The 72,089-nt window shown below is 42.4% G+C and overlaps 2 protein-coding genes and 1 pseudogene across 3 annotated transcripts; 1 reads left to right on the top strand and 2 right to left on the bottom strand.

The window, feature by feature from the left end:
* The first annotated feature begins 1,110 nt into the window (after nucleotides 1-1,110).
* On the top strand, nucleotides 1,111-11,512 carry Setd9 (SET domain containing 9). The gene is given in 12 exon segments (XM_042054679.1): nucleotides 1,111-1,163; nucleotides 1,165-1,216; nucleotides 2,083-2,123; nucleotides 2,125-2,228; nucleotides 2,231-2,269; nucleotides 2,272-2,370; nucleotides 2,940-3,046; nucleotides 4,149-4,188; nucleotides 4,191-4,227; nucleotides 5,495-5,511; nucleotides 5,514-5,605; nucleotides 11,396-11,512. Coding segments are annotated over 12 exon segments (798 nt in total).
* Mier3 (MIER family member 3) lies at nucleotides 8,225-36,523 on the bottom strand. Of its 2 annotated transcripts, none has more exons than XM_038323703.1 (13): nucleotides 36,451-36,523; nucleotides 35,009-35,033; nucleotides 31,799-31,944; nucleotides 26,028-26,162; nucleotides 24,577-24,697; nucleotides 23,698-23,783; nucleotides 22,993-23,065; nucleotides 20,690-20,841; nucleotides 18,129-18,210; nucleotides 16,117-16,208; nucleotides 12,478-12,605; nucleotides 12,253-12,395; nucleotides 8,225-12,158 (listed from the first exon to the last, which is right to left on the bottom strand). In XM_038323703.1, the coding sequence occupies exons 1-13, from the start codon at nucleotides 36,457-36,459 to the stop codon at nucleotides 11,707-11,709; spliced, it is 1,644 nt and encodes a 547-aa protein (XP_038179631.1). In that variant the 5' UTR covers nucleotides 36,460-36,523; the 3' UTR covers nucleotides 8,225-11,706. The 2 variants fall into 2 exon arrangements, with proteins under 2 accessions (XP_038179631.1, XP_038179630.1); XM_038323702.1 differs by having other exon boundaries at nucleotides 16,117-16,211.
* A 964-nt stretch (nucleotides 36,524-37,487) lies between these two features.
* LOC119809202 lies at nucleotides 37,488-40,213 on the bottom strand (annotated as a pseudogene).
* Nucleotides 40,214-72,089: the final 31,876 nt, after the last annotated feature.

Consider the following 72,089-nt stretch of genomic DNA (forward strand, 5'->3'; position numbering starts at 1 on the left):
GAGGAGCCTGGAACAACCAGAGGAGTGAGAAGGGCGGAACCTAAAGTGGGTGGAGCCCAATGTAGGCGGAGCCCGGAGCCCGAGAGTAGCGGAGGAGATTAGGGCTGCGGGCAGCCGCCCACCCGACGGGGGCGGGGCTTGTGTCCCTTTTTCCCAGCGCACACCGCGCTGCGGGGCCTCAGGCGCGCTTTTTACCTCTCCTGGTCAGCCTTTGCACGCAAGTGGAAGCTTACGAAGTGGGGGTGCGACCTTTTCTTAGCCCCGTCGTCGTAGCTAGGTGCTTGAACATCCTCAGAAAAGTCAGGTTTATTCTCACCGCTCCGTAGAAGGACATTTTGTGTTGCAAATTGCTCAGATGGGGTAAGAGGGACTAATGCACAGAAACGTGCAGAAAATAACTGCAGGCCAATCCGAGTGGGTCGCCTCGGGCCCGTCACTGCCTGGCGTTTCAGAGCGTGCTGCTGACCTCAGTCAGTGCACGCAGTACCCACTTAGCGTCCGAAAACCGTTTTCTGAAAAACTGAGACACCCAAGCGCTTTTCTGAAACTTCATACTCCAGAGTTTGGGCGCATCGTTACTGTAGAATTGTGAAGAGACAGTTGCCTCCTTTTGGTTCAGAAGCAACAGTTCAAAAAAATTTTTTTTTCTGGAAGTAAAAGTGGTAATAATAGTCAAAGAAGTTACCGCTCCCGGGAGACTAGGGATGCTAAGTTGACTTAAGTTTACCTTCGAAGAGAACATACCTATGAGAAAAAAGGAGATCATGAGGATTCTTGAGAACATTCAAGTAGCTGTTGAATGTTTTGAGGAAAACTGACCCTTCCATTCATAGCTAGAAACACCATAAAGTTTCTTTACAGAAACACAGTAAAGTATGTTAGTGCTCAACGGCATGTTGAACAGAATAAACCTTTTCATAAACACTGACTACTTGGAAAGGGCAGTTATTGTTGAGAGTTAGGTAGCTTGGAGCTTTTCCAAACAATTGCTTTTCCTCACGTCCTTGGAGCTTTCCCAAACAATTGTTTTTCCTAACGTCCTCTCTCAGTTAAGGCCAATAGCCCAGAAAGCATCAAGAGCACTGACTTGAGTCAGTTGATAGGGAATAAATGGAAACTTTCTCCATTTCTCATATCCTTCGATACATTCCAGAGAAGTCCAAAGAAAATTATCTCGTGTGCACATGGACTAGGAATGTTACTGAAGGTTTCCAAGGCTCTATTTTCACATAAAGTTTTCATTGATTCTCGGAGAATTTCGTATCATGCATCCCAATCCCGCTCATTTCCCGGTCCTTCCATGTTCACCCTACACTCTTGTAGCCTCTCCCACCCCGATAAAATTTTAAAAAATAAAATGAAAACATTGTGATCCTCCGTCTTTCCCACCTCTCCATCATATATCCTTTGTCGTAGTAGTCTGGGAGCTGAGGCGAGTCACAAAGTCTACTCTTTGCCCAAACAGCTTTACTTGCAAATGTTCGTTGCAATGAGTTGAACCAACGGGTCTGTTCAAAGTCTCTGACTTCTGGTATACCATCGATAGTGGACCCTCACTGAAACTCCACTATTTTGCTGTTGCCCCTAGTCATGGAGGCCCTGTGGTTATGGCTTAGCAGAACCAGTCCCTTTGCCCACTCTAGCAGGTCATAGATGGGGTAGATAGTGGGGTGGGCCAACTCAAAGCCCTGGATATGGGCCTGGATGGTAGCTGGATTGGCCACTCAGGCCTCCATTGAAAGCCCTGGGGGTGCTTAGGGTGAGGTCAACATCCACTTCGCTGCCTGAGGGCCATGCTGCCATCAAGGCCACACAATTCTGAGTGACAAGCACTGCCACCCAAGGCCATGCTAACATCAAGGCCCAAGTTGCAGCTGAGGGCCATGTGTGGTCCATGGCTCTACTGCAGCTGGGGTCTATGTTGAGGTCCATGGCACGTGATATTACCAAACGTCATACCAATGCCTGGAGTCTGTGCACCACCTAGGGCCAGGTTGATGTCCAAGGGCCATGCTGTTGCTGGGGCCATACTTATCCGAATGGTCTGCACTGCCCCCTGAGGCCATGGTAACATTTGGGCAGGCTCTATTTTTAAATGACTTCTGGAAACAATCGGATCTCTTGACTGCTTCCAGAGCCTGGTGAGCCAAAATCTCAACACCTACTGGGCGTTCAGCATCACAGGGTGAAGCTGCTTAAAAGCACACACCACCAGCAAAGTCTCTTTAAACAGAAGACGTGCTTTGTAAGACCTTGGGCTTTAGGGCTGCTTGAGCAACTCACTGATTTCTGAAGGAAGAGGTGTCTTGTCACTAAAGGACTGGTACCAAGGGGCAGTTGTGCCTATGTATTCTGGGAACAGCTCAGTTAGTACTGCCAAAAAGTCCTTCTATGTCGATCGAGTTCAACAAAATGCTTAGCCTTGTAGTCAGAGCAAAGGTATGAATCTGAAACCAACTTTCCACACTTTTTAAAATTATAATTCCATAACTAACCTTATGAATTATGTTGTGTGTTGAAAACTATATTACAAGCACTTTAAAAATACCCTCCAGTGGATATCAAATCATAGTTAAATAAATATGTATGTGCATATATATGTGTATAAAACTTTGTAAAACTGAGCCTAAAGTATGCTATTCATCTTATCATTAAGTAAGAGAGTTAGACTCTGTCTGCTATATGGACAGTTGGCTTTGTACTTCATCAGCTGTAAAGGGAAAAGTTCCTCAAAAACAAACTGGAAATTAACTGTGTAAAAAGACAAAAGGACACATATATGTTATAATATCCCATTATTTTATACAATTAATATAGACTAGTGAGTTATTTTTAAAGATGTGGGATTAAAACAGACTCTCCTATTTTATGTTAATAATTAAAAATGTCCTTAACAGAATAATTAGTTTTTCATGTTGCTTTGTCTCTGCCTTGTATAGTAGGTATGGTAGATCGGAAGTATGGGTCAATCTTTTTCCAGTCCACTGGAAATCCATTTATTTTTAGACGCTTTATTGATGGAAATGACAAAGTAGCATCAAAACTTGTATTCAGGTAATTAATATCCATATTCAAATTCACTTGTCAATGTAGAGCCGCATTTGTTGTAAGTAAGGATTATGGCGTAGCTGTTCATGCTATAGGTGAAAACCCATCTTGATGGCTGCTGTGTGGCAATGTAGGTGCTTGATTGATAGACAAAACTTTTGGAAAGAAATTGCACTTGTAGGATTCATTGTGTATTTTTTAGATTTGACTTTAATACACAGAACACTCTCAGCTAATGCTTTCAGCTCTTCTTCGTCTCACACTGGGAGAGACCAACTTAGCCCTTTGAGAATGAATGACGGCACAGGGTGAGCATCAGAAACTGACAATCCCTGACTGTAGGACAGTGTGCCAACAATTGCTCAGGCAGTAAGTCGGCATGGTGGGGCTTAGACAGGAGGCTACAATGGCTAATTCTTCTTCACCATGTGACTGAGTACAAAGGCAATTGAATAACAGTACTCAAGCAGCTTAACTGTTTGAGAAAAGATAGTTTGGGATCATTATTATTATTTTGGAATTTTTTAAATGATCCCAGAGTATTTCATCAGTGTTATAGCCTAGTGGATTCTTCACCAGTCTACTATCCCCTTTCTGCTTATAAGTCAGGGAGTCATCCATTTATTGCCCTGACTTTCCCACAGGTAGAGCCCCAACCCTCTGGCTACAGGAGAATTAGGAAGCCCGACTCCCTTCTTTAACCAAATGACTGTCTGGAACTCTTAGTTTCTGGTATTTTAAAGTAAAATATGATGTTGAGCATGGTGATGCGTGCTTATTACGCCATCACTGAGAAAGCTGAGTCAGGAGGGCCACGAGTTCAAGGTCAACATGGGCTAGGTAACAAGACCCTATCTCAAACAAACAAAGGAAAACATGTATGTTTACTACATAGGTTTATGTATAATCTGAACACATGTACTTACTACTTCAAATGTTTATTTTACTCCATAATAGTAAGTTTGAGTATATTCCAAAAGTTTAGCAAAATCATATGTTAAGCATCACAATTCAGTAGTTTCTTACTCTTAGACTGTCATGACTTTTTCTCTTCAGTGATGTGCCTCTTCCTAGACAGAGCCACTTATGTCTTTCATTAGGAATTTGATGGGCCTGCAGTTTTCCCTGTAGACCTGAAGCAAATCTCCCAAACATTGCCCACAACTCCCACAAACAAAGGTCAGTCTTTGAAATCAGCGTCTTCTGTCTTCTGTCTTACACTACACTTGAAAAATAAGATTCCTAAGAAAAATCTTTATAGAATTAGGGGTAGGTTTTTCTTTTAGTAAAACATTGATGGATAGGGAGGGTCAGTGGCAGAGCACTTGCGTGGTAGGTTCAAGACCCTGGGATTTTTGTTGTTGTTGTTTCTTTTTATTTTGGTTTTTCAAGACAGGGTTTCTCTGTAGTCCTGGCTGTCCTGGAACTCGCTATGTAGAGCAGGCTGGCCTTGAACTCAGTGATCTACTTGCCTTTGCCTCCTGAGTGATGGGATTAAAGTTATGCACTACCACCACCCAGATTGGTAAATAATTGATTCCCAGGATTGTTAAAAAAAATCATAAGGAACTTAGGTATGTTCATAACACTGTATTTCTTTACTATAGGTTTACTGAAAATGGAGACTTATTCTGCTTATTAGGAACCATTTCTCTTTGTGGGCAGTATTTGTCAGTGTCAGCCTTGAAGCCCATATCAAGCGATTCTGTTATTATTCTCCTTTCCATAAAATACTCTTTTAAGATGAGTATGGATTGTTGGAGCTGGAGAAATGGCCGAGCAGTTAAGAGTACCTGTTACTCTTGCAGAGGATCTGGTGTGGTGCTGTCTGTAATCCTAGCACTTAGAAGGTGGACTTTGAAGGTTAAGGAGTTCAAGGTCACCCTCAGCTGCATAGGAGTTCAAGACCAGCAAGGGCTACATGATAACACACTCTCAGAAAAACCCAAATACCAACCATACTAAGTTTGCTATGTTTGGGTCCCGTATGTATGTGTCTGTGTGCTTAACAATGAAGCATCTGACCGCATGCTCTCCACAGGGATGTCACAAGGATTTTGAAGGTGTATATGATAACAGTGTCTTGGGTCTAGAAAAATGGTGTTTTTAAACATCCCAGCTAATTTTAAATGTTTGTCTTTTAAAAATATGATACATATATTAATAAATGTTAATCTGTAACGTTTAAGATTAAAAATCTTTTTTTTGTAATTACAGTTTTAGAAACCATAGTGGTACTTTCAAAGATGTGCTTGGTGGTCTAAGCTTAGAGTCACCATTTTGAAAAGGTCCTATGATAGGCCCCCCATCCCTCCTTGGGAGAAGAAGCTGTTTCCCCATGGAAACTGAGGCCTGTGCTGCCGGTTAGGAGTCTGTATCGGTAAAACCGCACTGGTTACAAACGCACCCTGGGACCCGACCAGTTCTTTTCGCTCTTCGTTTCCAGCCCACTCCACTGTGTTGTTCACTTAGGGGCATCAAGCAAGGACAGGAGCTTTTCTCAAGCTACGACATGGTTATTAGCAAATTTGGTGGATTAAAAATTAGGCTTTTAAAAGTAGCTATTGTGTTCATTCTAAACGCTTGGGTTTTTTTGCTAATCACGTCTGTGTGGATTCACCTGCAGAACAAGTTTTTAGACTTAACTGGACTTTTTGTGTTTGTTGATGTTAATATTTATGACTCAATTCCAAGGTAAAAGCTACTTCCTTCATAATTTCAAATTTATAATGCAATTTCAATTTTTAATTGGTTTTCATAATAGTTTATTAAAACAACTTATCATTTCAGGCTTTATTTTGCATACCTCCATAGTGGTGGATGTTTAGCCAAACATTAGCAATTCTTTAAGGTTTTACTCTCTCTGTGTGTGTGTGTGTGTGTGTGTCTGTGTGTACACTTAAGCAAATTTCTGGAGGAGGTCAGAGGAGGGTGTCAGATGTTTTGGAGCTGGGCTGATTGGCAGTTGGGTGTTACCCAGTGCACCTGACATGGGTGCTAGGCACCAAACTAGTCCCCAGAAGAGCAGCCATTGCTCTTAACTGCTGAGCTGTCTGCCCAGCCCCAGCAGCTCTTACAGTACTGCTGATGTGTCCAAGCGCCTATAAAAACTTTTTTTTTTTTTTTTTTTTTTTACAGAATGAAGAAAAACGAAACTATTGTGCGGCCATGAGTAAATCAACGTATGTGTGTAATTTCCCAACTGTTCTTTGCTCCTCCCCCCCTTCCCCCACCTACAAAGGGAGTGATTAAAGGAAGTGGAAGATTCTCTAGTGTGGGAATACTGGTAAGGGACAAGGTTTCTTGGGAGCAGGGACACCTGTTCTTGTCTCATGTTTCTGTGGAGAGGGCTTCCTATGGCAATGTTCTTAACCTTTCCGCCCACCAGAGGAGAGTAACTCCCAGAGTTCCTTCAGAGAGCAAGGCGCCCGTGGCTCACCCCCTCCAGTTCTCTGTGGACGCTGTGCAGAGCCACCAGCCCAGATGTTGATCAAATGACTGTACTCTGAGGTGAAGTACTACCCTGCCAGCCCAGGCGCACTCAGCCCTGAAGCTGTCTGCCCCAGAGTTCTCCTCGCGATGGTTTCTTTGGTCCGACCACCTGACTTAAGCTTCAACTCTCCCTTCCCAGCTTGGGCAGGATGACATCATTTACTTACCCCTCCCTCCACCCTTAGGAAAACTGTAGGGTCGGATTTTGACCACTGTGACATCTCTGTTACTAGCTTCGTTTGCCTTGTCTATTGAAATTTTGGTTAGCTTTCTAATTGGCTTCTCCCTTTCCATTCTTGCCCCTCAGAGAATGTATCACCAAGGCATGATGTTTCGAGATCGTTTCTTCATGCGTGTGATTTACAGATTGTTCCAACTGGACATAGGTCACCATCCTGTCCTCTAGTCACCGGACATTTCTAAGCGGGGACTGGGGTGATAAAAAGGATGGCTAGTGCCTGTTTTAGTGGGAATGCTATTAAGGACCAGGCTGGTGCAAGGACGCCTGTTCCTGTTTCGTGTTTCTGTGGAGAGGGAGTCCTGGGTGTCCTGGAACTGTCAGGTCTGTAGACTAGGCTGACTCTTCAATTTAGAGGTAGGTCTCTCTGCCTCCCAAGTGCTGGGATTAAAGGTGTGTACCACCACACCCAGCTGAGGGTATTTCAACTTCCTGACACATCCTTACTTAAACCCTAGAGAAGATGAGGATTCCTTCACATGGGGGATGTAGCTGGAACTTCCCATCTCATGCTGCTTCCCAGTGCTCACTCATGTGGCACCCCACTCCACCTCGTGACTGTGCCTCAGGGAGTCTACCTGAGACCTCTCCCCAGATCACCTACAGATCACCTAAGAGCCTGACAGTGAAACTTTAACCCCTTTCCCCACCTGACAGTCCATGTTTGTGTCCCCGTTTTCTCTACAGCACTTCAGACTTGAAGACACACATTTATGTTGCAGTCCAACTAGAATGGACACAAGGAAGTCAGGAAGTCATTTGGGCCATAAAATCCCTAGAAGTCTCTAGAGATTTTTCTACCACAAGCTTCTCCTTCTCCCAAGGCCTGAAGCACCCACCATGTAGCTTACACGGTACTTAGCTGTACTTAGAGTACCCATGGGGCTTCTGTGCCTATGTCCACACAGGTGTCACAGGAAGGCACTGTGGTGTTTCGGGGTGGAGGGATGGGCTCTTTGGAGGCAAGCAACGAAAGCAAAAGAGTAATTTAAGGTTTTTACTCTTTTTCTTGCTTTGTGTAAACTCTGAATATCATTCAGTTTGGATATTAAAACAGGAACTGGGAATGCCGGGATTTAAGCTAAGATCTTTAGCTTGAAAGGATGAAGACTTGAGAAAGGTATGACCAGAGGCAATGGGATTATGAAAATTATAAATAAGAGTAATATCACAAATACCAGCCTGTTAAGTCTTGATGGCTCATACTTCAGTTCTCTGTCTTCCCACAATACAGTTTCCTAGGACTGTTTGGAACAAATATTCCGTTAACTGCTTCCTGAACTAAGTGAGAATCCTTACTTCAGGAATTTTTAGAATTACTATAAATCAAAAACTAGTAGAGGATTTAGGAAAATGGTTTTTTCCTCTTAAGCTGAGTGTTCACCTATCTGGTATAGCTTAAGAGTGGCTTGAATTACTTGGTAAATAGTCACACGCACCAGGAAAAACAGATTTCCAGATTTTTATTTCTGGAACTGTACACCAGGTATTAAAGTACAACAAATACAAAATAATGCTCAAAAAATCAGTGTTTATGTACAAATATTAAAATCAATGCAACAATAGCAACTTCCTCTTGAACATTGGATACTAAAACTTGTTCTGATTGTCACTAATTTATCTCATACTCACAGGGTACTTATTTCAAACTGGGACAATTGGAATCACTGGTCATCTAAGAGGAATATTAATATCTACCATATTTAACAATAAAACTAATAGTTTCCCTCCTTTTAGTGAAAAAATTAGGAACTTTTTAAAAAACATAGTAATGTCAATATTTTATAAATTATTTCAATTTCCATTCGTAGACAATGTGCTCTGAAACTCTGGGCAAACAAGCTCCTTGGTGGTCAGGTTTGTTAGTTTACATTCAAAGTTGAAATAGTTACTAGACTTTGGTTAAATTAAATAGTACTACTGCTCTATTAGGTCTGATGTTCTCAAATAGTTATGACCTTCAATTTCAAAAATTAAAAAGGAAACAATTGCACAATTCTTTGACCTAATTGTACAGACTTTAGTATTTTTTAAACAGTATTCTACATCCTTCAAGTAAATTCAGCAGTTGACCGTGACAAGAGGAAAACTAAACATCTGAAAAGCTAGCATGAGCGAGGAGAAGCACAACTAACAAAAGTAAAGTATTGCTATAGTCACAGCACCAGTTCCACTTCTGAATGAGTCCACGTCCTCCCCAGTTCCCTGTACACAAAGGATGGATCAGCCGACACTGCAACTGCTCACCATGAATTTTTGGTTTGTTCATATGAAAATATTGCGGCAAATAAAAAAAAAAAACAAAGAATTTATCACAGTTTGCTATAAGAATTGTGCTTAATGCGTGATAATAAAGGCATTGATTTTTCTTCATACAACTGCAAATCAGGTTTTACTTATGCTTTCAAACTCAATTCTTTTAATAAACAGTAACAAATTCTGTTAAGATGTTTAAATGGAGACAAAAAAATAAAATCCAGCCGTTGAAAGAAAATTCAATAAATAGCTATTTTACATGGATAAAGTCATAGTGGTACAATTTATGAATGTCACATCAAGCATGCACAAAAATGGTATTATACATGGCAGGAGTAGTCAGAAAATATTGAATTAGATCTAAAAAGATATGAAGAATTTACTTTACACATATATACAAAAATCTTGCAAATTATTGCCTCATTTTAACAAGGAATTAAAAGTAAACGTTACCAGCTAGGTAGCACTCTCTAAGAGGCTAAAATCAGGTTAGCATTTAAAAATCTGTTAAACTAGCTGGAATTTATTTTTATCTCATATCATTTTCTGGATTTTGGTCAAAAATCTATTTAAATAACTAAAGTGTCCATTCAACTTGCTGATAATCAAAACTCTAGATAAGAAACACTGTTTCCATCTTGTATCAAGACCCCAGCAATGCATAGATAAACTGGATATATTACTGCATCAGCTAATAAGAATGGGCATCTTCATTTAAGTGCAACTGGTACTAGCATTCAGTCATCTTTGTGTAAATTATTTATACAGACCAGCCACTGTAAACCCAGAGTGAAAATTAAAGTTATAACAATGGAAGAGTATGCCCAGTATCCTCCTACATTAAAGAAAGTATACTAAAGGGAACAAAAAAATAAGGTTCAAAGTTTAGCACAACACAGCAATAAGAAGCTAACCACTTGGATAAAAATATCAGAAAGCAACATAGAGCCCAGGCTACCCATTATTTACTGTGTGCATACAGGATTTTAGATGTATAAGTTAGAGACTGATTTAAGTTATTAATTTAACTACCCTTTGTCCTCTGTGCTAAACTAAATGTTATAGTCAATGTGCTACTGCATAAACACTTCAAAGCAATCTTCATTAAAATGCTGCAAATAAACATAATACACATCATCCAACACTAAGGATGTCACTGCAGTTCACAGTTTGTATAATAAATACCCTCCCCTCCAGCACTAAGACCACTACATCCTATCTAGTCAGCAGCACAACCTTGAAGCGACTCACACTTGCAAACAGCAACATAGTCAAATGGTAAGGTTTTTTGCAAAGCAAAACAACTAGTAATAAGATCAAAATTTCTAATTAAGACGGTGCAAAAAGTAATTGCTTTAACTGTGCTAGAAAAGCAAAGCTTATTATATCCTAATACTGTATTGTATAGTTGATTCACCTTAAAACTTAAAGGAGCATGTCTAATAAAGCAAAAATGGTCAAAGCTTATGACAATGGCTTCTTATTCATGTCTGGAATAGAAGTAAAATGGCATTTGAGATGCATGTGAACATCTGTCACTTCTTGAAACTTAAAAGTGGTAGCGTACCATTCGATTTCAGATAGAAACTCACAGTTTTTTCTTGACAACTATTCAAGCTAAACAAAATAGCTTAAACATACTTCAAGGTTCTGCATTATGCATACCATCTACAAGTCTAAGTATTAACACCTGAACTGCAGTGCTCCACACTTAAGAGGTGTTCCAAGCAGAAACCAGAGTGGAACGTCCTGGGCTGTGTAGACTGCTTCTGCAAGTCAACTGCCTCAGAATACACGAAATTATCAGTGACCAGTATGATTTTTAATATTGCAATCTTGACAATGGTGGACAAAACCCCATATGAACACATCTTCAAATGCCAAATTTTTAGTCAAAAAATACAATAAAAAAAAAAAAGAAAGAAAACGAAATTACACAGAAGTCTCCCGGCAGTAAAATGACCAATTCTGTGTAAGGTAGCCCTGGTCTAGAATTTTGAAACAGGATCCAAGCAAGAGTCTTCCTCATGTGCACGCGGTCCCTCGCGCTGGCTTCCAGACAGATGGTCTTGCTGCTTTGTAAACTGAAGTGCTCTAGCTGAACAACACGAGACAAGTTTCCACTGAAAAATCCTTGCATGTTTGTGCAGTTTAAAGAAACCTACCCCTGCTTTTATTAACAAAGAAAATAAAACCAAAAAAAAAAAAAAAAATGCTACATCGAGCAGGGATTGGGGTTGGTACCTGTAAACATCGTTATTCCACTGCATCCATTACGGCAAAAGGAATTTACACAAAGAGAAGCCACACATCAGTTCAGAACATCTGTGCTGGTTTTGAGCTGGTGGCCTCTGTCTACAGGTTTTAAAACTGGGAGCGAGGGCTAAGGGAACAGAAAAGAAGGAGGAAGTGGAAGAGGTATTAAGGGATGAGGAAGAGAAGCAGAGCTTAAAGCTGCACCACAGAGTTCAATCTTAGTTCCCAACTCTGCTGATCATAGTTCATTTCCACATTTATGGATTGAAAAATGAAAATACTCTTGATAAATCAAGATATAGTTCTATACACACTGACATCACTGATGTCAAACTTCCAGTGAAAGACTATGCACACTGACAGCTCCCTCAAGGTCACTGGTACTGCACGCCCTGTCTCTGGGCTTCTCATCCGTGTCACTCTGAATGGAGGGCGGCGTGCTGATGCAGAGTGTGGGCACTGATGAATCCATTGGTCTCACTGGCAGACAAACTGCCAAAGTCAGCCACAGAGACAGCCATTTTGGCACTGGTGATGTGATGTGTGTGATTTTCAAAGTCTACACCCAAATTATTTACAGAAACCTCATTCATAAAGGATTCAGGGACAGCAATGCCCATTTTCAATCTCTTTGCGGGTCTTTCCGATTCTTCGCTGCACATAGGGTTTAGCTCTGAGTGATAAAATCCAGTCTCAAATAAATTAAAACAATCACTTTCACCATTGCTGGGCAGGGTGAGTAACTCTTCCGTTACAACAGGCACATGATTGACTTGTCCACGGGATGTGTTTCCCAGTGGAGGAAAGCTATCATCCAGACAGTTCACATCTGTGGGGTTGCAGACAGTTGCTACACTGTTGGTCAAAGCTAAAAAGAAATGGAGAGTAGCTGAAGTGAGTGGCCTGATGTGTAACACAGAGAAAGGACTTGTAGCACACGGCACACAAAGATCTCATTTTACCTGTCAAATCACTGGCAGTGAAGGAGCTGAGAATGTTCAACTGCTGATCAGGAATGGGCTCAGGCCGGTTAGAAGTTAAGGCTGAAGAATTTACTGTACCACCCAGAGACTCTGTTTCATCTACAAGACGATCCATATAGTCCCTGAAACACACACCAATAACCTTCAATAATCTTCATCAGAGCTAAAAACAGCAATCACTCAAGTCAAACCCACTACACTTACGTAACTCCAGGGTGATGGTTATAGCGTTTCTTTCCAAATTTTGTCTGCTGAGCAAAGTAATCGTAGCGTTCTGACTTCTTCCACATGTAGTAGAAGGCAACACATTCAGCAACAGTTCTAGATCTCACCTAGTGAAGAAAGGAAGACGACATTACAAACTGCTACTTCCAACTCCATTTTGAGCAGACTCCCCAACTAAGAAGCTTGAGTCACACAGGTCTTTCCCATCACAATTATGTAATTCTAAATATGTCTATCAGTGACATGTCTTAACGTGTAATAAGCAGAGATTTCAAAAGCACAGGGTGCTCAAAAATAAAACAAAATAGACATCCACAAGTTATTTTGTGTGTTTACTCAATGCCACTGACTGCGCTGAGTCTGACCAGCCGCCAGGACAGGCCCACCATGCTTTTCTGCGGGACCTACTAATTCCAGAGAAACACACAGCCTCACCAGACTAAAGGCTCCATGGACTAGGAGAGGAGAAGCTCTGACAAAGGAGCCACCAGCCTCTAGTATCTGCAGATCACACGAGAGCATCACTAACCAGAGGCAGGGCTTTTCTGCTCCAGTGGCTCTTAGCTCCAACAGGCTTCACAATTTTTAAAAGACAAATAGTTGGCTCCATACCCAGACTTGGTCCTTCAAAACAGCACTTCACAGCTACAAGTAAGCATCTGGCTATAGGAACAAACTTTTTTATTCAACAAACACTGTCTTCCCTGATTGGTCAGTGCCACCAATAAGAGGCATTTCAGAGTCTCTATCCTGACTCCAGAGTGAGCAGTGACCTGAAGTCATGAATAGAGGGCCAAGCTTTGGAAACCATTCAATAACATCACGAGCTGCGATCTAAGTCTCTGCAGGCTTCTTGCAGCCACAGACTTCTCAGTCTTACCCATTAATACAGCTCTAGTGCCTAAAATCGTACATGGCGAGTGGAAGGCCACAACTGTTTATGGAATAAATGGAGTCAATTTCAAAAGTCATGGTAAAAAGATGTTTAAATGGACAACCAATGCAGACTTCTTTGAACATGTTTAAACTATTCACACTAAAAACTTCATCTTTAAGAAAATATTCAGTGTTTTTGTTTTGTTTTTTTCTTTTAACCCTAACCATATGTCTTTTTTGTTGTGGTGGTTTTTTGTTTAACAAACAAAAGTCTGAAATTTCCAAATAGTACTGGAAGGTGTAGCTAATGCAGTGAGACAAGAAAAGTCATCCAGATGGAAAGGAAGAAAACTGCCATGACTCAGAAATGGCAGAAGATATGCACAGACCCCAAGGAATCAGCGGGAAGCGGCAGGGTCTGGAATCCAGTTACATGGGAGAGTCTATAAACTGGAGCATACACTTAAGGCCTACTTAACTTCAGAGTAAATTCAAGATTAGCCTGGGCAATTTAGTGAGACCCTGTCGCAAAATAAAGACTAAAGAGGGTGCGGGGAGGGGGGCTACAGCTCAGTGGTAAAGGGGGAGAACGACAAGTGCAGGTTCAACACTGACCATGCAAAGAGTCAAATGCTAATAAGCAGTGTCTGCAAAGTTGCGGGATACAGTATTAAGCTACAGAGATTACCCTAGGGCCAAGCACAGCAGTTCATGCCCTCACCTGAGCACTGAGAAGGGTGAGGCGGGAAGAGCACTGTGAGTGCGAGGCCTGCCTGGGTCACACAGTGGGCCAGGCCACCCGGACTATGGAAGTGAGATGCTTAGCTTTAAACAAACACACAGACAAATACATAAATGTATATTAAAAACAGTAATTTCCCTATGTACAAATAGTGAGCTGAATTTTGAAACTGAAAACAACACTACTTACATCAGTCTACAACAGATCTGTGAGTAAAACTATAAAACACTGAGTGAAGAAATTAAATAAATGGAGAGAAATTCTACATTAAAGGATGGGAAAACTAATGATTAATAATGCTGCAACAACCAACAGTGTGAGCAGGGTATCAGGGCACATGGTTTTTTGTTGTTGTTGTTGCTGTTATTGCTGATTTTGGTTTTCGATTTTTAAGATAGGATTTCTCTGTGTCCCTGGCTGTCTAGGAACTCCCTCTTTAGACCAGGCTGGCCTCAAACTCAGAGATCCACCTGCCTCTCCCTCCTGAGTGCTGGGATTAAAGGCGTGCATGGGGCGCTGGTGCAGCCCTCAGGAGGTAGAGGCAGAGGCAGAGTTCAAAGCCAGTCTGATTCACATACTGAACTCCACGCCAGTCAGGGGTATATAGTAAACCCCTGTCTCAAAAGAAAGAGAAGAAAGCTAGTAAGACACCAGGGTGTTCAGGCAGAGAAGGCAAACATTAAAAGAGCACAGAAATATAAGCACAGATATACAACCAACCGATCTTTAACCAAAGGCAGCTCAACAGAGGAAAAGCCTTTTATACAAACAGTGCTAGAACAAAACAGAGCCCAAACAAATGCATCTAGACACAGACTTCATATCTTAAGTCTGTAAGAGCAGTTGAGTCAGACAAAAACTGAGCTAAAGGGTACAGACTTCCCATATACTTGCTGCTCCCACAAATGCACAGCTTCCCACTGTTTGTGTCTAGATCGGGATACTTGCTGAATGTGATACGCCTCCATCGATATGTCTATCACTGCTACCCAGAGTCCAGAGCTGCCATTAGGACACTTGCATGACTCCTTTACAGTGTCACACTCAACAGGTTCACTTCCTCAGGCCCTCTGTACCTGCTTACCTCTCCTTCCTGCCTAGCCTCTATAATCTACTTTATTAGCACTCTTGACTTTTCTAGTGTCAAACTGCTGGAATTCTTAGGATGCACGTAGTAGCAGCCTTTTGGATTACTTTCTTTTGCTTAGTATTAAATATTTAAACCTTTCCCTGTGTCTTTTGTTATTTGCTAACTTTATTTATTTATTGAGTACTAAGTGATAAGCTGCTGTCTAGACTGCCACCCGTCTATGGATTTATCTCTAAGGAGATACTGATGCCCAGTTTTGGCAATATAATCAAAACTAATTAAATCTACTCTGAACATTTATATGCAAGTTTCTCCTTGAACATAAAGCTTTTAGCCCATTTAGATAGATATACGGAGTAGGGTTGCTAACTCATTTAGTAACATGTTTAGATTATCAGAGACAAGCAGTTATCCAAAGCAGCTATACCATTCTGCATCCACATGAGCAAAGAATGGGACTTCCTGGGGCACAGTCCTTGCCTGCACTGGACAGTGATCAGTACAGATACTTAGTTGCTCTTATTAATCCTCAATTCCTCTCTCTGAATCAGCCTCCCTCCCTCCTACTCTCTCTCTCCTTCCTCCCTGTTTTTTTTTTTTAGCAACTGCAGTTCTCAACACTCAATAAAAATATGAGACCACATATATCAGAACAGCTTGGAAGAAAGTGAGAGTCAAGACAAAACACGGAAGGCTTCCGGACAAACACACTGAATCCATGTTGTGTGAACTGAATATGGAAACTAAATTCTATCTGGCATCTATAAGAACATTCCAATCATGTTCAGAATACTACTAGAAATGCTATTAGCAGGGAACATTAACACATTGTTCACTTTTCCCCATTTAAACGACATAAATCATTGCTTATATCCATTGTAACTAGTAAGAAATTTCTCTACTAATTTACCTTATTTTTCTGTATAAGATGAAAATCTTTGCCATAAAGCATGAGTGCATGTTCAAAACTTCGGCATTCTTCTTCTGACCAGGCTGTCATTCCTTCTAAAAAAGAAAAAGGAAGCACTCAATCGGCCCCTGTGCATCACTGAGCTATCTTCACTACGCATTCCCTGGGAAAGGCCAGAAACGCAACTCTTCTCTCTCACACACATTCCGAATTAGGGAATTTCAGATAATATTGCCAAAATACACAGCAGTCATTTAGAATATAGAAATACTGGGCTAGAAAGAGAACTCAACAGTTAAGAGTGGGTACTGTTCCTCTAGGGGCCTGAGTTTGATTCCCAGCATCTGCATCAAGCAGTTCACCACAGCCCGCAACTCTGGCTCCAGGGGATTTGATGCCCTCTTCTGGCCTCTGTGGGAACCTCCACTCAAAGGCATATACTCACACACAGACACACACACATAATTAAAACAGTAAAAACACAGCTTAAAATGCAAAACAACAAAAACCCAGTTTTTGTTCTCTGCACTGTGGAACAAGGATTTAATGGTTTTTAAACTACATATATTTTTTCTAATGTTTAAACACTTGTGTGCACATGTGTCAATCATGACTGTCTCGTCAGCACCTATCTACCCTGCTTTATTGAGACATGGTCTCTCCCTAACTTGGGTTTGCTGACTGGGCAAGGCTCACTGGCCAGCGAGCCCCAAGGATGAAGCTATGTTTGCTCCCAGCATAGGATCACAAGCACACACCACCACAGCTTTGCACGTGGACTCTGCAGACCGGACTCTGGCTCTTTACCAACTGAGCCCCAAACCCAACAAACACATTTTTAAGTGAACTAAAAATGACTATTGTCTTTCTGGAGTAAAACAAAAGGTTTTATTTTGGTTTATCATAAAAAGTAAGTTCTTTGATTCAAGACTTGAAATAAAGAATAATCCATATTTCTTTAAAGTCAGTATGTAAGTGTTGGGGAAATTTAAAGAGAATTAATCTATGCTTTCAAAATATCAAATCCCATAAAATTTCCAGCAGATGCTAATGCTGCTACATTAAAACTCTAGTTAGGGCAGAAAGGCCTTCAAAGGTTACAGCCAAGGTTCGGGATTCACCCATTATTCTCCTTTATTTCTAAGTTACCTCAATCATTGATACTGGGGCCCAGATCCACAAAGCCATCAACAGCAGTAGACAAAAATTAAAAAACTATTTTGAACTTGGGGAAAAAAACTAGTGTTTATAGAGACTGGGAGTCCTTTCAAAGAGGCATCTTCTATAAGGGACGCTATTTCCCTATACTATCTCACCCTTCAAAGTTAAATATACATTTCTAGCCTTTACATTTTCCATGCCATTTATATAACATCACTAAGCATTATTTTCACTCTACATTCACTTAACAACAGCCACAGTACATAAATGTCTATAAATGGAATCCACGCACACAAAGATGGAAATATTAAAGGAGCGGCCATGTTCCGTAACAGGCATAAACAGACAGCAAGTGCTATCTCACCATCATAGACCTGTTTCCTTCAAAACACTCCATGGAACATGCTGTACATCATTTTTCTTTTTCTCACTTATTTATCTGTGTGTTTGTATGTCAGTGTGTATGGAAGTCAGGGACACCATGTGGGTCCCGGGAACTGGACTCGGCCATCAGGTTTAATAGCAGGCGCCTTTACCTGCCATCTCGCCAGCCCTCTTTGTCTCCCTTAATCCTAAATCTCCATTTTATCTTCTGACTGAAACAAAATATTCCTAATATTTTAAAATCAAACCAGGAAATCATTCTTTTTATTTTTTAGTTACTTCGTTATATTGTTATCTGTTACTTTGATCTGTAACTATTTCTACAAAAAAGTGGAGGTGACAGGGTGGGGTATGCAAATGCCCACAGATGTTACAACAACGCCATGGGACTGCTCGATCCTTTACATCACCTATCCTGAGCCTTAAGCGGACAGGCCATTTCTCTTTTCAATCCAGGTGTTTCTCACCTTGAGATGCTTTTCCATTACAGCAGTATCTTTCAATTGCTTCCTTTATATTGTGGTTACACTTGAGAAGTTCATACAATGCCTAAGAGGACAAGAAGGAAAGAAAAAAATTGAATAAAAACTGCTAACAATTCATATCTAAGAGCATTTTTTAAAAATAGGTATCTTATAGGAGAATCTTGACAAGCATTACTAAAATGCTTCCAAATGTCATGACAACCTGTGTATGATGTCACACACCTTTAATCCCAGCACTTGGGAGACAAAAGGCAGATCTTAGTGAGTTTGAGGCCAGCCTGGTCTACATAATGAGTTCTAAGACAGCCAGGGCTATGTAGAGACCCTGTCTCAAAAAAAAAAACAAACAAACAAACAAACAAACAAACAACAACAACAAAAAAACAAGACAGGCAGTGGTGGCGCACACCTTTAATCCCAGCACTTGGGAGGCAGAGGCAGATGGATCTTTGTAAGTTTGAGGCCAGCCTTGTCTACACAGTGAGATCCAGACAGCCAGGGTGGTTACACAGAAAAATCCTGTCTTGAAAAAATAATAAAAAAAAAAACAAAACAACAACAAAAAACAAACAAGTCACAACATAAAAGCGTGTTTGCCATCTGTGAACTGGCTCGAGGATCTCATGCACTTGTTCGCTCGTGTTTCTATGAGAGTCATGTGCTGTACGCACAAGCGTGACTCATCCATGCATGTGTATGGACCAGATGCTGATTTCAGGGATCTTCTTGGATTGTTCTCCACGTTATTTTTTGAGACTGTGTCTCTCACTGAACATAGAGCTTACCATTGGCCAGACTGGCTGTCCATCAAGCCCCAAAATGTTTGATTTCATTGCTCAGTGCTTCACCATGGTCATCTTTTTTCTGGAGGTACCAGGGATTCAAACTCTGGTCCTGATGGTGTCCTCACTGAGCATCTACCCAGAGCAATTTGTTGATTCTTATTCATGGATAAGTATGATGTTTTAAACTTTCTAGGTCTTCTCACTGGGGAAGATTTTATTTTATTTTTTAAGGTTTACTGAAACAGGTCTGATAAAGCCCAGAATGGACTTGAGTTTATTTTAGTTGAGGCTGGCCCTAACAGTCTTACCTCAACTTCCCAAATGCTAAGATTACAAGCACTCACTAACATGCCTGGCCAAATTCCCCAATTTTAGGTAATTTTGGTAGTTGGGAAACTTAGAGCTGTGCCTGTCCCCTGCTCTCTCCTCCCTCTTTGGAGGGAAAAGAAAGGAAGAACAGTAGGCCTGTGAGAAGCACTTACTCCTTGGGGACTCCGTCCTTCTCTGTAACTGCGCCAGGTATTGTTTATGTCAATCAATCTGCTGCTAAGAGTTTGGGACTGTAGTGCAGTAAATGGCGGCAGGCAGAATTCAACTCAAAGATCAGTAAGGAGCACCTTCCTCAGCAAATCTCAGGAAAGACGAGGCTGCCAGCATGAGCAAAGTGCCGAATATATCAACATGAAACAATCACTCAGAATGCAGTTGAGGATTATAAGTATCTATCCTTATGTTTGCAGATAGGTGGAATCCTCACAACGCATCAAGGAAACTTTTCTTTGCAACAGACAGGAATCATTACAGGAAACCACAACCAACCAAAATGCAGAGCTGTGGTGCCCAGTCCCTGCTGATATATCTTCAACACAACTCCTGCACCTAAGAAAGACTCAGGGATCATTATGGAAGAGGGGCAGACGCTAAGAACCAGAGAACAGGGAGTTTGCTGTCTGCTGTGAGACTGTGTGTCCTAGAATGTCACAGGCTTTACCTTCCAAGTCTCACCAAGGACCTAACCATGAGCTGAGTAAGGAAGACACCGACAGACACGCTAAGATGGAAGGAGGAAGCTCAGACGGCCTCAGCCCTACACAAAGAACTATAAGCAACTAAGGAATGCTGAGAGCTGGAGAAATAGTCTTGCTCAGGAACGATGAACATACCAATATGAAATGGTCAGCCCTGAAAACACATACACACAAATAGTATTATACAGACTAAGCAGTTCCTACTTATGCATATAGGAGAGAAAGAGAGGGAAGAGTACACACATGACAAGAAAGAGAGTCCATGAATTTGAGAGACAATGCAGGGTAGTGGGACGGAGGGTGGGAGGGTGCACAGAGGGTTTGAAGGAAAGGGAAGGGGAAAATGATATATTACACTATAATATCAAAAGAGTTTTTTAATTTAAATAATACATTCAACAGATGTTGTAAAAAGACCTGACAATTCAGGATTAATTTCTAATGAAAGAGGGATAATACCAGATATAAACAGATGAACACTGTCCTGCAATAAAAACCAAGTGCCAACATTATTCTTGCTGTCTCAAAAAAAATGCAGAAAGCAATCAAGGAAGACAACACTGTCAACTGCTGGCCGCCGCCACTCACACCCTTCACCCTTCACCTCCAACACACACACACACACACACAAAAAAAAAAAAAAAAAAACATGAGAAAAAAGATTGAAACTAATCAGACATTTGTAGCTATGAAGTTATCTGGAATTCCAAAATAAGGGGAGGAAGCATACCTGTTCATTATCCCTGGTGTGTGTGCCTGAAGAAATTCTATCTATGACTTTTTCATTTCCAGTTCTTAATGATGTCTCAACAAGGTACTCCTTGACTTTGCTCTCCAAAACCACGTCAGGACGCCACAGTAACTGGTCTTCATTTTCATATGCTGAGAAAGACAATCCCATTAAACACATCACAAATGGTGAACACATCACGAATGCACAGACTGTGCCTCCCCTCCCTGATCAAGCTTACTGACTGGGACAGGAACTCAGCAGCAGTGTGAATGAATGCTGGGAGAGAACAGCCTTTTGCTGGCACAAAAGAAACAGAACTGTTTAGCTTGACTATCTGGGCACAGTGATCAGAGAATAAAGCTATTCTGGAAGCTGGATTTACTGATCATTAGAGGGTTTTTCACATCTAATTAAGTAGCCAGGGTGCTACTTTTATAGAGACAAGGCTGTCAGCAGGCATTGCATATACAGACTGGGAAGCACTGTGGGCTGGGCTGGTATAATGGTAAAACCCCATACTGGTATCTTGTTGTCTTGTAATGAGACAAACAACAACAGCAACAAAACCCTGTCAAATTCTCTAACAACCTCTTTGGAATTTTCTCTTGGATTCCATAAATGACCTAAGAACTTGCTAGGTTAAAATTACAAACAAAACAAAAATAAAAGCCAAAATATCAAATAACTTGATGCCTAAGAAATATCTATTTTTCCTTTACAGATTGCTTTAGTCCAAAGTGAATTTTTATTTAAAGGAGGAAGCAGATTAATTAAGCCCCCTATAGAGGCTTTAGAAGGGCAGACATAAGAGCAACAAAGTTTGAACCTCTTAAAATGACCCAGACACCAATGCATTATGTTACTAACCCAAGGTTTGTGTTTGATTAACGTACTCTGCCACTCTACCCAAAGCTTCACTTTACACAGAGTAATACTGAGGACCCAAGGATTTACCCAGTAATTTCTTGGTAGCAGGACCAACATGTTTATGCTGTGAACTATGTAAGATAAGCACTCTTCTTCCCAGCTAGCAGGAAGTCAAGAATGAAGATGCCCATGCAGCATTAAGAACATCTCAACAGTAAGAAGACAGCAGGATCACTACATAGCACAGGCTAGATTCAAACATGTGAGCCCCCAAACTCTGGGATGGCAGGTATACCAGCACACCTGGTCAAGTCTCAGATGTCTTTTCTGGACAGGTTTCTAGAACCAGTTTCTTTAACTGAAGTGTTTGGGCTAATTGTCGGAAACATCCAAAGGTGCATACCTTCCCTCCTGAATTTGCAGGCTAGGAGTGTTACTTCTGCCATGTTTAGCCAGAAGACCTGAGGCTACATCAGGCTTGGACTGTGTGTGGCATGTGAATGAGGGAAGGATGTGATGTGCTGACGACCATCAGCTTTGTCTGCTTCCTTTGACACAAGCTTCTCCCATCAATTAGAGAGCAATTTAGGAAATGGCGCTGCTAGAGGCTGCCAGAGCTAAAGACCCCGGGTAACCAGCCTTAGTCTTGGGGCTTTTAAAAGGAGAGCAATGCAATATGGAGGAAAAGAGAAAAGCTGAGTCTGGGTGGCTTCCCAGGGGCGAACCGATGCATTTGGGAAAAGACCCAGTGCCCATGGGAATGGTTCAGATCTACAGGCCTCTCAAGATCAGCTACAAAGGTATATCTGCATTATAATCTCAATATCTTGTGTTCTCCACATGCTCAGGAGCAGACGCAGCTGGAATCTACTACAGTGAGGTGAGGTGCCACAGGAGAGGCATACAGAAAGGGCATCGGGGCACACTCAACTTCCTGCTCCTCCAGCGGCAGGACAAAGGAATTCCTCCTGGCTTCTCCTTCTACAAGATTATGTTTGTAATATTCTCATCACTTCAGGTGACAGGGCTGCCCACTCTCCTGAAGCCCCACTCAGGGCCAGGGTGCTATTTTTATAGAGACAAGGCTGTCAGCAGGCGTTGCATATACAGACTGGGAAGCACTGTGGGCTGGGCTGGGACTCCATGTCTTGTGACTACTGCTCACGTCCTTGTCTTTCTGAGACAGGGTCTTATTACTGCGGCCCTCCCTTCAGGCTGCCCTGGAATTCATAGTCTTCCTGCCGCTGTCACCCAAGGGCTAGGATGGTAAGCAGGCCCCACTAGGCCCCACTAGGCCCAGCTTCATGACTGCTCTTGATACACTGTGGCTGGACTCTGGAAGCTGCTCTGGTGATGATCTGTCTTTGCATCGTCTATGCTGGAATGCAGTCAGAGTTTAGGAAGCGCAGGGAGGTAGAGTAGTTTGACCTCACCTCTCTCGTCACCACTGTACTCGCCAAGATAAGGGGGGATTTCTGCCTGATACTGTAAACCGATCATTATTTCCTACAGGAAAAGGGAGAGGTAAAAACAATACAATTATAAAAAGCACTGAAAAGCAATCCCAAACAATAATCTATTCTTACAAATCAAAACAAACCTTATCACATAACAATAAAATTATCAAATTGCTTTTTTTTTTTAGGATTTTAATTTTTTTTTAGGATTTTAATTTTTTTTTTAAATATGTGTGTTTGAGTGGTAATGTGTGCACATGAGGGCCGGAAGACAGGATGGACTTCCTGGAGTAGGAGTCACAGGCAGTTGTGAACCATCCAACCTGGCCCTGGGAACTGAACTCCAGGTCAATTCTTCTGCAAGAGCAGTACTTAACTATTGAGCCGCCTACCTAGCTTCATTTCAAAAATTATTATGGATTTCCACTTTATTTTAATTATGTGTATTATGTGTGCAGATGCATGCATACGTGAATGGGCACAGAAGTCCACAGAAGCCAGAAAGAGAATCAAAGTCCCTCAAGCTGTAACTGCAGGCAGTTGTGAGCCACTAGACCTGGTGCTGGACCTCAACTCTAGTCCCCTGTAAGAACATTATGTGCTTCTACTTACTAAGTTATCGTGCCAGCCCTCACAAATGTTTTAAATTTTCTATTAGAATATAATGGTAACTCAGTTTACCTTTCTCAAATCTTCAGGTGAGTTACCACTGTCTGTTTCAACATCTTCAATCTCTGATTCCTTATCTCCATCACACGTAGTATTTGCTTAAAGGAAAACAAATGTAAAGTCTTTGAAACACTAAGAGAATGCCATTTATACAGTATAAATTGTTCAGTAAGTAAGATTCACCTACTTATCATTAAGCCTGCTTCCACAGCTGGCATCTGTCACAATGACAAGAACACTGGCAACACTAGTACCTTAAAGTGTATATTTTCCTTCTTAGTGGAATAACAATAGCCAGCCAAGGTTGAAGAGACTGGAACTAAAAGGAACAGTGTGATGGCCTGAGAAGTGAAGAGAAGCACGGGGGTCTGTTCTGACTGGCTACCCCAGAACTGCAGAGCTGTCCCTGCACACACCCACGCATGTGTACCCAGACATATTAACTACTCTAAGAGCACATTTCAAGATAAATGGGATTGGAGTTGAGCACTTTTTCAGTCTACAGCCCTTACAGTATTAAAATAAACACTAAACACCAAGAACTAAGAGGAAAAAAATGAATCCCTAAAAATGAAAATACATTTTGTGCACTGGTTAAGTTTTCAAAACAGCTAAGCAGGGCCTTTTTAACAAATCCAAAAACACAATCATTAACATTTTGTGGTTACCAGAGCAACACAGGAGCTCTGGGAAAGGAAACAGGCAGCCTGTAAAACTAGGTGAGTGAGGGGATGCTAACACCATGTGGTCCACTCCGTCCCAATAACAAAGGCTACAATCCCATCCAGATTACAATGACATTTTATGTACGCTATGTACTGAACACGCTATGATGTCCTGAAGCAGGTGGCACCATTGCTAATGTCCATCAGCAGGGGTTGGCATTCTTACATCGCAAAGGCCGAGGAAAGAAATCAGAAGTTTCGTGAGAAGTCACGGATGGTGTCAGATCATCTGCAGAAGACTGAGTTTCCTCATCATCACCCGACAATAGGTCTTTTGCTATTTCTTCCTGGAAGAAGATGGAAGCATGCAAGTTAGAAAGATCACATCTTACCAGTTAACAGAGATGCCTTTCTGTTTTTATAACACACAATAACAAAGAACTGATTCATGACTTCTTAGTTCTGAAAAGTTTGGAACTCTGTAACTTACTTCATGTGCATAAATACTAATAATATTTAATAATTAGCTATACACTTAATATACTATTTAAAATTTTTAATGACTTATCAAATAAGAATAACATGTGATTGTACACTTGAACTACTTGCCTACTTTGTGGGCATGCAAAGAACTTATCGGAAGGCGCGGAACCAATTTCCAGTGGATTTAAAACAAACAATCTGCTCCAATTAGCACAGGAATGTGTGTCTACATTACTAGGATAGGAGGCAGAGACAGGAATTCAAGAGCTCAGAAGTTCATGGGAAGTTTGAACAATACAGTTAACTCAAAACACAATAAAACAACAACAAAATACAACTTCTAAATGGCTAGCAATTATATTTTTTCAAAAAAAATTAAAATTTAGAAATATCTCCAAACTCTACTTTCCCAATGATTTAAAAACTAACTGGTGACAGTGCCTAGAAAGAAGCACATTTTGATTTTTTCTTTTAATGTGCACATTTATCTGTTTAAGGGTGTTGGATGCCCTGGAACCGGAGCTACAGACAGTTGTGAACTGGCAAGTGGTTGCTGGGAATTGAACCTGGGTCCTCTGGAAGAACAGACAGTGCTCTTAACTGCTGAGCCGTCTCTCCAGCCCCACATCTGGATTTCTACTGAAGTGCACTGGTATATAGCAGGCACGAAGAGTGTGACAAAATCATTCATAGGAAGAGGTAAAGAGACATGGATTCCTGAAGCCTGACAGGCAAGGAAAACCTCTCAGGAGTCCCACGTGGTGCTACGGCTTCATATTTCTCCTCAGCAGAGTGGACATCCCTATAGCAGCTTGTATGAGATAGGTCACTATGGCCTTAGCTGCTGTGACTCCCAGGACCCAGAAACAGAACTCGATGCCTAAGCCAACTTGGTGTGCACACTTCTGAGAGATCTGTTAACGAATGAATGTTTTCATGTGTTTACAGATCAAAAGTAGTTAAGGCAAAATCCATTAGATACAACGTCTAAACAGAAAAATATTAGAGAAAAATGGAAAAGCTACTACTGTTCAGAAAGTATAAGATCAAAGTCAAATGACCTTTAGACCAGCCACCAAAATAATAGTAAGTTTATACTTCAGAATTAGAAAATGCTTTAAGCAAAAGAAAATCTAACGAAAGCAGACGATGGCAGTAATCCCTGAACTTTACTGTATAAAGGCCTGTACTTACTTTGTCTAGAGTCATGTCTGGTAGTTCGTCTGCAAGTTCACTTGGGGGGCTGTTGGCACTGGAATTTGTAACCGTCGGAATTGTAGATTCATAGCCGTAGAATGCCAGTAGGTCTTCTAATGGCATATTTCCTTCCTAGTTGAGCAGAGCACAGACACAGACTCAGCAATACCATAATCTGAACTGTGGGTAAACTGTAATGCTCTTAAATTTATACAGCATAGCATCAACCACGGCCAAGCTTTAGGTTTTCTTTGTGTACTGCTGTTGGAAAATACTAAACATAGAGCTTAATTACTGTATTAATGAAAGCAAATAGTTTCAACAAACCAATCAACTGATCAACAGACAACTTCACATCACTTTTAGCTTGTTTCTTTGCAGTTAAGTAACTGTTCACCACTTGGTTTCTTCTCCATGTTAACTGAAGACCCCAAAGGAAACCTTGGCTGAACCAGCACCAGCAATATTTATAATAATGTCTGAACTCCAACCATCCTTTTTATGTTCTTAGTTCCCAGTGCAAACCCCAGTCCTGTAAGTCTGCTTTGGCTGCAATACTCTATCCCATATGCTGACCCTTGAACTCTGTCCCCAGCTGATCATGTACTTCTTGAGCATACTTGCTTTAACCAATACAATGTATAGAACACTCATGACCACATTCACAAACAACTTCCAAATAAGCCTGATAACTTACGTATTGCTATCCAGCTACATCAATTAGGAGATTTCTTCCTAAAGTATGCTTATTGGTTTAGTTTTCTAGAACGTCAAGACAGACAACTTTGTCAACAGAGTACACTGTATGGAGATGCTAACGTGGAGCATGTAGACAGTGTCCATGGAGACCACAGTGAGTTAAGCACTGACGATGCCTACAGAGATGCTAGATATCCACCAGGGCCCACAGGGAATGTAGGCTGAAGGCCCCTGAACTCTGGTTTCACCTCCATAGATACAGAACTTAGGTATACCACTGAGCGTGACCACACACAGAGCTCAGACTAAGCCAGGTGGCACAAGCTAATTCATAAATGTGAAGTCAGCCCAAATTGAGATGAACGGTCAGAACAGATAGAAGATTACCCACAAGAGAAAACCAGCATGGTTATTCTTTGCACGACCTCAAGAACCCCGGAAAGGTAACCAGCACCCACTCGGTGTCTCCAGAGCATTCCCCCTGGCTCTTCTCACTGCACTGTGGCAGGTGTCTCCAGAGCATTCCCCCTGGCTCTTCTCACTGCACTGTGGCAGGTGTCTCCAGAGCATTCCCCCTGGCTCTTCTCACTGCACTGTGGCAGGTGTCTGGGCTGCACTCTTTGCCAACCACCTTATGCTGTCTGCAGCAGCATTTCTCCAAGACTTCACAGGTGACAGCCCTCGGGACCGGGGCACCTGCTGCTGTTCCTATTTCCCTGATGCTCTACCATATCCTTTACTGACTTCTAGGTACTCTAGTGAAGGTTACTAGACAGGGAGATAGAAAATTAGAGAAAAACCCTTTCTCTGAAGGAGTTCGGTGCTATGGAGAGAAAAACAGGCTAACTGCCATACAACACAAAGGCTGTGATGCCAGCTTGGAAGCTGTGCTCTGAAGCAATGCACCCAGAGAAGGGACCTGACCCCAGGAAAAACAGCATGAGGAGGGGTGTCCAGAGGACAGACAAAGGCTGCACCTCAGGGTGTGAGTCACCACGAGTGACAGTGACTGTGTGTCAGGAGGTCGCTAGCTACTGGGACGAGGCAGAGGCCTTGCCTTTTCACAGCTTAATCTCAGGCTGGGAGAACCAACGACACAGACATTGAGCTGCTGACTGTGAAGAGTGCAAAGAAAAGGACCCAGAGACAAAGAGTAAGGCTGCAGTCCATTTTCATTGAGTAGCAGAGACAAGACACAAAACGATCTCTGGCCAAGTCTCTAGCACGGGACGGAGTCAGGCCAGTGGCAGGCATTCCCACCAAAGGAAAGGCCACAACTGAAAGCTGATGGTGCTTTCTCACAAAGCTGCGTGGCTCTAGCTCAGTGGGATGACTGAAAAAGTGACTCAAAAAGAGAATGGCAAGAGCAGCAAGGACAGATCAAAAGGGCTTCACGGCAAGGAAAGGAACCTGGACCATATGCCAGAGAAATGAGAAGTCACTGGAGAATAACAGAAACAGGAGGGCCAGTGTGAGGCTCAACACAAAGGCCCCCGAAGCCAAGTCTCACTGAGTTCAGCCTGAGACACACATGATGGAAGGAAAGAAAAGACTCCTGCAAAATGGTCTCTGCAACATGTACACAGGCGTGAGTCAGATGCACACACGTGCACACACATGGACACATAAAACATAGTTTTGAAAAGGAGGAATATGACAGAATTTCTCCTTAAAATACTGGAAAGTTGCATGCAGAAGTTGTGGAGAAACATGGAAACTACTGAGACCCTCATGCTGGCTTTAAATACTGATGAAGTCTAAAGAGAAGTAAAGGGATGAGGTATGCGCTGAGGTGGAATCAAGGGGGTTATTAATGTGGGGATGATGGGAGCAGAGACAACTCTCAGATCTCTCCTTGAGCAAGGGGTGGTGACTTTTAGAGTGACAGAAAATCAAGGGGGAAAAGCCTTGTGTTTATTTTATTTTTAAGGAAATCTATTTAAGAATTTTACGGAGGACACAAGTTAGGTTTGAGAGAACTACAAGACATCCAAGAAGAAAAGTCAAGTTGGCCAGGAGCCTGGAGCTCAGAGAATCTGGCTGGGCTAGAGATATAAATCTGGCATTCATTAGCATCAAGATGATATTTAAAGCCTTGAGAGCTGATGAGATCACCTACAAAAAGGGCAGAGAGAAAAGAGAGGGGTCCGTGCTTTATTGTAAAAACTTCAGAGACAGGAGTTTACAGGCAATGAGGTGCAGCTACAAAATCTTAAAACGGGGTTTTTATTTTAGAAATAGTGTTCCAGACCAAGGAGAATGAAAACCTGAACTAAGAAACAGAATTACTTCTGTGACATATAAGAGACGAAGTAGTTTTTAGTTATTTGATAGCAGGAAGAAAGCTCTATTAGTGTAAAGTGTTGAGGAACTCTGGCCTGAGAAGTCAGCTAGTTATCAGGGCGGCAAAAGCCGAGGCAGGGTTAGGATAACAACGGTGAGATTGAGGAAAAGTGGAGTGCACTTGAGTGAGAGCCCACGAAAGGGCAAAATGACTGAGAAGATGAGGGTGAGCCCATGGCAAAGGAAGACTGAGGTGCATGAGGAGGGCGGACTAGGGAAGCAGGACCCTACGACTGAATGAAGAGGTGACACTGAGAGACCGGGGTGCTCTCTGTGGTCAGACAGCAAAAGGAAATCAAATGAGAAAAAGACAAATTACTTGCACAAAAGCTTTGCCATCGATACCGGTCAAAGGGGAATCCGGTTTCTAAATTATTTCATGAATGAAGTTTCTATTAGAACTTAGTGATAAAACGCTGTTATGCATTCCCTGAAAAGCTGAATTATTGAATCTCAAGGTCTCTGAGAAAGATCTGCGATGGCTAGTCCACCTTACAAAGTTGATCCAATCGTGCTAGGGACAGCGGTTTTTCTCTCCCTTTCTTGGGCCTTTTATTAAATTTCATTTCAAGGACACAGGTGAGGCAGCCATATTTGTAGTGCACTGCCCTACAATGGCTGGAGTACATTAAGAAAGTAGAGCATATACTTTAGAGTCACAGTGTGTGCTGACTGCTCATCATTACCTTGGGCTTATAACACACCTAACCCCTTACATCTCCATTTCCCTACCGTAAAAAACAAAGACACACCTTATTTTAATCTGATGATCATGTTAGCCATTAGGATGCACCCTACTACCAACCACACGTTCATCTATGCTATTTCTTACAATCGAAATGGGGAAACAACAGTTGACAGGCATCTGATAAGCCAGGTGCACTGCTGGGCAGGTGAACTCAGACTGGGTATAATGCAGATCAAGTTTAGCACCTAATACAACATACTGGAGACCTCACAAAAAACACATATACAATCTTTAAATGTTTTTTAAATCACACAAAGTTTAGTGGGAAAAGATTTTTTTCTTTAAAGTTTCTTACTTATTTAAACTTCTGAATTTTTAGGAAATTTTAAACATTAAGGGAGAATCTACATATTAATAAAATCAGGACTGATAACAACCTTTTTAGATCCAAATCTAGAACTACTAAATTAAAACCCTGAAAATCAAATGAAAAATCAAAATTTATGAAGCTGTAATTAAAGTCTTACTTTGCTGTAACTAAACGAATAACAACTGAACCCCAGCCACTAAAGGAAAACTGATTTGGCATTGCTATTCTTATTTTCCATGCCATATAACCAAAAACTTGTTGCACTAAAATAAATGCACAGTCAACAATCGAATTACTATAAAAATAAGTCTTTCATATAATTTTTGAAAACATTAATACTCTATCACTAAAACAGTCAAATATACTAATGCCTAAATTGTGGCTTCAATATTTAAGATCAATATATTAAGTTGTATAAAGATAAATAAGTGTAAAAATTTCATCTGGAAGTAGTAGGAACTCAGAGCCTCTCAGCCACTGCACAAGGAAAGAAAGATCAGCCTTCTGAACAGAGACACAGCTCTTGGGTTGTCAAAAATTTAAGATCATTATATTCTGCAAAAATTCAGAAGTATCTAAATAGAGACACTGATAAACTCTAGAGACTACAACAGCATACATTTCTTAAATGTACAAACTCAGAGATGGGTATCAAAAAACAAACATGTAATTACCAGCATGTATTAAAAAATAAAAAGCACGCTGGGTGGTGGCGCATGCCTTTAATCCTAGCACTCAGGAGGCAGAGGCAGGTGAATCTCTGTGAGTTCGAGGCCAGCCTGGTCTACAAAAGCTAGTTCCAGGACAGGCTCCAAAGCTACAGAGAAACCCTGTCTTGAAAAACAAAAACAAAATAAAACAGAAAATTATAATAATAAAAAGCACAGAGAGAGGGACTATGCATTTTTAAGTCGGAAAGTCTTTCTTATTATTGATTTGTTCTTGTTTTTTTTTTTTTTAATTTAGATGACTATTTCCCTGTATGTTAGAAGAAAGGAAAGACTATGGTACAGCCCCTGCTTCATCAAGATTGAGGAGGCCATATGTTTGTTTGCCTTCCAAAGAAAACAGAAGCACAAGAGGGATGGAAACTCGGGCGACTGATATTATTCTCTATTATTCCTGAAGGCTTCTGTTACTGTGAGCCGACTAGAAATCCTCAAATGATGCTCATTTACATCAAGGTGACCTATGGAAGCCTTTCACTATGGCTCTAGTGTAAGCCAAGGCTTAAAATTCAGTTCATTTGAATTTATATTGACTTTGGGCTTAAGAAGTTGTGAACCACACTCAATCTAGCCAAGTTTAAAAGATGACTGGAGGGTAAAGATGGAATATTAGCAATTTACATTTGAAAGTATGTAAAACTTGTTCATTTTTCTAGCAATACCCTACCAATTACAAGTTCTCCGAAGGAAAAGTATTTCCCCTATTCTACTACAGAGCTAAGCTAAAGTCAAGTTTGGCCCTCAGTGTTCTGAGTAGCTGAAAATCAGCCAGGAGATAAAAAAATGAAATGAAAATGTCCTAACTAGGCTACTCTCAAAATGAGAAAATCAGTAATATTTTAAGTTAGGTTGAAAAAGAAAGATACATATAGTACTTTTATTTCAGAAAGATTCCAAAAGAATTTACTTGTGTTCTATAATGCTAAAGTAAGTCCATTACCTTTTCTAAGTCTTCAATTTCAGAACTGAAGTTTTTACCCTCGTCCATCATCTCCTCTTCTTCAAGAGTTCTTTCGTCATCATAGTCATGGACCAGCATCTCAGCCGTGGGGTCAAAATCATGATCCTCCGAAGACAGAGACCCAACTGGAAGGAAACACACCGAGTCACTTCACACACCCATGAGGTTATTTACAAAAGAAAATAAAAATGTCTGTGGTTTTTCCAGTTGCTTTTGATATTTATATGTGGATCTTATGAAATGAGTTTACTATACACTTTATGGGCTGTAAAGTAGGACTCTGTGGTCTTGAAAAGCTAAGCCAGCAGAAGAACAAGGTAGAGTACTCACAAACACTCTACAGGCATGCAGGCCACGAAAAAGAGAACTCAGAACAGTAACGAAACGATTTCAGCAGCAGGGTCTGAAGACAGTATCGGTCAAATTTTTTATTAGTTAAATTCATTTGCTTAAAACAGCAAGGGCTGGGCATGTGGCGAAGTGGTAGAATGGCTGCCTCAAATACCCATGGCTCTGGGTTCAGTTCCTAGTATGGCCAAAACACAAAAATAAAACCAACAAACAAAATGGCAAACTGGCAGAAGAATTAAGTTTCCAGGAATGGGAGACTCCCCAAGAATCAGCCAGCAAACTGAAGCTAACATTTCAAACAGACTACATAATTTACAATAATTCTAAGCCTAGACAAAGACACAAAACTAAATAGAAATCTTGAAACAAATTCAACTTTCTATGAAGCAGCTACATAATAATTTAGTTTATTAAAAGCATGGAATCATTTCTTCACATAGCAAGAGTATTTCAAACTCCAGAATTAGTCAGACAGACATTAAGAGATGCAAGCCCATGCTCTGGGTTCCTAAGAACTTTTTAGAACCATGTGAAGGTAACAGAAAATCCTATCTGAAGGTTTTGGAAGACATCCCACTGCAAGTAGCTACTGTCAATAAAATTTGTCTGTAACACTGTATTATTTTTTTTTACTATAACATCAACAGATTGCAATAAATAAATAAAACCCACTATCCAAAAGAAACAAAATTTATGGAAAGCAGTATTTTCTCCATTTGTTCTTCTCTAGTGTTGAATACAGGTTTGACCAGTGAAGCTAAGAGCACGGGGAAAAAAGTAATACTGAAATCCGGGGGTCAGAGGTGGAACAAAGAGCATTCAACACAGGTTTCCATATTTTTAAGCAAACTATTACTATTCTAAAATTTCAAACATTTAAGTTCTATGTGAGATCATTACCAAAACAGTGAACTAGGCCAAAATGTTCATGATGGAGAGGCTCCAACTATAATTCAATGTTCCTGAGACTTCTAATCATCAGCCCCCTCCTATACACACAAATAATATAAATTTCCATGAGACTTTATTTGCCAGGAGGTTTTTGTTAGTTCTTTAAAGCTTAAAAAAAAAGAAAGTAGTATATGCTCATTTTTGTTGAAGTAGATATGGCTTAATTTACTTTTAAAGAGAAAGGTGAATATTTACTAACTAGTTCAAAACCAGAACACCCACCACTATAAGTTTTCTTTCCTGAGAAACATCTGTGGTATGCCAAAGTGTCAGGAGTAAAACAAAAGGCTCTGAAGATCTACTCCTGGCTTTGTCCTTGTCTTGAGGCCCAAGGCAAGCCATTCAAAATGTCTGGGTCTAGCTTGAGGTTCTCATCTGTGAAATACACAGAGCTAACGAAGACGCTCTGAATCCCTTGCAGTGCTAAAAGTCTCTCCAAATATTGGCTAATTCATTAAAAACACGGTGTAAGTGTCTGCTTAGATATCAAAGCCACACCGCCTTTTGGATTTTTATTTAAATTGTGACTTAAATTCAGACAAAAATGAAAAATGGAAAAATTACATCAACCTGATGCTGATAGTCCTTCCCTGAATTTATTACAAAAAAAACTGCTTGTCTCAAAATTAGGAAAAATTGTAAAAACACTTCTTTACAGATACAGACAACAATCTTAAAAATAACCACAAATTCCTTCTACCTTGTGTTGATCAATTTTACTACCTTAAAAGGTAATCAAGTAAGTCTTTGAAAGTTACCTAAATACAAAAACTAAGAATGCAAAGCAAGTGGTTTGTCCCCTCCATGACAGCAAGTAAAGAAAGTCTTGGGGGAGCTAGGGATGATGGAAGTCTCTACACAGAAAAGGAAGAAAAAAGTGCATACACTCCATTACTAACTGGGTGACTCTCTGCAAAATAATTTCAATCGCCTCCTTGTAAAATAAAGGGATGGACAACTCCAGAGGCACCTTTTCTGGACCCTACCAGATGACACATGGGAGCTAAGAAGGAAGGAACTGAGAAACTAAAACATTTTAGCAGATAGAGAAAGATGCCACAACCTCTTTCTATGTAACTACACCTATGCAGCTTCCAGGGGCTCCTTCTTTTATCGGATCCCCACAGAGGCTTCTGACTTCTGGACTAGATAAGCTAAGATTATCTTGGTTCAAAACAACCATTAACACTTTTCTGTGCAAAACTTGGAAACTGTGTGTTGCTTTTTTCCCTTTTATTATTAAGGGAGCTTTGCCTAATTCAATTTTCAATTTAAATACAATACAGATATTTCTTGAGGGACAAAGTAAAGGAAAATCGAGAGTTAAATTAATAATCTAAGTTGCCCCCAAGTTCTAACAAACTAAAAGAACAATTTATTTTAAATAGATAAATAAAAATAAAAATACAAAAACTAAAAATGCAAAGCAAGTGGTTTTTCCCCTCCACAACAGCAAGTAAAGAAAGTGTTGGGGGAGCTGAGATGATGGAAGTCTCTACACAGAAAAGGAAGAAAAAAGTGCATACACTGTTAAAATTTGTGGAAAGTTGACTTGGGATTCACTATTTCCAGCTTGGAGGAAAATAAGCAGAAAAAAAAGTTATGTGAGAATAAAAGACACTTAAAAAAAAGTCTGTCTGCAGCTTTGTAATAAAGGTTTTGGAGGTATTTTTTTTTTTCAACATGTACAGAGAATAAGAGCATAAGTATTTCTTCCTCTAACAACGTAATTACCAAAAAGATATCGGAACTCTTTAAGATCCAAATGATGAACAACTCTCAGGATGAATTTCTGTGTGTGCAAGATCCTTTTAGCAACATATCTTTGAGTCCCCATTTCCCATAGGGACCCCGCCCCTCCGGAAGAGGTAAGAAAATGGAACAAACCTGGGCTCGAACTTCCAAAAGAAGCCTGGGAGAGAGAGAAAAGAAAACTGTGAGGTTGAATCGCATAGCAAGGGAAGGAGGCAGCACAGGCAACAGGGCGCAGAGGGGGCGGAGCCGAGCGCTCCCAGGCAGCTGCCAAAAAGTGCAAGACGTAGCTTCGCTCCAATCGCTCCCGGCCCCTTTCGGGCCCCCTCTTGGCTGCCTCGCCTTCCTCCCCAAGTCCCCAGTGTACAAACTCGCAGACATGGGACGAAGGCTGGAGTTGAAACAGGCAACTCCAAGCCACCGTTCGGAGCTCGGCAAGTTACAAAGCCGACAAGCTGAAGCCAGAGCAAGTCGGTTCGCAGCATCAGTCCTTCATCCCGGGCATCTCGGGAGTCGTCGTGCCTCCGGCCCCCCCCCCCCCCGCCCCAACACATACACACAGCTCACCCTGCTCTCCGCTGGCCCCAGGGCAACTCCTCGAAATGCCACCCCCTTTTCCCTGGAAGGGTCTCACTCTCTGAGACCCAACCTGCCCTTTGGGGCGTGGATGCCCCAACTCCAGGGTTCGTCCACTGCCCCAAGCGTAGGCCTGCTAGACCAGGACACTGGTCCCCAACCCAAAGCGGAGACTCCCCCCCCCCCCCAACACACACACCTTACGGGGACCGGGACGAGCCGGTTCCTCCCCGGGTGAGCGGTCAATCTCCGGCTCGGCCCCTGCCTCCCTCGCTCTTGCCCAGACCCGGGGGCTCCCGTCTCTCCACCCCCTCCCCCAGCTTCCCGTCCCAGGGGAGATGGCCCGGCGGCTCCGCTCGCCCGGCCATCCCCGTCCGACTCGGGGTAAAGGGGCTCTCGGGCCGCACGGCCGGCGAGGGCGTCGAGGTGTGGGGTCGGTCCCTGCGCCCGGGGACGCCGCACACCCTAGGTTTCGGGGCAGGGAGTCCAGCTCTGCTCCCGCTGGCCTCGGAGCCCAGGCCAGGAGGGGCGGCGGGGCGGCCGGAGAGCCTCGGGCCGGGCCGGCTCACTCTGGCGGGGCAGTGGCGCAGCCCGCTCTCGGCGCTGCAATCCAGTCGCCGACGGTGGATCGGCAGCTCTCCACCCACCCTGACCCCGGGAGAAGGCGCCGAGCGAACGGCAGCCCGCGTCAGCCTCCCCGGCCCCAGCCCCAGAGCCTCCCCCGGCCCGAGGCTCGCCGCCGCCGCCCGGCCCCACCGCCCGGCCCGGCTGGGGTCGGAGCCGCCGCGGCCTAGTCCCGAAGGAAGACCGCTCCCGCGCCCGCTCCCGCCCCCCGGCAGCCCCGCCGCGCCTTCGCCGCCGCCCCGCGCCCCCGCCGCCGCCGCGCCGCCTTCCGAGGACCCGCGGGAGGAGCCCGGGGTCTCAGGCCGGCTGAGGGGGCTTCGGGGGGCCGGCCGGCTCCCGCTCCGGCACGGCCGCCGCTGCCCGGTTTCTCCGCTCACCTCCGCCATATTGGTACCTTCAGGGCGAACGAGCAGCGCCGAGCCCAGTCCCCGGATGGGGCGCCTGAGCCAATCGCAGCCGCCGCCGCCGCTGCCGCCGCCGCCGCCGCGGCCCGCCAGGCACCCGCCCGGAGGCAGAGGCGGCTCGGCCCCTTATAGGGCAGGCCGGCCCGCGACGCCCCCGGCCCGCTCGCACACCCACGCCGTCCGGCGCTCCCGCGGCCGCCGCTCCTGCACGCGCCCGCCCCGCGCGCGCCCACGGCGCTCTGCCTCGGCCGAAGTAAAGTTGCAGTCGAACTGCGGGAGGACGGATGGGCGGGCGGGCGGGCGGGCGCGGGGACCGGCCGGTGCAGAGCGGGGCCCCGAGCCGGCGTTGGGGGGGTGGGGTGGGGAGGCGACCGGGGGCGGCGGGGGGCTTGGAGGAGGAGGGCTCGACCGACTTCCCCGAAGTGAGACGAGTCGGCGATGGGAAGCGAGCAAGTAAGTGGCTGATGCTGGACGGCAGAGGGAGAACCGACAGGGTGCACGACGACCGACCAGGCACCTGCAGGAATGGAATGAGCATCGGCGTTCACTGGCGTGGAGTGAACTGTGGAAGTAGACATTAGCCAGACAGGCTCTGGGAGATTAAGACTATTCAGAAGAAAAGGCAGAAGAACGACACGGCAGACATGATAAACAAGCTTGCACGACTCAAAGACGACGTTCATAAACTGCATTTAATTTTTTTTTAAAAAAAGACCAGTTCGATGAGTTATTAATCACAAATAGTCTGGAAGATGACCCAAAGATATACACTTGATAAACTTGTTAAATGAAAGAGTGTGCCAAAGACCCCGAACCGAGTTTCAAAAACTGCCTCTCACCTCCGGGAAACGGGAACAAACATTTGCTTGAGATTACACAATATATGTAGGCTCATAGGCAAGTAGATAGATGGAAGAGAGAGAAGATTTAGCAGATGTATCTGCTCCTACATAGGCTTGATTGCCACTTTCTTTGCATTGTGTGAGTTAAGTTTAGCCTTTGGTAGATCCTCATTCACACTGAGCAAAGTACGCAAAAATATACACTACCAACCGGCTAGTGGCCTGCAGAGGTAGACTGTGCGAGAAGATAGTCTGTGGGGAGTCAGTCTGGCAGACTTGGAAGATGTAGTTTGTCTCTAGGTGGGATGCTAGAAATAACCATGTTTATGGAAACAGAAGTCTTAGCTGCCTGGATCCACAAGCCATGAACACACAAAGAGCAGCATATGCTAGGTAGGGACTTAGCGGGGTTTGGGAAGGGTGCGGGCAAACACCAGAGCTCTCCTCTCAGCTGCCTGCCAGGAATATGTAATATTAATGGCAAAAAATGAGGTTTGTGTAGTGATATTTCATTTGTGTTTTAACAAATAAGGCTTGCCTGAAGTTCAGAGAGTAAAACAGCCACACTGATCAGCCTTACAGACCAGGCAGTGGTGACACACACCTTTAATTCCTTGCCATAGAAATCTAGCAATAGTGGTGTCCTTCTTTAATTCCAGTGATGCACGTCTTTAATCCCAGTCCTACAGAGGAATATAAGCCAGGAGGAGACAGCTCTCAGACACACTCTCATTTTGAGATTCCTGGAGGCAGGATGGCCATTTCAGGCTGAGGTAGAGGTAAGAGTCGGTGGCTGGCTATTTTGCTTTTCTGACCTTCAGGCAGAACACCAATATCTGTCTCTGGGTTTTTATTAATCGTGCTACAGGTTTGCATTATAACTTCATAAATTTAAACACTTTTAAGATGCTAAAAAAGTCATGCTTTTTATGTAATTCATGTAACTTTATTTTATGTGTGTTGGTGTGAAAGCATCAGATTTCCTGGACCTGGAGTGACAGACAGTTGTGAGCTGCCTTATGGGTGCTGGGGATTGAGCCTGGGTCCTCTGAAAGCAGCCAGAGCTCCCAATCTCTGAACCATCTCTCCAACCCCCCCCCCCCCCCCCCCACACACACACACAGAATTTCAAACTTTTAATCCAAACTTGCACTGCTGGGATTTTTAACACAAGGTTTCCAGTTCTTTTACTCGCAGGAAGAGGCTCGAGACTGGACCATGGGGAGAAGGAAGGGCTACTTTAAAGACTATTGTCAAGGCACTCTTAAAATCAAGCTACAACACTGGTAAAAGTTATTTATTTATAGAAACTTCACAGAAAAATATCACAACTTCAAAACATCCTAAAGACATGGAAAATTACGTTTTCCCTACTGTGGAAGATATCTTGTGACCTTTTGTTCAGTCAAATAATTTAAAAACAACTGAACTCTGAAGCCAAAGGCTTGGCACATGCTGTACCTACCATCCTCAATGAGGCGTTCAGAGTTTTCAAAGTAAAAAAAAAAAAGCGACTTGAAGTGAAATTCAAGTGGCCAACTTCAGAGATGAGGCAGGGTACACGCCCTGTGGACAGAGTCACTAAACCTTGCCTCAGCAACTCTGCCACAGCCAGGCCACCAACAGCCTGCCAGTCCTTCACACCACGAGAAATGTTTCATACTACCAAATTTGGCAAATCCATATAACAAATGTGGCCTTTGATACCATGCCAATTCGGAGAATGATATGGGCTCAGAGCTCTGCACGAGTGGACTAGGGTTTCTGTAGATTCTCTTTTGCTATTTTGACAGCTTACACGCTCCACATTACGGGGGAAGCTTTGTCCGTAGTCTTAATAAGTTCATAAAATGATAAAGTTAGATGAATGAGCAGTTTTTTTTCTAGGCAAAGAGTTTTATTAACCTGTTTCCAAACTTTATCCCCCGGTTTCTTCAAGCTTAATTTGCCGCAAAGAATGAATTGTGCAGAGCAAAAACTGAAGAGAGCTGCAGTGTCCAGGGCACTTGGAAAATATTAGCGCTCTAGATTTTATCAGATCCACCAGCAAAAGAATTTTCATTTTTTTTCTTTTTCTTTTCTTTTTTTTTTTTTTTTTTGGTTTTTCGAGACAGGGTTTCTCTGTAGCTTTTTTAGAGCCTGTCCTGGAACTAGCTCTTATAGACCAGGCTGGCCTCGAACTCACAGAGATCCGCCTGCCTCTGCCTCCCGAGTGCTGAGATTAAAGGCGTGCGCCACCACCGCCCGGCTTAAGCCTTTTTCTTTTTTCTTTTTTTTTCTTTTCTTTTTTTTTTTCTTTTTTTTTTTTTTTTTTTGGTTTTTCGAGACAGGGTTTCTCTGTAGCTTTTTTAGAGCCTGTCCTGGAACTAGCTCTGCAAAAGAATTTTCAAAAGCAGTCATGACATAAAACAAGCTCCTGTAACTTCTGCAAATGTCGCCTTCTTCAGACGTCCCCTCCTTCCCAGGAGCCTCATCAGAATTCTCCACCAGCTCTGGAACTTCATCATCACCGTCCTCTCCAGGAGCTAGTTGTGCTCCTCCATGCACAGACTGTTTGGGCAGAGCTTCAGCCAGTCTCCTTAGACGAGTCAGACTATCTGCCTGGAGCTGGTTTGGGATGCTGGGAAGCATTTCCATTTACCTGAACCCTTATATTAAGATTGTTAAAATGGATCCCTGTTCCATGGTGTGTAAACATGTTTACTTCTTTACTGACAGAGACATTGCTTACCCCTCACTTCTTTAAGGAGATCTGCAGTTTTCTTTTGTTTTTTAAAAATCATCTGCGCTGCTGTCCTATGAACCATCTTTCTGCAAGCAGTTCTTTTCCAACCGATGCACACTTGTGCCCGCAATTTGGCAAGCTTTTCCTGATTCCTGGTCATTTCTTTCATCCTGTTTAAGTGGAAATGGGGCCTGTGGGACTAGGGTTCGTGCTCAGGGGGTCTTAGGGCAGACAAGCTAAGATAAGGCTCGCACACGCCAGCAGGCAAAGTGGCAGCTCGAATTAGCGGTTTAAAGAAGCATAACTACTTTCCCACTCCTAGTCGCTGAAGTTTAGCCCCGCCTTCCACCTTCATTCCTTTTAGATAAAGTGTGTAAACTACTATGTTGATGCACCCGTCACTCTTTCTAATAAGACTTCCAAGAGCTGGTACAGAGAAAACATCCTTTTCGTCCCGTTGATTTGAAATAAGTGTCTTTGTTATTGTTATTTGTTTTCCTGCTATTCTGTCACCGCACGACAGGTGCCATTGCATAGACAGGCACTATAGGATCACTATGAAAGTCTGTGTCCCCCAAAGACTACAAAGTCAATGACAGACGGGGCAAGAGTGGAGGAAAAATTAGAGTAAGTAACCCTATAAGTAGAATCACAATGTAATAAGTCTTCCAGCCATATTTAGAAAACAGATGTTTAAAAAAAATGAGAACCAATGAAATTGACTAGACCAGGAGGCCAATGTCGGGACCAGCCTCGACAAAAATACTATTTGCCAGGGTAGGGGCATGGGGAACAGAAAAATAACTAATGAGTACGAAGATGCGAATAAAATAATAAAACAGAAACATAGGATAGTACCAGGAGGGAGTTCCAGTGAATACTGACATTGCTTGAGTTTAATTTACAATTGCTTAAAATACCCCTGACCCCAAAAGGTAGGAGTAAGATTTAAAATAAAATGCATTAACATGATACAAGGAAATGAACAGACCAGTTGAAGGTTGTGGACTACATTCATAGTTAAACATTCTTTTGCTAGAACAAAATAAGTCACGCTTATACGCTAGACCAAAACATTCTGTAGGCAAACCACTCCCTGGGTGGAATCCATTGTTATCTCCCTAAGGGAACTGGAACTTAGTTGGATCCTTATTTGGATCCTTGTTTGAAGTAGAAGCATTTCTACTTCTCTATACCTGAAATACAAGGTCTGGATATTAGCCACATCTGTTGACAATAACTTTGAGAGAACAGAACTTTCTGAGCTGAATCTAGGTGGGACCTTAGTTTGAGGTAGAAACACAATAACCTCGAAGGAGTAGAGGTTAAGTTCCAACTCTCTGACCTTTGGTCAAGGTGGAAATAGGCTCACATTTTGGGCTTCTACGCCTAACCCCACATAAAAGAATAAGAACAGAGATCATGAAGTGTAGTTGGAGGCTATTCATTCATTCCCAGACACCCAGACCTGAAATAATCACACCAAAACTATATTAATTATAATACTGCTTGACCAATAACTTAAGCGTATTTCTAGCTAGCTCTTACATCTTAAATTAAGCCATTTCTATTATTCTGTGTATCACCTCAAGGCTGTGGGTAAGCTCTGGGTAAAGTTTTGGCATCTGTCTTCCTTCAGTGGCTACATGGCGTCTCTCTGACTCAGACTACTCTCTCTGTCTCTACATCTCTGTTTGGATTTTCCACCTAGCTTTACTCTGTTAAATCATTGGCCGAAAACAGATTCTTTATTAACCAATGGCAATAAAACATATTCTCAACTTACAGAGGAGAATTCTACACCACCTCCCATTTTCTGTCTAAATAAAAAGGAAGGTCTTAACTTTAACATAGTAAAATTACATACAACAAAACAGTTATCAAGCAAGAATTATAGTTACAATATTTATATCTACTTTTATCAGAACTAAGAAAAACTATAATTATAACTATCTACTCTTTAACTCCATCAAAGACCCCAGAGGATATAATATTACCTAAGTTTACAGGAAGTGCATTGTAAGCAACTTCCAAAACTCTACAATTGACAGAGACATCTCACTGCCTGGACAGTCACCCAAAGTTCTTTTGTACCATTGGGACATCCATATTCAGCCTATAGGTCCCTAGTATCTGGCAGACTTTTCCATGAAGCAGGAATTTCAAAGACAATTCTGCTTAGATTGGCAGTTTGTCAGTCACTTTCTTCTGTATCCTGCAGAATGTCTGGCAGACTCTTTCATGAAGCAGGAACCCTAAAGGACTGTCTCAATTCTTTAGGTAACTTTAGCAGTCATTTTTCTGTGGGTCCTGCATGTCGAGTTCATACAGCATACCATTAAGCAGTTCAGGCAAGAACAGTTTCTTGTCCAAGTGTCTAACAAACTCCATAAGGAGCCTCTTTACACCTATCGTCCTCTTGAAGTAGAATGGTTCTACCAGGAGCAGATGTGTCTCATTGTCATGAAAAGTCCTAAGTTCTTAAACATTTTAAATGCCATACTCTGTATGTCTTTGAAAGATTTGAAGAATACCTATCTTACTGAAATATATCTCTATATATCTTTGTATATCTAGAAAACCTAACTAACACAATTAAGTTTGAATATTATAGATGACTGTATTTCTTAATCATACATTTTATTTTTAAATGAGCTACACAAACACAATACCTTAATCAAGAGCAGAAATATACATATAACAAAATTTATCTTAAATTTTTATTAATAAACTGAGATCAATACCAATGCAAAGTATTTATCTCTATAGCATATCATCCTTATTTTTTATAGAAATTGACTATGACCATTAGTCAATTACAATCAGCATCCTTAAAATGAAAACAATCATTTATAAATAATCATTTAGGGAATTTAGGCTTTGTTTTCTCCAAACTGCTTCCTGCTTTTTGTTGGGTGAAGTATTTTGGGGGTTTACAGAGATCTTCCAGGAGGTCTTGGTCCATCAAACTACATCAGCCTGGAAGGAATCCACAGGTTCTCATCCTCTGTGGAAACAAAAGCAGAACTTCTTTTCCAAACCAACATAGCCTTAGACCCAAATTTTGAAGACAAGATACCTTTAAAGTATATATGTTGGTTTATCTTAGCAGCCTGTACAATAAAATGTCTCTCTGTACTTAGCTCATTCACAGTCAAAAAAATTCAAAGAAAACACAATAATATACATAATCCAGACTCTCTGTGTATTTTCTATCTTTATGTGGCTTATTTTTCTTACTCAATTACTTTTTCTAGAAGTTTAAATTTTATTTTATTATGTTTGCTCCTTTAATCTATGACTGTCTGTACTCTTTTATATTATAACTGTCTATATTCCTTTTCTTCTCTCTCCCAAGTCTATGTACATTTATCCAACACTGTGACACATTCAAAGGTTTTTTTTTTATCTGAATCTGTTTTTATTGTACATCTGTAATAATTTTCTGACCAGGAGCACTTTTAAAATGGTAAGCAGCTTGGTTGCAGCAGCCTTGGACGCTGGCTCTGCCTCTCTTAGGCTTTCAATATGGCGGAGTTCACCACCAACTCTGAAACTGCTGGATGGGAGCCTTCCTCATCACCTCAACTCTGGGTAGCACTGTGCAGCATATAAACCCTTTTTATCTGAGTAAAAGCTAAATCTTCCATGCAGCACAAGGCACAGCCTAGAAATATCTCTGTGTATGGTGGTAAGAATCTGCGATGCTCTCCTGCATGTGCGTGCCTAGAAGACACAATCCAGCAGTCTGCCCAGGTTGGGGGGGGGCGTGTCATGGAGCCATGGGCATGGTCTCAGCTACTTTCCTTTCAACCCTGAGTGGGCACACAAGTACTCCGACCCAAAGCGGGTGGCAGGCATCAGCCCCAAATTGGCACCATTCTGTAGGCAGAGGCTGCCCATTTGTTCCTGGCCACCCAGACCAGAAATAATCACATAGAAACTACATTAATTATAATACTGTTTGGGAAATAGCTTAAGCCTATTTTTAGCTAGCTCTTATAGCTTAAATTAACCCATTTCTATTATTCTGTGTGTCCCCACAGGGCTGTGTCTTACTGGATAAAGTTCCAGCATCTGTCTCCTTCAGTGGCTGCATGATGTCTCTCTGACTCTACCTACTCTTTCTCTGTTTGGATTCCCCTCCTGGCATTACTCCATTAAGTCATTGGCAAAAATCAGCTTCTTTATTAACCAATGGCAATAGAACATATTCACAACATACAGAGGGGAATCTCACATTGATGAAGGACAGCCTAGAATGTAACAGTTATACCATAAAGTGTGGCAGCAAGGCAACACCACCAAAAGTAAACACAACAGGTTCTTTGACCTTTGTCATCTTTGAAAAGCTACACACAGATTCTTCACCAGCACAATGGCATTCAGCATTCTTTAAATGCCTTCCTTGCCTGTGCTGGACAGTATCAGAAATATAAGGAAAGACCCCTTCCTTTGCCAGGGCTCCAAAGTACTACCCAATTTTATGACCTGTTTCGTGGAGCTTCCGTCTTGAAACTACACTGAAAGTGGTTTGTAATCGCATTACAATAAGGCAATATCAATATTCAGCTATCTACAGACTTCCTCTAACCCAATGGGAAATAATGAGCTATCCGAACTTGATGCCTCTATTTAAAATGCCCATCATAGTCAATCAGAACCTAGGAAGGAGTGAGGGAGGCTAGTGTAGACAAAACCCAGAGAGATGCTAATGCACGTATAGCATGTACTGCCTAACAGGACAACACTTTACTTCAGCAGACTTGCTCCTGACCTGCGAAAAAAGTGAAACACAGGTTTCTGTACAAATGCAGTTCTCAGTTTTCCAGGAGCCGCTGAGAAGCAGAATTATGTGAAGTTGCTTGGGTTTCTTTAGCTTGTTTTGTTGTTTACGGTTGTTGAGTAAGGAAAAAACAAAAAACCTAGGCATGGTGATAGACACCTGTGGTCTCAGCTACTTGGGAAGCCGGGGCAGAAAGATCACCTGAACTCATGAGTTCAAAGACCAAACAGCATGGCAAAACCCAGCCTCAAAACTAACAAAACAAATAAAGAGCACAGGTAAGTACATCATAGCATCCCATGAGCTTCCAATTTATAAATTCTGGCCTAGAGCTTTCACTGAAAATGACCTCTTGCTAGGGGTCTACCTCAGTGGCAGAGAGTTTGCCTAGCAAACACAATGCCCTATGTTTTGCCACAGGACAATCCCCCAACGCCAAATTAACCTCTCTGTAAGGCTTCGAATAAAACTGCATTGATAATTCAGATCGGTACCAAGTCAAAATACTTCCATTTTTTTCTAATTGTATCTATGTCTGAACTATGATATTGAATTAAATAAGATTTTAAGTTTAATACAGTTTCAAGAATTAGCCTGAATATCTTTCACTGGGAAGAGTGGCTACTGTTTGAGGAGGTGGATTGATTATGGTGTTTTGCCTAATAAGGATTACTGACAAAAAGGAAATGATTTACATGGTGAGAAAAGACTTCATACTAATTAAACGGGTCTTCTTAGTTCCTGTGAAAGGAGAGGGCAGGCTGGTCCAAGGACAGGAGCACGTCTCCAAACGTCAAGGCCGACAAACTGATATGGATTCTTTAAGCTAACATATCCTTGTTACTGGCCGAATTCCACCTTCCACCTCAGTGATTTTACATTTATTTACGTTACATCCCCAAAATATGTATTCCTGTATTTATTTATTTCATTGTATGTGTGTTTTACCTGCATGCCTTTTTTTGTGCATCACTTACATGCCTAGTGCTCTCCAAAAGCAGAAGGGAGAATCAGATCCCCTGGATCTGGAGTTGTTATGGATGGTTGTGAACTACAGGGCGGGTGCTGGGAACTGAATGGAGGACCCCTGCCATAGCAACAGCTGCTCTTAACAGCCAAGCCATCTCTCATCTCTCCAGCCGTCAAAATAGTTTTAATAACTGTGCTTTCCCTCACAGATTCAAGTTATAACAGCATTTAAATTTTTTTGTATGTGTGTTTCTATTCATGCACACACATGTGCACTTGTTTGTCTGTGTAACACGTGTTTGCAGGTATCCATAGAGAACAAGGAGGATATTGAATTCCCAGGAACCGGAGTTGCAGGCAGTTGCCTGGCATCCTCTGTGGGTGAACACTGGGAACGAAACCAGGTCCCCTGCAAGAGCAACAAATACTCTAACTGTTGAGCCATCTCTCCAACCCTGATATTTTATTTTTGCTGCCCGTTTAAATAATCGCAAAGGATATACACTCCCGCATATTGTAATAATGGTTATTAAAACTAAAGCCATTATATAACACTTCAAAATGTATATAATAGATTCTTAAATGTCATATAAAGTTGATATTCCACCGTTCTTTAAAAAAATAAAGCGTGTGTGTATGTGTAGGTTATGAAAGTGGAAGTAGAGTCATTACAGAGGAAAACATTTTGGGTAGTGGAGAGAAAGGGTCAGGGGCTACATGTGATATGAAAAGGAGGGGTTATAAGGAGGGCTATGAGGGGGCCTATGAGGAGGGAACTATGAGGAGGGCTATGAGAGGGGCTCTGAGGGGGGCTATGAGGGGGGCTATGAGGGGGGCAATGAGGAGGGTTGTTTGAGATGAAGAAGGTGACCAGGGGGCAAAGGGGTCCTGGTAAACGTGGTAGGAGGGTGAATGAATGAAAATAAAGTATAATGACACATATCTAAAAAACATGGCATAATAAAACCCATTTCTTTTTTTAGTGTATTTTTTATTGACATTTATTCTTTGCTCCCCTCCCTGCCTCTCCTCCCCTTCAGCCCTTCCCCAAGGTCCCCATGCTCCCAATTTACTCAGGAGTCTTATCTTTTTCTACTTCCCATGTAGATTAGATCTATGTAAGTCTCTCTTAGTGTCCTCATTGTTGTCTAAGTTCTCTGGGATTGTGGTTTGTAGGCTGGTTTTCTTTGCTTTATGTTTAAAAACCACCTATGAGTGAGTACATGTGATAACTGTCTTTCTGTGTCTAGGTTACCTCACTCAAAACAATGAATAAAACCCATTTCTATGCTAACCTAAAAATTAATTTTAAAAATGCTAAAGTAAAACTTTTCTTCTTTAACAATAGGAAATTTTACCCAATTCTCTTTTCCTTAGAACACACATTCCCATTCTATTCTAAACAAGTACACTATGATTTATGTGTAGAAATCTTTCTGTGATATATTACTTTCTTTGCAGCAAAAATATCCCTTTGACAGTCAAGATTAATTTCCTCCAGATTGTGTTATCAATTTAATTATTATCAATTTACCATTGATCAAAACAATATATATGTATTATTTTTATTAAATCTTATTGAGCAAAAGTTACATTGGAAGTCAATCTTGCAAGAGAATAAATAGCGTATTTAAACATTAATTAATGTCCCTGTTAATGAATGATGCTTGATGCTAGGATGCATGCTTAATACCAACTGTATTCTTAGTTTTTATACAGATAGAACCTTTGAAAAATCATATTTACAAAATGCATACCTAGGAAAGGATTTTATCATTATCATCATTTAAAATCTTTGACTGATTTATTTATTTTTGTTTTTTTTCAAGACAGAGTTTCTCTGTGTAGCCCTGACTATCCTGGAACTTTCTCTCTATAGATCAGGCTGGCCTCAAACTCAGAAAGCCACCTGCCTCTGCCCCCGAAGTGCTAGGATTAAAGGCGTGTGCCACCATCACCCAATATCATTTATTGAAATTCTTTGTAATTTGTCAAGCTGTAATTTTCTACCTGGAGGCTGGGGAGATGGCTCAGTACATATGAGAGTTTATTGCGCAGACTTGAGGGTCTGATGGCAAATCCCCAGCACGCTCATTAATTCAAGTGGGATGACATATGTCTGTAACCCCAAGAGCAGAGACTGGAGACAGGTGGATCCTGGCAGCTCACCAACCAGACAGCCTAGCCAAAACAGTGAGCTTTTAGATTAGTGGGAGACCTGCCTTAAAGGGAAAAAATGAGAAGCCATAGAGCGCCCAACTATCTCCTCTGTCTTCCACAGCCACGCATATGGGCATATATAATAACCACACACACAGGTGTGTGCAACACATAATACTCAAAAAACGTATTTTTTAAATGATCTATAAACTGAAATTTTGTTGAAGATAAAGAAATAAAGACTGACTTTCAAAATGATTATTCAGCTCTTTAGTCTTTTATAATAACTTCAATATCAGTATTACAAACAAAAGACTGCTTAGATTAATGAAATAATTATTAATCACACTAGTTACCTCTGTTTCAAGACTTCCATATACCTCAATAGTCTCAAAAAAAGAGGCAAAATGGAAGTGATCTTAATTTCATATTCCACACCAATGCAGTATTTGTAAGGAAAACGCTTGTACCTCATCACACACTTCAAATATACTTCTGTCAAGTTCTCAGGGATGCAGACGAAACCCCTCCATCTTGCGGGAAATGCCCTTCACACTGCTAGACCCTTTGCCCAACCTAACTGTCAAGCCACAACTGGATCCTTGCAGAAAAGGCTCATTTCATGCTTCAATTCTAATGAGCATGTTGATTCTTTTAAAGCATATTTTATTTATTAACAATAGTTTTATTAATTCTCTGAGAATTTCATTCAATGCATTTTGAATACATTCAAACTCTTCTCTCAGTTCCTCCCATAAACATATTCTCCACCCTACCACCCCTTCCTTCTCAACTTTGAGCTCTCTCTCTCTGTCCCTCTCTCTGCCTCTGTCCCTCTCTCCCCCTGTCTATTTCTGTGTCTCTGTCTCTCTTCCCTAACCAGTCACAGTGGGTGTGTTGTGTCATACCGGAAACTGATTTCCTTTCTCCCAGCACCTATCAAATGTCCTTTCAGCTGGGATGGGATTTCCTCTCCACCTTCTTCAGTCTATGCTGTGGGGGGGGGGAGGGGGGGATTTCCTGTTCATCTTCCTCCTCTATGCTGGGAGGGGGTGGGATTTCCTGTCCACCTTCTCCCTCTATACTGGGAGGGGGTGGGATTTCCTGTCCACCTTCCCTCATCCATGCTTGGCTTCTATCCCCCTGAACTTGTGCAGGCCTGTGCAGCTGTCACAATTGCCAGGAGTTCTTATGCGCATCGGCCTTGTTATACCTGGAAAAACTGTTTCTTTGATATCACCCACCTCCTTCCTTCTTGACGTCCCTGAGCTTGAGGGGAGGGGTGTGTTATTTAGGGCTGACACTCTGAGTGTCTTTGCTGCACAACAATTTCTTCCGAGACTGGGACATTCAGCCCTATAGGGAAGCTCTCTAAACAGGATGGTAAACAACTCAAAAATAGCTTCAGAAAGTCCCTGAAACAGAGCAAATTCACTAGGTCTCTCCTTGCCAGGGTAAACAGCAAAAGTCGGGAGTCCCTCTAAGGCAAGCCAAGCTGCAAAAAACAATACCTAAGACTAGACCAACATCACGGAGAAACAGAAACCAGCTGAGCTGTTTGTTGGTGTTTAAACCAAGGGAGTCACTTGGAAAGGATGGTCCCCAAGCTGGTGAGCTGCCTGCAGGCTGTGCAGTGTGTTCCAGGTTTCCCAGCTTTTGTAAGCTGGCAGCCATGCTGGGGTGAGCTTTGGTGATGCGGCTGCTTTTGAGTCATTTCTGTTCCTGTAAGTAATCCCTTAATCCCTCACCCATATTCCTGCAAGTAACCTCAGTAAAACTCATTGGCTCACTGAGTTGGGCTTCAGTGGTATCCATACTTTGGTCTGTCGTGGGCTCCCTATCTGGTGCAAGAAGTCGTTCATGTTGTATCTCCCCAGGGAAACTTCAGTCACACAACAGTCTTACTCTCTGTACATTGACCAGTTGAGAATTTCTGTGTTAATTGCCATCCACTGCAAGGAGAAGAGGGTTGAGAGATGTTGAGACATATTTTAAATCACCAAGAAACAAATTATAAAGTGCAGTACAAGACAGACTACTAAAATTGGGAAACTCAAGATTAAAAAGATGCAAAATCTAATAGATTTTTTTTCATTTTATAATGAGTTATAAAAACACGAGGAAAATTGAAGGTAAAATAAAAAATTGAAGGTTGAGCACATGAACCAAGTAGTTCATTATTACTTAGTTTTATATAATATAATTAGTATAACATAATATAATATATAGCTTAAATGATGCTTCTTGTAGTGCAATGATTTAATAAAAAGCATAATATTTTGTTTTAGAAACAGGTTTTAGAGGTTGAATATTATATTGTCCCCAAATTCACACGGTGAAGTCATAATTCCCTGTTGTGGCTGTACAGTCATGTGTCATGTAGCAGTTTGATCAACAACAGATGATACATACAGTGGTAAACACATTAGCTAGCCTACGTGTGCAGTAAGTTGTGACTGTAGATTTGTGTGATTTGTGTAACACTCTCTGATGTTCGCACGAAACCAAAGCCATCGAATGACACATTTCTCAGGACATAACCTTATTGATATGTAACAACTCGATTTGGAAATGGGACCTCTAAATATGCAGTTGTGGTTACGGAAAGGCTGATCCAGTGACTGGTATCCTCATAAGAAGGTATGCCAGGGGCTGGGGAGATAGCCTAGTGGTTAAGAGCATGCACTGATCTTGCAGAGGACCCGGTTCAGTTCCCAGCGCCTTATCTGATGGCTCACAACTGCCTATAACTCTGCTTCCGAGGGAAACCAGCCCTCTCTTGATCTCTGCGGGCACCGCAATGGAGCGCACATGCGCCCACGCACCCCACCGCACACACACAATTGAGAGAGAATGTCTATTCCTTTTTCCCTCGGTGTGCCTACGGCAAGGAAAGGCCGCATGAGGACAGATTAAAAAGGCAACCAGCCATGAGCAGAATCTGTATCAGAACTGAACCTGCCATGGCCTGATTATGGTCTTCCAAGCTTCAGTTTGTTTAAGCTACCCAGTGTATGATATTTTGTTATGACAAACTATAAGGGAATATGACCATGTGCGCATGAAACTATGATGTTTGCTCTGGAAAGAACAGGGAATGCGAGTAGAAGCTGAGAAGTTTCACACAAATGTCGAATGCATTGAAGTTTTCTCTTGTGTTTGATGACACGGAAAGGCATGGGCTGCTACAAACAAATCAGCACAGGCCGCTGCATCATCTAATTTTTAGTGTGAAATAGAAAAATATTGTAAGAATAGACACTTAAGCTTTTTCCATCCATGACTTTTATCCGGTTTTCATAGAAATAGGAAGTCTCTGAAAAATCTCTGTTTCTTCTCCAAATCATAGCCTAAAGATGAGTTTGAATGAATTGGAAATGCTTAAATGTGTACAGGGTTTGGTGCTTGCCATGAAGGCTGGCTTCTTCTCTTTGCTCTCTGAGATCTTCTTTCAAGGCCAATGACTGAGCGAGAATGTCATTAAGTGAAAAGAAGGCCCTGTCCACTCCCTTCGGTACACAGAAAATCTTGTGTTCAATATCAGAAAATCCCACCAAGAACCATGGCGCCCATCCCTCAAGTCTGACCTTTAAAATATATACACAAGACTATGGAAAACGGCTTAAAAGTTAACTAGGTATCCTTTATTTCAACACATCTTTTAAAAGAATGCTGTTTGTATTTATATCTTCATTAACCACTATATAAAAATAGTACTTCTCTAAACTTAACCAAAAAGGCTGAAATCTCAACACAAAGCACTGACAGAAATTTTTGCCGTTTTCTTTTGTAATGCATGGGAGCAGAATCCCGACAGACCTTTGAAAATGCTCAAGGTGTAATTTAAGAAATTTTTATATCAGAGATTATTCCATGGATAAAAGCATTTGCCATGAAAGCGTGAAGACCCGAGTTTAACCCCCCGGCACCTATGTGAACCCAGGCACTGTAACCCCATTTCTACAGCAAGGTGGGAGGCAGAGAAGTAAGGACCCCTCAGAAACTACTGAAGCCCCATGACCAGTTAGCCTTGTGTATACCACAGGAAAACCATGATGGATTCTCCCTCAAAACAAGTAGAAGGCAAAGGCTGACACTGGAGGTTGTCATGTGATCTTCACACACACACACACACACACACACGCATGCACGCACGCACATACGGACTGAATGCATAAAATAACACTAAAAATAATTTTAGCACTTGTTGGGCGTGATAATTTATATAATCCTAGCACTTGATAGACTGAGGCAGGAGGACTGTGAGTTAAAGGCCAGCCTGGACTACACATAGCAAGTTTCATGTTAGACTGTGCTATTTGCAAAATATTGTCTCAAAAGGAAGGGATAGGAAGAGAGGAGAATGGGGAAAAGGGAAGGGGAAAGAAAGAAAGAAAAATGAAGAAGCAGAAAGGCAAGTAAAAGCAAAAAGTAATTGGACCCATGCATCTCAGGGAAGCAGGCTTGTGTGGGAGAAGCAAAGGGTATTGCATCGTTAGTTACTAGAACATCTGGATAAATGAGCCAGAAGAAAGTGGCCGTGACGCTGCCTTTGTGCACTCCAGGGTTAGCTTTGGATGGAAGAGGGGACCCTTCCACAGCGCTGGGTGGCTTTCTACCGTGAGAACATCTTGCTGCCTTGAGTATAACTCTGGTGTTTAAAGAAGCACTATTTTTTTTCTTTTTGGTACCACATGGTCTATAAATTCAAGCCAACTCCTTCATCTGGTATTGAACTAGAGAACCGCCCAATACTGAAGGAGAGGTGTCTGCACTAGGCTTTCGGGGAAGCTGCACACACACTCCTTTGTTGTTTCACTAAGGCTTTTTTTTTTTTTAAAAAAAAAAAAGTTTAACTTCTTTTCAAAGTATTACAGTGAACTATTTCTGTGATGTCAGAAGATATGCTACTGTGAAATAGTTGTACAGTGTGTGAAGATGTTTGCTGTGATTGGTGTAATAAAAAGCTGAACAGCCAAAAACCACATAGAAGGTATAGATGGGGTTTCTGTGCAGAGAGAGAGAGAAGAGGAGGAGGAGAGAGAGGAGGAGGAAGAGGAGAGGGAGGAGGAGGAAGAGGAGAAGGAGGAGGAGGAAGAGGAGGAGGAGGAGGAGGAAGAGGAGGAGGAGGAGGAGGAAGAGGAGAAGGAGAAGAAAGAGGAGGGTTCTAGGCACACAGGAGTCTCCAGGAGATGCAGAACATGCAGGAGGAGAGGTAACTAACAGTCACAAGCCACATGGCAGCAAGTAGATTAATAGAAATGGGTTAATTTAAGTTGTAAGATCTAGTTAAAAACAAGCCTAAGCTAAGGACAAGTTTTCATAATGAGTAAAAAGTCTCTATGTCATTTTTTGGGAGCTGGTGGGACAGAGAAAGACTTATTATAATACGCCTTTTAAATAGTATTTTTCTCCTTTTTTCTTTATTTAATTCAAACAAATAACTATACATGAGTATAATATTTCATTTTATAGGCAAATATTGAATTGTGCATTCATTGCACAGTACTTTATTATCCACTACTTTGCATTATTTTCTCCATGTTATAGATAAATAAAATTGGAGAAATTATGAATCATTAACTGTGTACATTATAAAACTAATTTGGGTACCAGGAATGGGTTATCTCTTTTTTAAGCCAATGGGACTTATAGACACGCACCCACTAAACATTTAAAGACTATTAGAAATGCTATAGGTTACTCTCCAGAACCTGACAGTATGACCTTATTGCTGAAGATACCACATACTTACGCAATAGAACATGGAGATATCTAGCCGGTACTCAACTGAAAGTTTCACCTCTACTGGCCAACATTCATAATGCTGTAAGGTGTTATGTACACCACTGGAGAAGAAAGGCAGTTAGCAATCTCACCCAGCTATGAATCCTGTGAGCTGTAATAGTGACCTATCTGGTAAGATATTTCCCCTAGTACAATAGTAACATAAACATTCTGATAGTAACCAACCACATTTTGATGGAATTTAAGACCTGCTCCATGAGATGGAATCCATACCTGGCAATGCCAATGAGGCCAATAACTTGGGGCTTAGCTAGGTTGTGGACCTTAAGTAGAAATTACTACTATTATTATGCTAAATGGCCATAGCAATAAAATGACTCCTAATGATATATTGCTCTACCCATAGACCAGTGCCGTGCTCAGCCATCATCAGAGAAGCTTCTTCTTGAAGTAGATGGCAATTAACACAGAAATCCACAGCTGGACAATGTGGAGAGTAAGGGACCTTGGAATGCTCATTCGTAAATGGGATGTCTACATTACACCCCTCTCATAAAGGCTCAGGAATCCATGGGAAAGAGAGGTCAGAAAAAAAATCTAACAGCCAAAGGTGGGAGATGCCTGTGAGGAGACAGTGCTTTTCAGACACAACAGGGCAGATGCACATACGAACTCATGGGGACTAGGAGAGCATGCAAGTTTATCTGAGGGTTTCATACTCAAGCCAGACAAAATTCCAACAGGGATGAGGGAAAGTGGACATAAAGTCCCATCTCTACCCAAGGCGCTATTGGCATTTGTCTGCTAATGGGCGAGGAAAAGCTAGTTTTCTTCAATAGTTTGATACTTCATATGTCAATCATACACTAAGGCGGGCCCATACCCAGGAGTAGGGATCCAACAAAAACAGGACTCTGGTTTGATTTGGTTTTTAATTTGGATTAGCAGAGAGGTAGGGGATGATCTGGGTGGTATTTGAGAAGGGGAATGGATGCAACCAAATATATTGTTTGAAATTCTCAAAGAATAAATAAAAATATTACAATTTTAAAAGGTGAGCAGCTGAGTAACCCATGAGGAGCAAGCCAGAAAACACCTTTCCTCCGTGGTTCCTGCCTCTGCTCCTGTTGGAGATCCTGCCTTGATTTCCCTCCATGCCGGGCTCTAATCATGACATGGGAGCCAAAGAAACCCTTTCCTCCCCCAAGTTGCTCTTGGTCAGTGAAGAGGCAAAACTAGGTCAGGCCTCTGGAATATAAATGGGTTACTAGGTGCCAACCTGGGGAGAAATGAATGCTGGTCTCAAGAGATGAGTGGGCCCTCAAGAGAATGGTGTTTTCTGGAGGAAGGCCACCATAGGTGCTTGGACTTCGTGATGATTAGTTGAAGATGCCAACTTCCCTAACTAAGAAATACCAGATAATTGTAAAGAATTATTTCCGGGTATGACTGTGATATGGTGTGCGTGCGTGTGTGCACTCAGGTGTGTGTGTGTTGTACATTTGTGCATAGGAGGCACACATTTGTTCATGGATATGTGGAGGCAGGGGGTGGGCGTTGGGTGTCTCCGTCTACTATTCTTCGCCTGTTTTTGGAAACAGTGTCTCTCATTAAACCTGGGACTCACTGACTGGCTAGACTGGTCCGTCTGCTAGCCTTCAGGATCCTCCTGCCTCCCACTCCCAGTACTGGGATTGTTGTGTAGGCTACTATGAGCAACTCTTTAAAATGTAAGAGCTTGGGTCCTCATGCATGTGTAGAAAGCACTTTACCCACCCATCTCCTGAGCCCCAAGAGTGTTTTTGTTTGTTTGTTTGTTTGTTTTGTTCTGGTCTTCTGGTCTTACTATGTAACTCTAGCTGGCTTAGGATTTACTCTGTAGACAAGGCTGGCCTTGAACTTACAGAGATCTGCCTGCCTCTGACTCCCAAATGTTGAAATTAAAGGCATATGCCACCACACCTGGCCCCAACAGTGTTTTTTCTTTTTCTTTTCTTTCCTTTTTGTTTTTCATTTCTAAAGAAATTGCTAACCCTGGCTCAGGAAATGGGACATGGGGTCTATTCTGCTTTCTTGAGGTAAAATTCAAGTGCATTTGAGAATTGCAAGAACAGCTCAATTAATCAAGGCTCAAACATGATCCCAGCCTCAGAACAGAAGGTTAAACAGAAACACAATCCAAGGCTTTCTGATTTTCCTCTGTGTGCCTGGCAACATTGCTGCTCTAGCCATGATAATCCTGAGATCTGTTTCACCCTGAACTAGCACCCATCATCCTGGAACAAGTTGAAATGGTTCAATTGCCAACAGTTGTTTCTAAATAAGCCAGCCATAAAAGAGAAATCACTGATAAGAAAAACAATTAGCATTATCAAGTGTAGGCTGCTGTCTGTAAAAACCCTGATTTATGATCCCCACACCCACAGCTGCTTCTCCCCCCACTCCGCAGCTGTGAACTAAAATTACTTAAAGAAAAGAAAATCTTCCTGTAAATGGTTAATCACCCAAGGCTTGCCATCTTCCATACCACTTTCAGGCTAGAACTCCAGAATGGCTTCTGTCCCCAGGTCACCCCCACCTCGACTCCTCAGCTCTTCTTCCCAGCAACTGTATAGAAGATAAAGGAAAGAACTGTATTCTCCAGAAAAATAGAACATGATAGACAGATGATAGATAGATAGATAGATGATTGATGATATATGGATGATAGATAGATGGATGCTAGATGATAGATAGATAGATAGATAGATAGATAGACAGATAATAGATAGATAGATAGATAGATAGATAGACAGATAGTAGATAGATAGACAGATAATAGACAGACAGACAGACAGACAGACAGACAGACAGACAGATAGATAGGTAGGTAGATGGGTAGATAGGTAGATAGATAGATAGACAGACAGATAATAGATAGATAGATAGATAGATAGATAGATAATAGACAGACAGACAGACAGATAGATAGATAGGTAGGTAGATAAGATAGGTGATAGACAGGTAGACAGACTTACTATAGAAATTAATTTATGCTCCTGGGCAGGCCAAAATGTCTCAAGACTTGCTTTCTGGATGGTGGAGTCCCAAGAAAGCCAGAGGTGTGATCAGTTCCTTGTCTGCAGGTGGAGGACTAGGCACTCCAGTGTCTGAGGGCAGAAGAAACTCGTCCCAGCCTAAGAAGCAGCACTTCATGCTTCTTCTGCCTTCCTGTTGTTAAGATCCTCAACTACTCAATGATGCTTACCAATGGTAGTCAGTTTGTTCATTCAAATGCCAGTCTCTTCCAGAAGCATCTTCACTGACACACCCAGAAGAAATGTCTTCTCTGCTATCTCCTCACCCTGTCTGTAACTGAACTATTCATTGGAATCGTCAGCTCCGTATTTATATCATTAATTATGAAAGTTTGGCCAATAGTTTAGGCTTGTTTCTAACTAGCTCTTATACATTAATACATTTCTATTAAATTATGCGCTGGCACGTGGCTCGTGGCTTTCTACCTCACCTCCTACATGTCATGCTTCCTCTGCATCTGGCTGGCAACTCTGCCTTCTTCTCGCCAGCATCCTCTCTGCTGTGAAAATTCTGCCTAGCTATTAGCTGTTTAGCTTTCTATTGAACCAACCACGGTGACATGTCTTCACACAGTGTAAAGGAATGTTCCACAGCAGCAGTCAAGCTAACACACAGACTCAGCCGTCACAAAGTCTAAAATAACTCGGCCACATTTCCCTATCCCTTTAAGAGTGGGTTTCCAAGCACCCTGCTATCTAGTCCCTTCCTAGTGGATGAAGAGCCCTGTCAGAAGACAAGGGAATAAAAGACATCTTAGAGGAGCCTAGGAGGAACTTGGAGCCAAGAGCAGGCACTAGAGAGGGAACCCTAGTGAAAGATAACAGATATTGGCAAGGGTGTGGAAAAACCGGAGCCCTTCTATGTTGCTGGTGTGAGTGTGACATGGTGTCGGTTGCTTTCAAAATCAACCTATCGGTTCTCCACAAGATTGAATGTAGAGTTAGCCTGCAACCAGCATTTCACTGCTGGGAATATGCTCAATGAAAGTATATCACCACGCCGAAGCTTGCACACAAATGCCATATGCAACATTAGTCATAATCACCAGACACGAAAACAACCAGGATACCAACCCGCTGAAGAACTGAGAGATACAGAAATGGAGGCTTAGTGCTAAGGCAGAGTGAAGTGCTGACGCAGGCCGCAGCATAGATGGCGCCTGCAAACCTTATGCTACGGGAAGGAAGCCAGTCACAAGGAACCACAGATTACAGGATTCCATACATCTGGATGATCCAGTTATACATCTATCAAGACAGACAGTAGACCAATGGTTTCCAAGGGCCCACCATTTCAGAGGTTGCGGTATGTGTCCACCTGGCTGGCTGTGAGGCAGGACATCACAGAGGCAGGACCTGGGTGGCAGAGGAGCTTTTATTATTTTTTTTAAGATTTATTTTTAATCATGTGTGTGTCTGTTTGTATGTGTGTGTGCATGTGTGAGTGTCTATGTGTGTGTGTATGTGTGTATGTATGTGTGTTTATGGGAATGTACATGTGAATGCAAGCAACCATGGAGGCTGGAGGTAGTGGCTCTCCCTAGAGCTGGAGTTACAGGGAATGGTGAGTTGCCTCCTGTAAGTGCTGGGAATTGAACTCAGGTCCTCTGTAAGAGCTATACATGCATCTAACCACTGAGGCAGCCCTACAACGTAGCATCTTCATGGTGGAAAGAGGGTGGTGAAATAGAATTTCTACCCTCAACTGGCTTTCTTTCTTTCCTCTCTTATCTGTCTTGGCCCAGTCAAGGTGACAATGAAAATGAATTGTCATAATAGAGACGCAGAGATAAACCCCATCTAGGACAGTGGGGTTCGTCTCAGTTAACTCTATCTGGTCTTCCTGGGAGATACTAACACTTCCTAAGGATACATCCACCAGTCTTCTTTCTGGCTTCTCTTCCGCTGTGGCCTGAGGTTTCCACCTGTTATACTTACAGGTAGTTCCTCTAATAATAGCTAACAGTATCTTAGTATGTTTATCATGTATCCAAGCTCACCTATAGTGCTATACCATATTTTTTATGGTTGTATGGTGTGCGTGTGCACGTGTGTGACATAATCTAATAAAAATCCTCTGACGATCCCCTGGAGACAGACACCTAGAAGGGAAGGTGTTGAGTCAGAGGGTAGGGAGAGAGGCCCTGGGCTGGCTGCTCTCATCATGTCCTTATTCGCCATGTATGGAAAGAACTCCTGCCTCCCTGCTCCTCAGAGCACTATGTGCAATGTCATGTCCAGGAGACATAGAGTGAGAACACTTTTTCCTCTGATCGCTAAACTTATTATCTTTTCTTCGATACTTATTGATCTATAGGTGTTCTTTTTCTTTTCTTATTTTATTTTTAAATAACATTTTTTCCCATTTATTCTACATACCAATTGACTACAGTTTTCTACGCCCCCCCTCCTGTCTCCTGTCCCGTGATCTTTTTCTGTCTATTTCCTGATATACACTTTTTCCTTTTGTTGTAGGGTTGTGTGTGTTTGTTTGTTTGTTTGTTGAGATAGAGTCTCACTATTGTAGCTCTGGCTGTCCTGGAACTCACTCTGTAGACCAGTCTGGCCTTGGAATCACCTAACTATGCCTCCCAGGTGCTGGGATTAAAAGCATGTGCCACCATACATGGCCCTCACTTTTCCTAATTTTATATATAAATTATGGAAGAAACTATGTTTACTTACTTTTTGCCCTTGCAGATCCTAAATGCTGAACTTTGTGGACCTCAGTCATTGCAAACTCTTCCCAGTTTACCATCTTGTAATCTTATCCATGATGTCTTGGGTTTAAATAAATTTCTTAATTTTAATATAATCTAGGACTGGACAGTGTTTGTGCATTATGTCTTGGTCAAAAGTCTGAACCATGGTCAGGCTCACCCAGATTTTGCTTAAAACTTACCATGTCTGATGTATTATATTACCTAGCTATATAATAGGTAATACTATTGTATTTTTGAGTTTACGAACTCACTCACACTTTTGAGTGTGCACAAGTGGGTGCCTGTGCATGTGTGTCTATGTGGGGGTCAGAGGTCAATACTCACAATCCTGCCTCATTTTTCTGAGTGCTATAATTTCAGGCATGAGCTACCGTGATGGACCAGATAAAAAAAATATTTTGATATTTGTCGGGAGTGGATAAAGCCCTGAGCGCATGTGTGTTGTTGCCATGAACATGGTCATGTCATGGACCCCCATCTAGAACCAGTGTGTGTAGGAACTCTCACCGCAGCTTTTACTTCCTAGATGACTACAGCCTGAGGCTGCTCCCTCATAGAAGCCTCCTCCAGAGACCGTCTACTGCCAGAGTCTCCAGGCTGCTGTTGGTATGTTGCTGCCGAGCTCATGACCCACCCAACTTTTGTGTGTGTGTGTGTGTGTGTGTGTGTGTGTGTGTCTGTTGTGTCTTCATTTCCAGTTAGGTCATTCCCTAAGCACTCCAAGTCAAAGCAGATATTATATTGGGATGATATCTGTCTCTTCACACTGGATTTACATTGGTTTCCCACAACATGTAAGTTGTTGTAGCTATTTTTGATTATTCAGGGATGGGCCAGTTCCTTAAATACAGCAAATGCCTGCCCCTCCTCTAAATGGCCCCTTAAGACACAGAATCTATCATGAAGCTAAACAGAAAACAGTACCTAAAAGGAGCTCTTCACTTCTCCCTGTTTAATGTTGCTCTTCATATTGCTGATATAAATTGTGTCGTGTAGTAGGAGGCTGGTTGTTCGTTTCCCGGCTTCACAGATTCCCTAAAATAATCACACAAAACTATATTATTTAAATCACTGCTTGGCCTGTTAGCTGTAGCTTCTTATTGCTAGCTCTTACATTTTAATTAAACCCATTTCTATTAATCTGTGTATTGCTACGTGGCTGTGGCTTACCCGCAAGGTTCCATCCAGCATCTGTCTCTGGCGGGGCTACATGGCTTCTCCTGACTCCACCTTCTTTCTCCCAGCATTCAGTTTAGTCTTCTCCACCTAGCTCTGTTCTGCCCTGCTATAGGCCCAAAGAAGATTCTTTATTAATCAATGGTAATCACAGCATAAAGAGGGGAATCCCACATCCGTGTAGTTTCATGGATGTGAAAGCCTATAATCCTAGCGTTTAGAGGCTGGGGCAAGAGAATTGCCACAAGACCAGCCCGGGCTACCTAGGAAATTCCTTGCCAATCTGAGTTATTCCTTGAGACCTTGTATGAAAAAAATATGAAAAAAAGTATGATTTAAGATGATATCCATGTTTTTCTTTCAATTGTTCAAATAACCCGAAGACTATACCTTCTTTAGGAAGAGCCCAGCAAGTTCCCATGATTTTGACCTCTCAGATCAAAAGTGAGGGTAATCTGAGAGACCCCAGCCATCTGAAGCAACTGAGATAGATAACAGGTTGGTCAAAAAAAATCACGAAATACACAAAGAGGCACAACATCTTCTTCAAACTAAACATATGCATTATGCATTTTTGTCTTTCTGTAGGGCATAGGTCTTTTCCTTGTGAAAGGCCAGCTCACTGAACTTTGCATCTTTGTATTATCTAACCCAGACCTATCACTCATTGGCAGTAACTTGCACATTTGAAACCTTTCAAATGTATCAAGAATTTGCACTTTTTGAGAATTCTGCGGGGTTTTTTCTATGCCTCTTTAGAGGTTTTCTTAGTCATATTTAGCTTGTCAAATAATTGCTTATCATATTTTCCCAAAGCATCCAACTTAATTTTCTTAGTAACAGCCCTTCAGGCTCAGATCTACTCAGTTTATAAACTCTGTAACTAAATGAAAACATCATAATAAATACAATGGGATATCATTCACTTGAGGTCTAGGGGAATATATATATATATATATATATATATATATATATATCATATAATTCTGTATGTGTCCTGGAGAGCTGAAGCACATAGGCAAACCATAGTCCTTGACTGGAAATAGTCTACATGTCCTTGAAAATCGTTCTTGTGGATTTGAAGAACATGGGGAGCCTTGGGGATCCGATTAATTGTTTAGGGGAGGGCCTGCTACCATGTTTCTGTTATCTCCACTTTGGCTGTTATTCCCTGTGCATGGCCTGGTGCTTAGTAATTGGTGATCATTGCTTATTCCTACTAAACCAGCAGTTCTCAGCCTTGGGTCACCCGTGCTTGCCCACCTCCGGGGAACATTAAAAATGTCTCGCCATTTTGAGTTGTCACAATTAGAGAGGTAGAAATAGTCTCCAGTGAGTCCTAGAGAGCAGGCGTCCTAAATACTCTCCAATGTCTAAGTCTGCCATGTAAAATGCCATCTGTGCCCTGGTGGAGGCCCAGCACTAGATCATGTGCCACAGGCTTGTAGGAACCCCACCGCAGCCCTGGCAAGTCTCAATAAATCTACCCTGGCTCATGCCTGCAGACTGGCTCAGTGGGCAGGAAACCGGAAATGAGGAAGTACACATATCCACAATCGCACCTTTGAAGGTGCGAGCCTTCAAAGGCATGCTAGCAGACCCCTTTGCAGAAAAGGAATCCAGACCACCCAGAGTCTGAGCCTGGCTCCTCTTACAGCAGGCCACACAGGTGGCTTGATCTTGGCCTTGTGTGTACAGTGCTCACCATCATATTTATCCACTCGAATTTTCTTTTTTAATCTTTTGGTAATTGATCTTGGGATAGGCATCCTGAACTTTGCTCCTTCCCTGCAAATTAACTTTGCTTCATTGCTCTGATGAGCCTGGGCCCTCCACCTAAGAGTAAGTGTTCAGTTCCTGCCCCCTGTGCCTGACAAGGAGAGCTTCCTGGCTCACAGAAGACCAAACATAGGGAGGAAAGGGGTGTTTGCATGGGGTAGAATGAGGCCCAAGTGAACCGGAGAGAGGACACCAAACCCCCAGTACTCCCTTCCCCTCTCTCATCTACTTATCACTAATATCTTGGGTAAATCCCATGCTTATCTTTCGGTACTCCCCATTTTCTCATCCATAAAGTCAAACAATGATGCTTTTCAACCTAGTTCACAGAGCAATTTGCAATCAAAGATAAGAAAAAGGTGGGTTTTTTTTCTCTTTAGAAAGGTTTACAAAGAGCCTAAGATACACGTCCTTGGTAACAATGCCAAAAGAGCAGCGTTCCCACAGCACTATCTTTGACTTCCGTATAAAGGGCTTTGTTGTTTCATCTCCACAACCTTGCGAGGCAGGTGGGCGGGCAGAGAGACGTTCCTTTTCACAGACGGGAAGGGCAAGGCCCTGGAAGGTTAGTACCGTTACAGTTCAGACCCCTACTATATTCCAGGGAGACTGGACCAGGGCAGGACCACCCCGCACCCTTGTACCATCATTTCCCTGCTAATCTCGCATAGCCTCTGAGGACCCATCAAGATGATTTATATAAAATAACATCATCACATCACGACAGGGGTTAGCACACAAGAAAGCAGCGCAGGCTGTCCTCTAAGGATATCTTTATAAGAATGTGCCAGAATGTAAAATAAAGGACTAGGGAAAGTAGAGATCATTTTGTTTTCTCCTAACTCGCAGACATTTTATACTTGGAGAGGATTTGCATGGGGCCCTGAAATTTCCCTGCTCGTTAAAGTTTTGGCCCTTCTCTTTGTGACCATAACTTTTAATTCACGCATGACTGTTGCCTGTGTCACTCTGTGGGACGCAGCCAGGCCTAGCAACACTTGCAGATGGAAGGAAGTGGGAGGAGGCAAGGAGACTTGGAAATATCCCTGTCCCCAGGGGCAAAACACGAGAGAAGGAGAAAGAACCAAGCAACTGCAGCTGCAGTTAATTCTGGTTTTGTGAATTCTGGTTTGTGCTCGGTGCCGGGCAGTTGTGACCGCGGAGGTCTGAGAGAAAGGGTCCTGAAGTCCTAACATGGCACCGCGTACTCCATCCAGGTTTGCCCGGGGAAAGTCGGAAGTCCGCAGGCAGTGGTGATGCATCATACTGAGTTTGTTCCTTAGAAGGAGAAGGAGACTCCTGTTCCGAGAAGAGATAGAAACACTGGCCATGCTATTGGGAAGAGGCACCAAGATAGAAACCCAGCTACAAGACATGGGGGCAACTTGAAAGACAGTTGTGGGGGGGGGGAGATGGAAGGAAGGGTCAGCTGTGCCTGAGCATGGGTAGAAGGACTTTATAGTTGCGAGCAGGCTGCTAGGCTGCTGGGGCCTTGATTGTTTCCCGAGGTCCAGATGGATGGAGCTCAGCAGCAGGCACCCGGGAATCTGTGGGCTCCGGAGAACTGCCTGCCCCTGGAGCAGCCTCACAGGTGGACCACAGAGCTGGAGTTAGAGAGAAGGGGAGTCTGTGAAACTCCCTGGGCTAACATCCTTGGGATCTGGAGTGTTCTCTGAAGCTGGACTTGGGTTGACTTTTGCTTCTTGGAGCTCTTGGATGTCTCACCACAGGCCTTTCCCTGAGCACCCGTGTCTGTGGCCGAGGTTGTTGGCAATATTTCAGACAAAGGATGGATTCAGTATTCGGTGTCTTTTAAATAAATGCGTTTGGGATTACCATAATCCTAGATATTGAAACTTGAAGGGTCTAGAAATCAATCAATTACCTATATTACTTTAATGGTGCAAATCGGGTTCAGAAGGGCAAAGTGACTTTCCTCAACACCACATATCTGAAAAGTGGCTCAACAGACTACGAACACCACAGAAGAGTTCAGAACCATTAGTGCAAACGTGCAAATCAATCAGCGAACATCATTACTTTTTCCAGAGAACCATTTTAGGGACTCGAGCAGGGCCTTTGGTCAAACATAAAGAGACATACCATAGGATTTCCTTGTAAAGAGTGAAGGGCACATGCCACCAATATGTCACACCTGGCTGTTCTGGAAAGTCCTTTTGCCAACCAAACTTTGGCTTACAATACCCTGTGATGCTTCATCTTGTTGTCAACATGACAGAATCCAGAGTCACCTAGGGGTGGAACCTGCAGGCCAGTCTGTGAGGGGATGCCTAAATCAAGTTCACTGAGGTGGGGTGATGTGGGATTTCCCTCTGTATGATGTGATTACCGTTAATGAATAAAGAACTGCTTTGAGCCTATAGCAGAGCAGGGTGGGGCGGGGCGGGGCTGGGTGGAGCAGGGCTAGGCGGGGAGAACTGGACTGAATGCTGGGAGAAAGGATGCGGGGTCAGAGAGAAGCCACGTAGCTGCTAGAGACGGACTCAGGAACTTTACCGGGTAAGCCACAGCCATGTGGCGATACACAGACTAATAGAAATGGGTTAAATTAATATTTAACAGCCAAAAGAAGCTGGAGCTAATGGGCCAAGCAGTGTTTTAAATAATCTAGTTTCTGTGTAATTATTATTATTTCCGGGTAACTGGACGAACAAGCAGCCTGCCTCCTCCTACAGTAGAGTGACTGGCAGTGGGCAGGGAAGCTTCTTACAGAGAAGATGAGCTGAGCACAAGCATTCATCTCTCTCTGCTTCCTGGCTGCAGAGGCAAACACGGCTAGCTGTCTCGCCCCCCCTACCACTGAACCTTCCAACCCTGAGCCGAAATAAACACTTACTTCAGTCGCTTCTGCACATAGTTTGCCGCAACTGTGAGAAAAGTGACTACTGTATCTTTAGGCTCACAAGGAGGCTCAGGAGAGCCGTGCAAGGTTCATCAGGGATGGGTCCCCTTCTTACAAACCAGTGCTGCAAGCTGGCTTGCTGCCTGGGGCTTTGAAGACTCTGAGAGAGCTGGATGCTGATCAGGATGAATTTAGGTAAGATTCCAATTGGAGACAGGAGACCAAGGCCTTCCCATGTATGTGTGTGTGTGTGTGTGTGTGTGTGTGTGTGTGTGTGACTGTGGCTGTCAAGTGAAGGAGAGAAACTACTGCAGTGGCATTTATTGCACTTTTATTTGATTGATTGACTGATTGATTGATTGACTGATTTCAAGACAGGGTTTCTCTATAACTTTGGAGCCTGTCCAGGAACTAGCTCTTGTAGACCAGGCTGGCCTCGAAATCACAGAGATCTGCCTGCCTCTGCCTCCCGAGTGCTAAGATTAAAGGCCTGTGCTATCACCGCCAGGCTTCACTTGTATTTTAATAAATAAAACTTGCCTGAGGATCAGAGAGTAAAACAGCCTCACTGGTCAGACAGACCAGGCAGTGATAACACACAGCTTTAATCCCAGTAGCCACACTAGTGTGCCATAGAAACTGGGCAATGCTTGCCTTTAATCCCAGCCCTAGAGAGGATTATAAAATGGGAGGAAACCGCTCACAAACACAGTCTCATTCTGAGATTCCTGGAGGCAGGATCACCATTTTGGACTGAGGTCAAAGTAAGAGCCAGTGACTAGCTGCTTTGCTTTTCAGATCTTCAGGTTGAACCCCAATTTCCTTCCCTGAGTTTTTATTAATCGTACTTCAAACTACCCATTCCTGTTGTCAAGCTCTAAGACGATCCGACCTTGAAGTAGCTACTTCCAACTCCTTAGGCAAAGCTCCAAACCAAAGCCACAGCTTCTACTTGCTGGCTAAACTCATTCCAGTAATTCACAGTAAAGCTCTGTGCAGATGAATCTATTTAGTTTTTGGCTGTTAGGGACTAGATTGCTATGGCAAACCAACAAAGGCTATCTCCTTCCTGGCAAGTGTGATGATTGCCATGCAGTCATCAAAACTCTCCCTGGAAAAGAGGTAGGTGAGGCCTAATCATCTTCTGGTACTAACCTTGGCATTTGAGCAACTAGAAGGGGACACCAAAGGGTGTGGCTTTATCATGCAAATTTCCCTTTTTTTTTTGCTGCTTTTGATAATGAGGGCAGCTTATGAAATTGGGCCCCAGGAAACACTCAGACCAACTGTGGACTCTATTATCCATTCAAATAGCTTTAACCAAAAATCACACACTGCCAACCAAAATATTTTGAAAATATTTATGTGTGATCCTGATTCTTTTTTTAAAAAAAAAAGTTTATGGAAGTATGTTCTTAGCCACTCTATTTCCAAAAATATCTCCCACATATGCCAGCAATTGAGCACACAACCCTTATCTGTGCCCACAACTGCTCTGACTGCTTTACATCTCTGAAGCCAGCCGTTGAGGGCATGCATCGAAAGATCACTCATCATCCAAAGGGGAGCATTTGACGGGGCCACACATCCATTCTTGGGTTAGGTCTAGTTAGTAGACTCAATACAACCTATATTGCAGGTGGAAGATAAGCTTTGTGTGTGTGCACACCCTGCATGATTGCGTAAGGTCAGCGAGACTAGAGAAGTGTCACCGGCATAGCAGGGGGGCACTCCTGAAATTTAGAATATGGACTACTTCCTCGTTTGCCCTGTGATGACAGATGAATGACACCTACCAGTCAACTAAGAGGTGGAGACCGTCAGAGGGCAACTTATAAGATACACAGCATTCTCTATGATTATTTCTAAATAGACATCTCATATTTTCATCTAATTCTGGGGTCTGCTGCTTGGCATCATGAAAGCCAAAGGAAGTTTTCTGCTAAGCAAATGATTAGTCAGGCAAATTTGGTCTAGGAGGTGGAAGAGCCGCTTTTCTCCAATGGTTTCCACAGAATGTTAAACGCAATTCTCAGTTTAGTCTCTGTCAGAGCATTTAACCACATCCTGCCCGGCAGACCTCAGACACAGGAAAGTGTGAACGAGTGAGAGCTAGCCTATCTATCCTAAGAACTGTCTAAGAACTTTAGCTATAAAAGGTGCTCCCAAGAAACATTTTATGGTATGTGTGCTGGCTAATTTTACGTCAACTTGACACAGTCTAGAGTCAGTCGAGAGTAGGGAGTACCAGCTGAGGAAAAATTGGGCTGTAGGCAAAACTATAAAGCATTTTCTTAACTAGTGATTGATGTGAGAGGGCCCAGACCATTGTGGGTGGGGCCATCCCTCGGCTTGTGGTCATGGTACTTCATCAAAAACAACAGCTGTAGGTTCCTCTTATTGTCAACTTTTACTATCATATCATGGGAAAGTTAAACCAAAACATTGGGGTTCATGGCATAGAGTTAAAATCTCTCACTGTCTTAGTTTGGGTTACTATTGCTATGATGAAGCACCATGACCAAAAGCAAGTTAGGGAAGAAAGATTTATTTAGCTTCTGCTTCCACAGCCACAGTCTAACAGTAAAGGAAGTCGAGACAGGAACTCAAACACGGCAGAACCTAGGAGGCAGGAGGCAGGAGTTGATGCCGAGATCACGGAGGGGTGCCGCTTCCTGGCTTGCTACCCACGGCTTGCTCAGTCTGCTGTCTAATAAAATCCAGGACATTTATGTTTCTGCTTACAGGTTCATGATGAGGAACTACTCATAGCTTTGTTCTGAGGAGCTGCTGTTTGCATGGTTAATGCAGACTCGAAACTGTTCGAAAGGCTGAGGTTACGTAACTGTTGAGGGCTCAGCTCTGAATGGGATGTCGTGTGTGTTACCTCTCCTCCCAAGGCTCAAGGAGCATCATACAAGAAAGGGTGAAAAGAAGGAAGAGCCAGTGGAGAGGAAGGAGCGCTATGCTGTCTTCTGGACACGAAGTGGCTGCACCCATCACTCACAGCAGCTGTGGTACCTACTAACCCTTGTCCATATGCAGCCTTTCAAAATCTCATGCTGAATAGGGGAGGGACTCATGAGGCCACACCTCTCTAGGGAGCTACTGGTAGTTTATGGTAGCTGTGGGGAGGAGCTCTTCAGTGTTGGAGCCACCAGTAAGTTGAATGTGCTACAATATACAAACTGTAACCATACTCACGCAAGCAGCCCTATTTAAACACCGTGGGTTACACACTCAAAATGAGGTGAAAGTAGGAGGTGTATTTGTTGGGAAGGGGTTCAGTGGGAGCTAAAAGAGGGTGAAAGGGAAACTAATAGGGATCAAAACGATCAAAATATATGATATACATGTACGAAATTGTTAAAGAATTAAAAAACAAGTTGAAAAAGCAAGCTCTCCAACAAAATCCCACTTACAACCTACAAGTTATAAGACTGTGGCTTTGTCGAAGCGAATGAATCCAAGTAATGCTGTAGTAGCTGTAAGAACAAAATGTTAAATTGATGCTTAACAAATTTACTTAACAAATCGCCGTAGCAAAATAAAGGTAGGGGTAAAGATTAATGTATATGGAAATTCATTACAAGGAATTAGGTGACAGCGCCATCATTAAAAATGATGACATACACACTAATGTTTACATTAAATGTCAAACCATGGAAAAAGTTATGATACTAAACATATATTGATCTTAGCTGTCAAGTTGACAAATCACGGACGTTTCTGTGAAAATGCTTTCAGAGAGTTTCAGCTGAGGTGGGCAGGCGACCTTGAGAGTAGGCAGCACCATTCCACGGACTGGGACCCCAGACTGAATCAAAAGGAGAAAAGAGGTCTAAAGGGATTGCTCGTGGGTTGAGAGCATTTGCTGTTCTCACAAAAGATCTGAGCTCCGTTCGCAGGCCTATGTGAGGTGGCTCCCATCTCTTCTAACGCCAGCTCTGTGGAATCTGAGGCCCCTCTGGCGACTCTGGACATGACACTTATGTGCACATGCTTATGCGTGTACCTGTTCACACACATACACCGAGTCACACTAAAAACAAAAACCTTAGAAGGAAAGGGCATGAAAACACCAGCACTCATCTCTCCTGCTTCCTAAGCCAATGTGATCGGACACCTCACACCCGCCATGCCTTCCTTGCCAGGATGGACTGTGTTCCTTTGAACTGTGAGCCCAAATAAACTCTTCTTTCTTTCAGCTCTCTTTTCCAGGTGTCTGGTCATAGCAGCAAGAACAGAACTAATACTAGCAAGTGGCTATTCTTCTAGGGAAGATATATCTGTATCTACACAGTCTAAAAGGATAATCATTTTCACTTTCTTCTTTTTAGTTTTTCTAGAAATCTATAATGGCTTGCATAACGTATTTTTAAATAGCACATAAGATATGTCCATACAATAATGTCTTTTACTTTATAGAAGACTGTTTTGAATTTGCCTATATAAAATGTACTTCAAAGTTTATTATAATTATTATAATAATTACCTCAAAGTTTATTATAATCTAAACTTTTCTCACCATAAGTATCTCTTATTACTTCTTTGGAATGCTAGCCTTTTAAAGTACATTTGAATTCTCTTGTTCTGAGGTTTGATGTTAGGAAGTGTTTATATTTTAAAATAAAAGTATTTGTCACAAGGAAAAAATAGCACATTTTAGTTCTTAGAATATGAGACCAAAGCCACTACTAGACAGAAATTTGCTATGAATAGTTGCCATTACCCTTTTGATTGGAGGTCAGGAAGGTTAATTGATGAGACAAACAGAGATCAACAACAAGAAGAACCTGATTTCTTGGTAAACAATGCCTGTAAGAGTTTGGGTTTCGAGACTGCCAGGTCACTGTTCTTCTCTGAACGGTGACCCAGCAACAAATGCCTCTTCAGCTCACCAACTCCACTGCCTTTGCTGTGTTAGATCAGCGTGTGAAGAGCCAGGCAACGAGAGGATTGCATTGAAGGTTATTTAAAAAAACAAGCCTGGAAATAACTCTAAACACTCATGGCTGGTTCTATTGATCAGAAATCAGTCAATGACCATATCGACCATTAGCACAGGCTACAAAACTCTTAGTGATGGGACTAGAAGGATAAAGAAAGTCGTTTGAAACAGTAGAGAGTTGCAGCCATGCTAGTATTGCTGTTAAGGGGCAGACTCAGACATGGTAACTACATAGTAACAGGGGTGGAAAGGGTGCCTTCCCCACAATTAGAAAATGAGGATATGAAACTTAAGTTCAAAATAAAAACAAAAGGAAACTTAATCTAGCTAAAACCAGTCCAAATAGATATGAAACATATCTAACTCTTAGTCATTTGAACAGAGGATGCCAGATAAATAACTGGCTCAGTGGTTAAGGCCACCCGCCATTTTCCAGAGGACCCAAGTTTAGATCTCAGCGTCTATATGAGGGGTCTCATATCCACCTGTAATTCCAATTCTGGGGAATCTGACAACCTCTTCTGAACTTTGAGGGTATATGCATACATAAATAAAAATAAACCATAAAAAGGAGGAGGAGAAAAGGAAAGAAGGAAAGAAGAAGGAGACAACAGCAACAGTGACTGCGAAGACATTCTTAGGGGTGCTCTCTAGTCCACAACTTGACTTTTTCCAAGTGACCAACTCCTTAGCTCCTTCCTTGGATGCAACCACTCCACTGTCCATTGCAACAACTACAGGTCGACTAAACACAGATGCACGGAGGTCTGACGGCAAATGGCTGAACGGCGGCAGCTCTGGGCCTCTCTTCAGGAACCCGACTTGCTGGGTGGTGGTGGCACATTAATCCCTGCACTTGGGAGGCAGAGGAAAGTGGGTCTCTGAATTCAAGGCCAGCCTTGATTACAGAGTGAGTTCAAGGACAGTCAGGACCCCACAGAGAAACCCCCCGTCCTGAAAAAGCAAAGCAACAACAACAAAAGAAAAAAAGAAAAGAAGGAATCTTAACTATAGCTCCAGGCCAGGAACAGAACAGGCAAACATCTACATAGTCAAAGCTATTAGCGTGGGACCAACAGAGTGAAAGACACTTACTGAAGAAACAGTAATTAATAATAGGAAGATTCTCTTCCAAAAGTTTAGCAAAAGGAAGTGGTGAGAGTAAAGGATTTGGAGGTTTATTTATCACCATTCAGGAAGACACCAGACCACACTTTTACCTTAACCTGCACTGAGTTCCGTGACTTCCTCTCATTTGGTTCCCGAGCAAGGCTATGGAAGAGGTTCTATGGCAAAAAAATTCGGGTCATTTCAGCAGGTGAGGAAACTGGGAGTCAGTTTGTAAGGGACCTGCTGAAGTTTTCAGCATGGAAAGTTAGACTTTGCTAATAGAGCCCAAGAGTCGGCCGGCTCAAGGCAGCATATACCATAAGGATAGGAAGGGTCTCAAGGGTCACACTCCAAATATGATCCTAAAAACCCCAGGTTCTGGGGCATGCAGGAAAACACTTTGTGATCAAAACGCATCCCCAGTCAGTGAGAGACTTTCCACAGCGTCCAAATGGACTGCGTCTCAATCTATGGACTCAAGTTTGCCTCATAGATTTCCATTTTGTTGCCAAGATCTTTTCTGCAGGCAAGAATTGGTTAATGCCCGGTCAGTCATTTTTCGATTAACACATCTGAATATTCATCAACAGAGGCTGCTTTAGTGCTCCCAAACTGTGCTTCATGAATAATTCATATGTTTGACATCAACCTATGTTATTCAATTTATTTAAAGACTACAATCAATATAGCATGCTGCTCCAAA

Source organism: Arvicola amphibius, chromosome 3 (genome assembly GCF_903992535.2).
Source record: "Arvicola amphibius chromosome 3, mArvAmp1.2, whole genome shotgun sequence".
Classification (NCBI taxonomy): Eukaryota; Metazoa; Chordata; class Mammalia; order Rodentia; family Cricetidae; genus Arvicola; species Arvicola amphibius.

Excerpts from the sequence above, each read along its gene's own strand:
- Mier3 (XM_038323702.1), bottom strand. Across the intron at positions 31,945-35,008 it reads TTTTGGAAGTTCGAGCCCAG|TTGGGTCTCTGTCTTCGGAG; the intron begins GTTTGTTCCATT and ends GTTTCCTTCCAG. Across the intron at positions 12,606-16,116 it reads ATCTTATACAGAAAAATAAG|GTGAGATCTAGAACTGTTGC; the intron begins GTAAATTAGTAG and ends TTTCTTCACTAG.